Source organism: Microcaecilia unicolor, chromosome 2 (assembly GCF_901765095.1).
Source record: "Microcaecilia unicolor chromosome 2, aMicUni1.1, whole genome shotgun sequence".
Taxonomy (NCBI): domain Eukaryota; kingdom Metazoa; phylum Chordata; class Amphibia; order Gymnophiona; family Siphonopidae; genus Microcaecilia; species Microcaecilia unicolor.
In genome coordinates this window covers 449,276,232-449,348,320 of record NC_044032.1, presented here as the reverse complement: position 1 = coordinate 449,348,320, position 72,089 = coordinate 449,276,232, and positions in this window count along the sequence as shown.

Sequence of the window (72,089 nt, the reverse complement as noted above, 5' to 3'; positions counted from 1 at the left end):
GAACTATGTATGCAACTACATATGCAAAGCAGCAACCAATTTGGTTAGCAGAGTTGAATGAAACCAAATTAAGGGATAAAAGTAAATGTAATGATCACATTATGCATCTTATGTCTTCATTTCAAAAGCTAGAACTTTCTGGAATTCCCATGTGTGATGCATTGAAAAGAGCATTTCTTTTTTACCTCACTATCAAAGAAGTTTGATGTTTTTAGGTCTGTAAATGAGGCCATTGAAGGGCAATCTTTTGAACAGGCAACATCAAAACTAAGGCAGGAATGCATAATAAATGATTCTGAGGAGATGTGTTTCTCAAAGTCAGTCAGAGAGAAATGAAACAAATTTCTTGGCAAAGAACAGAGGAAGGCGGAGCTATGGGAAAACTCCACCCAAGGGCAAGCTGATTTGCTACTCATGTGGAAAGGAGGGACATGTATCTAAATGGTGTAAGGAAACACAAAACACTCCCTCTAGCTCACCTAAGCCAATGGAACTAAAGAATTTTCAAACCAGGAAATGTATGAAGGACAAAGATAAACACAAGGGCTTTCTAATGGCAGAAAAATCTTTGACTATGGTAAATAATAATTCAAATGAAAGTACTTGGATTTTGGATTCGGGGAGCACATGCCATTTAACCAATTGTAAGGATTTCTTTCAGGAAATGTGTCCAGAGGAAGGTATTCTTAAAACTGCAAACGCAGGGACTGCTAAGATCCAAGCAAAGGGTATTGGATTCTTAAAATGCAAAGTGTCTAATGAAGTTAAAGAAATTCCTGTAAGTGATGTCTTGTATATTCCCCAAGCAGTTTGCAATATGCTTAGTGTATCTACATTAGATAAGAAGGGATTTGTGATTCATTTTGAAAACAGTAAGTGCACAATCTCTAAAAATGATGAAGTGTATGCTGAAGCTTTTATGCATAATGATGTTTATAAGCTGAACATTTCAGGTGAAGCCTCACATATGGCGCAAGTAAGGAAGAATGATGGTAAATGTAGTCTGGAAATCTGGCACCGCCGCCTGGGACATCGTGATTCTAAGGTGATCCAGGATCTTTACAGTAAGCAACTGGCCACCGGCATTCAGATAAGTGCAGATGCTGGTAAAATGGAGAAATGCATAGACTGTGTTACTCAAAAAGGTGTGAGACCCTCATTTCCTGCATACACAGGAAATAGGAGTAATAAAGTGCTGGACTTAATACACAGTGACTTATGTGGACCGTTTAATATCCCATCATTGGGAAATAACAGATTTGTGCTAATATTCTTGGATGATTTCTCTAGATATTGTGTGGCCTATTTGCTGAAAGAGAAAAGTCAAGTCACAGACATGCTGAAGAAATACGTAGCCATGGTGAGCAATAAATTTGAAAGAAAACCAAAGGTTCTTCAGACCGACAATGGTGGTGAGTTCACTTCACAAAGCATGCGCACATTTCTAGAACAAGAAGGCATTCAGCATATCACAACAGTAGCTTATACACCAGAGCAAAATTCTGTTGCAGAGAGAAAATTTAGGTCACTTGTGGAAATGACCAGATGTATGCTGTCAGATAGCAATCTCCCTAAAAGACTATGGGGGGAAGCCATTCTCACAGCAGTGTACCTACAAAACAGAATGCCAACTAAAGGCGCTGAGCGCACACCACATGAGACATGGCATGGTAGGAAGCCAAACCTGTCACACATAAGAACATTTGGAAGTACAGCATATGCTCATATACCAAAGCAAAGAAGGCATAAGCTGGATTCCACAACAGAAAGGGGCATTTTAGTTGGCTATGCTCCAGGACACAAAGGATATAGAATTTTGAATATGAAAACTGGCATTGTTGGCATAAGACATGTTACATATTTTGATGAAAACAAAAGGGTTGATAAAGGCTGGATTATCCCAGATGAGCCTTATCATCCAGAATATGAAACTAGAACCATAATAGACATGCCAGTGTATATAAATGCCATACCAAGGCAGATGTCTGAAAGCAACTCACCTGTATCTAACGAGGAACAGGCAGAGGAAGCAGACACAGAAAGGATCATTGAAGAAGACAGTACAGTTGGAGAAGGGGAATCAATTGGAGAAGGACTCTCAGATTTAGAGGATGCAGAAAGGTCAGACCAACCTGTTGTCAGACGCTCATTCAGGGAAAACAAAGGTGTTCCACCCCCAAGACTGTCTTACCTAACAAAGTCAGCAGAAGCTCAAGAGCCCTTAACATGGGATGAGATTGAGAAAATGCCAGCAGAAGAAGCTGCTGAATGGCATAAAGCTGCACAAGAAGAAATTGATGCATTGGATAAAAATAATACTTGGATTCTTACAAATTACCTCCTGGCAAGAAAGCTATAGGATGCAAATGGGTATTCAAGTTAAAAAGGAATGCACAAGGAAAAGTGGAAAGGTATAAAGCCAGATTAGTCGCAAAGGGATATCTTCAAAAATATGGAGAAGATTTTGATGAAGTGTTTGCACCTGTAGTGAAACACACGACAATAAGAACACTTCTGAGCATTGCAGTCTCAAAAGGCATGCAAGTCAAACACATTGATGTGAAAACAGCATTTCTTCACGGAGATATAACTGAAGACTTGTACATGGAACAACCAACAGGTTTCATAAATACAAAACAAAGACAGCTAGTGTGTAAATTAAACAAAGGTCTTTGTGGATTAAAGCAAAGTGCAGAATGTTGGAATGAAAAATTGCATGAAATATTGACAAATTTAGGATTTAAGCAAGGTGAAGCAGACAAATGCTTGTACACTAGGTGCACAAATGGACAATATGCATACATTTTAGCTTTTGTTGATGATCTGCTCATTGCAAGCAAAAGTGAGCAAGAGTACAAGGACATTGTAAAGTGTTTAAATCTCAATGTTGAGATAAAAGAACTTGGTAATGTGTCATACTATCTTGGTATAGAAATTGAGAAACAAAATGATGGTTCTTATCTTCTAAGCCAGAAGCAGAAAATAAATGAGCTTATTGAAAGTTTAGGTATGCAAGATGCCCAAGTTGTAAGCACTCCCATGATCACTGATTTTCTGAAGGATGAAACAGTAAGAGAACCTTTACCAGATAACATCCAATATAGATCAGCCATAGGTAAGCTTTTATATCTAGCTACCACATACAGGGCTGATATAGCAAATGCAGTAGGAATTTTGAGCAGAAGGGTCAGCTCACCTACCAAATCAGATTGGACTGCAGTTAAAAGGATGGTAAGGTATTAAAGGGTACCATTGATTGTAAATTAAAGATTTCAGCCAATAGTAATCCAAAACTAATATGTTACTGTGATTCAGATTGGGCAGGGGATCATTCTGATTATAAATCCACAAGTGGATATGTGTTTATGTATGGAAATGTACAAATTTCATGGGCCAGTCATAAACAAAGTATTGTGAGTTTGTCTTCTACAGAAGCTGAATACGTGGCCGTATCGGAAGCGTGCAGAGAACTGATGTGGATTGAAAAACTTTTGCTGGATTTCGGAATAGCTGAACAGAGACCAATCCAGATAATGGAAGATAATCAGAGCTGTATCAGACTGTCACAGAATGACAAGGTTCAGTCACGCACCAAGCACATCGCAACGAAATACCACAACGTGCGAGAGTTGGCGAAAGAAGGGGTCATCAGTCTACACTATTGTCACACCAGTGAGATGACAGCTGACATCATGACCAAACCGTTACCCAGAGAACATTTTGTGAATCTGCGTATAAAGCTTGGACTTTGTATGAATAAATAATTGCATGACAGTTATGCATGAGAAGGGGTTTGTTGGAATGTAATTGTATTTTACATGCATTGCCTGTCACCTATTATTTCTCTGTGATTACTCTGTGACCTCTGATGTGAATTACTTAGAGAGGTCACACAGCTATGCAACTTCCTGTGGGGGCAGATGCAGCACATGCAGCACATGGAGCACATGGAGCTCATGATCTCTCCTAACCTGAGAGGATCTATGGTGGTGTGAGCATCCATTACCATCTAAGCACATGGAAGGAGCTGATAATACAAATGTATAGTAATATGTATATATAAGCCTGTCTGATTATAATCTAACTACAAACTGTGAGTAAACAGATGTTTTGTTACTTCAACTTTAAAGTGACTCAGCAGTGAATTATTCTGGGGTGAATGAGAGAGAGATGAAGAAAGAAATTAACATTTCTAAAGCTGAAGCTGTGTGTACTAAAATCTGCTAATTATTTACTACAAATAATCCAACAGGTTGGACATCCATGTAGCAATGTCGGTTAAGCAGGCCGATACCTTTGCCTGGGTCTCCGCAGTGATGTCTGGCGTGGAGAGATACAGCTGGGTGTCGTCTGCATAGAGATGGTACTGGAAGCCATGAGATGAGATGAGGGAACCCAGGGAAGAGGTGTAGATTGAGAAGAGAAGGGGTCCAAGGACAGATCCCTGGGGAACACCAACAGATAGCGGGATGGGGGTGGAGGAGGATCCATGGGAGTGAACTCTGAAGGTGTGGTGGGAGAGATAGGAGGAGAACCAGAAGAGGACAGAGCCCTGGAACCCGAATGAGGACAGTGTGGCAAGGAGTAGATCATGATTGACAGTGTCAAAAGCGGCGGATAGATCGAGGAGGATGAGGATGGAGTAGTGGCCTCTGGATTTGGCAAGGAACAGGTCATTACAGACTTTAGAGAGTGCTGTTTTTGTCGAGTGTAGAGGGCGAAAACTGTATTGAAGTGGATCAAGGATGGCATGCGAGGAGAGAAAATCAAGGCAGCGGCTGTGAACGGCACGCTCAAGTATTTTGGAGAGGAAGGGTAGGAGGGAAATGGGGCGGTAGTTGGAGGGACAGGTAGGGTCAAGTGATGGTTTTTTGAGGAGAGGTGTGACTACGGCGTGCTTGAAGGTGTCAGGGACAGTTGCGGTGGAGAGAGAGAGGTTGAGGATATGACAGATGGACGGGGTGACAGTATGAGAGATGGTGTTAAGTAAGTTGGTGGGGATGGGCTCAGAGGAACAGGTGGTACTTTTCGAGCAGGAAAGAAGGCGAGCGGTTTCCTCCTCGGTGATGTCTGGAAAGGAGGAGAAAGAGGCCTGGCTTGGTTGGTCGAGGGTTAAAGGGTGAAAAGGAGGAGATGGTTTGGTAGTGAACTCAAGGTTGATCTTTTGCACCTTGTCGCGGAAGTAATCGGCCAGTGATTGAGGGGAGAGTGAGGGGGGGTAGGAGCGGAGGGCACTTTGAGGAGGGAGTTTAGGGTGGCGAAGAGACGACGGGGGTTGGAGCTGAGAGAATTGGTCAGTTGGGTGTAATAGTCCTGTTTGGCAAGGAATAGGGAAGAGTGGAGGGAGGATAGCATGAATTTGTAGTGAAGGAAATCTGAATGGGTGCGAGATTTCCTCCAGAGGCATTCGGCAGATCGGGTGCAGGAACGAAGGTAGCGGATGCAAGGGGTCAGCCAAGGCTGGGGATTAGTACACTTTGTGGGACGGGAGGTGGATGGAGCGAGGGTGTCCAGAGCAGAGGAGAGAGTGGTATTGTATGCGGAGACAGCCTTGTCGACAGACTCGGAGGACAAGATGGAGGGGAGGAGATTGGGATACAAGAGGATAAGGTGGGAGGGTCAATAGCCTGGAGATTCCTGGAGGTAGTGGTTAGAGTTGGACGGGGCTGAGGTGGGGTGTGAAGAAGTGTGAAGGTGATCAGATGATGATCCGAAATAGGAAAAGCTGAAGTGTGGAAATTGGAGGGGGAGCCGGAGGAGGAGAGGACGAGGTGAAGACAGTGGCCGTCTCGGTGAGTCGAGGCGGTGGAGCATAGCTGGAGGTTGAAGGAGGATGTTAGAGTGAGGAATTGAGACGCGTGAGGGTCGGATTGGTCATCAACGTGTATGTTAAAGTCTCCAAGATTGAGTGACGGAGATGAGGGTTCAAGAAACACGGAAAGCCAGGCATCGAAATCGGTGAGGAAGGAAGAGAGGGATTTATTAGGGGGGCGGTAAATGACTGCCACTCTGAGTGGCAATGGGTAGAATAGCCGGATGGAGTGTGCTTCAAAGGATGAGAAGCAGTGAGACTGCGGTAGGAGGAGGGGTTGGAAACTACAGGAGGGCGAAAGTAGTAGCCCGACGCCTCCACCGCGGCCAACTGGGCGGGGAGTGTGGGAGAAGAGATAGCCTCCATGGCGAAGGGCCGCGACTGAGGCCGAGTCGTCCGGGGAGAGCCAGGTTTCAGTTAGGGCGAGCAGTTGAAGGGAACGAGAGATGAAGAGATCGTGGATGAAGGGCAGTTTGTTGCAGACCGAGTGGGCATTCCAGAGGGCACAAGAGAAGGGGAGGGAAGAGGGGGGGAGGAGGGGGATAGAGACGAGATTGGGGACATTACGGAATCGTTTGCATGGATAGGAGGAGGACAGGTGAGGGGGGCCTGGATTAGGATTAATGTCACCAGCGGATAGCAAGAGGAGGAGCAGGAGAGTACGGAGGAGGGTGGGGGAGGATGGGCAACGAAGGCGACGAAGACGGGGTGCACTTAGGAGGAATGGTGATGGGTTAATGGCAGGAAGGAGGTGATGAAGGTTAAGAGCTAGGAGGGAGGAGGGGGACAAGAGAGATGGTGAGGTGGTGGGGGAAGGGGGTGAGTAGGGTATTGCCGTGGCGGGCAGGATGGGAGGGGACCTGGGTGGGCAATGAGTTCCAGTGGTAGGCAGCGGTGGGGGGTGGGGGAAAAGATTAGGAAGGGACAGGGCAAGGAAGAGAATGTGGATAGGGGCCATGAGTAGAGATTGAGGTGTAACAGGTGTATGTGTAGTGACTGAGATGTGGAGCAGGTAGAAGGAGCTGAAAAGCTGGAGGCTTGGAGTTGATGTACTGGAGAGCGGGTAAGTCAGTGGTTGACAAGCTGGCAGGCTAGTACGTCAATGGCTGAGAAGCTGGCAAGCAGGCAGGCAGGTTAGTGGGTTAGCAGGGGAGCAGGCAGGCAGGAGCAGGACTTGAGTCAGCAGGACAAGTTGGCAGGAAGTAAGCCAATGGCTGACAAGCTAGCAGGCAGGCGGGCAGGTTGGTGGGTTAACAGGGAGGCAGGCAGGCAGGAGCAGGACTGGAGTCAGCTGGAGCAGACGGAATGAAGTAAACTGGAACGGATGGGCTGGAACATGAGCAGGCGACAGGACTGGAGCAGGCTGTTGCAATTTGGAGGTTGGTTTAATTGGCTAGCAGGCAAGCAGGCAGGCAGGAACAAGCTGGAGCAGGCGACAGGACTGGAGCAGGCTGTAGCACTTTGGAGGCTGGTTTGATTGGCTAGCAGGCAAGCAGGCAGGCAGGAGCAAGCTGGAGCAGACGCACTGATTAGGCGGATGAGACAGGCAGGGTCAACGGGCTGGAGAAGCTGGTGAGGCTGGATCAGATGGCCAGTAGAAGCTGGATCAGGCGGGCTGGAGAAGCCGGATCGGAGCAGATGGACTGGAACAGACAGGGAGAAGCTGGATCGGTGGACTGGAATGTGCAGGGAGAAGCCGGATCAGCGGACTGGACTGGAGGAACAGACTGGAATCGGCAGACAGGAACAGGCTGGAGAGGCTGGATCAGGAACAGGCTGGAATCGGCAGACAGGAACAAGCTGGAGAAGCTGGATCAGGAACCGGCTGGAGTCAGATGACAGGAACAAGCTGGAAAAGCTGGATCAAGCGGGCTGGTACATGCTGGAGCAGATGGACTGGTGCAATCTGGAGCAGAAGGGTCGGATCGGCGGACTGGAACATGCAGGGAGAGCCGGATCAGCGGACTGGACTGGAGGAACAGGCTAGAATCGGCAGGCGGGAACAAGCTGGAGAAACTGGATTAGCTGGATTAGTAGGTTGGAACAAGCTGGGGCCATTGGACTGCAGAAGCTGGAACACACCAGGGCACGCCAGGCCAAGCAGACTGGGACACGCTGGGCAAGGTGGACCGGAGCAGCCAGGGCAGGGAAGAGCAGCCGGGTAGCAGGACTGGGACAATCTGGGGCAAGCTGGAGAAGCTGGATTAGCTGGATTAGGCAGGTTGGAACAAGCTGGGGCCATTGGACTGCAGAAGCTGGAACACACCAGGGCACGCCGGGCCAAGCAGACTGGGACACGCTGGGCCAGGTGGACCGGAGCAGCCAGGGCAGGGAAGAGCAGCCAGGCAGCAGGACTGGGACAATCTGGGGCACACAGGAACTGCGGCGCAGACAAGGGCTGCGGGGCCAGGAGGGCCCAGCGACAGACCCGAGGCCAGGAGGGCTCAACGACAGATCCTCAGGCCCTGGACGCCGCCGCAACGTGGCCGGGTCCGGTCAGACGAGGTGATACGCCACGCCGCAGGAGTCAGCCTGTGGGCGCGGAAGGTGCCACCGCGGCTCACCTCGATCTGGTCCGGTCCCACAGGCGATCCTCCCGTGATGGTGCGCCCCCGGTCCGTGTGCAGTGAGTCCGCGCCCGGGCCGTTCCAGCCGAGGAGTGCGGCGGTAGCACACTGAGACGCGCCGGATCTCCGTCCGCCCGGGACCGGGAGTCGCCCGAAGGATCAGACCACGGCGGAGAGGCAGCTGGGGATGCAGCGCGACCATGAGGTAGGCCCGCTGCCGCGAACAACCCCGATTGGTCCCGCGATCAGACCCGGCCCACCGCCGTGTAGCCCTAGTCAGCCAGGCCGCCACGACCTGCGGTTCCCCACCCAGCAGCAGCCGGCCCGACCGGAGACAGCGTGGCGCAGTCCAGGCAAACTCCTCTTTATCAGGTCGGGGATGCCTCGCGGTGCCACAGGCAGATCGCCTCGGCCGGTCTAGGGCTCGGCTAGGCTGCCCCGTAGCTCTCCAGTCAGTTCCGGATCAGCTCCGGTCCGATTCTATTCTGCTGTGGGTGTCGATCCCCTCTCCCCTCGTTCACCTTTCTCCGTGCTGCACTCAGCTCACTCCTCGATTCGTCCCTTGCTCTACTCTCTCCGGGCCGATTGGGTTCCTCCCTCAATGAATGGCACCGGAAAGCCTGATCGGCGCAACAAGAGCGAGCTCCACGGACCAACAGCTGACTGGGAGGAGGGCGCTGTCGGGATGGCGGACGTCGGCGGCGCAGGCAGCACTCGTCGCTAGCTAGTGTTCGGCGGAGAAAGGCAGTTCTGTTTGGGCGATCCTCCAAAGGCGTTGGATGCAGCTGCGGCCGGGCCGATGCCGAGGTCGGGGCCCAGCAACACGTGGTCCCGGGACTGCCGCGTGCAGGACGTTTCACCGGGTTCTCCCCGGTGCCTCTGGCTGGATCAGGCACCGAGAGCAATCCTCGGTTTCCCGGCTTCTCTCGCTGCAATCTCCAGCGATACCGGGCCGGTCTGCAACCGATCACGGGCTGGATCGCTGGGGGCCAGCGGAGCCGGGCGCTCCCGCAACCATCCACACAGCGGCCATCTTTTTGAGGAGGGGCTAGGAGAATGCATTTGAGATCCGGGGGACTTTCACAAATAACTATGATCCCTGGCATCAGTGCTATCTGCATTGGATGGGGAGCATTTGAGTCAATGGGCAGATAGGGAATTGTAACAGATTGATATATTGTTTGTAGAGGACATAATGAGGTCCTTCTTGAAACTACAGGAGGTCTGCCAGATCCCAGCAAAATACTTTTCCTGTATTTTCAGCTTAGGCTTATTTTATTTGTGGACCATATTGTGAGGATATTGTGAGACCAATAACTCCCCTGGAAAGTATTGTTCAGGGAGGGGTGGAACAAGGGAAGCTTTTGTTTAAATTGCAGATGGGACCTTCTAAACCAGAATATATGTTTGGATGGGAAAGGGACCAAAACAAGGAATTGTTTCCCTCCTTTCCTCCCCCTGAATGGGCACAGATGTATGAAGGAGTCCATATAAAGGCACTGTCTGCCAATCTGCTGGAGAAAGGGATTAAGATGCTGTATTGATGGTATCTGACTCCTGTGAAGGTGGACAAAATGTGTCCAGGGAGGTCAGAGCAGTGTTGGGGGGGGGGGGGGGGGGGGAGTGTGGTATGTCTGATACCTTTAAATATATCTAGTGGGACTGTCCATTAGCTAGAAAGTATTGGGGAGTGTGGTAAGGTGATCGAGAGTGTGGGTTGGAGTTGTCACAAACACAATCATACACACACAGGATTTGCAAGCAGATCGAAATACTTTATTGCTATGATTCAGCATGTGTACGTCTGTTACTTCACAGGTTTTAATCCAGCACCAGTAAAAAGTCTCTTTATTTCTTTCACACATCACTGTCAATACACTCTTCCTGGAACTGGTCTCTGTTAGTAGCCAACAGAGTGGCTACTAACGCCATCTTGGGTCCCATCCAGACACACACAAAAGTCAAGGTATCTCCTACCTTGGCCATCTTCCTTTCACGTACATCTAATCCTTGAAGGCTGAGAATTAAACACAATTTCCCACCCCAAGGAAACTACTAAGTTCTGGCCACTTCTGTTCCCTGGCACTTCTCTGAGCTACTGTAGCCTCTCAGTTGCCACTCCCTTGGAGATCTCTTGCCTCAGGATCTCCCCCTTAGAGACTTCTTGACTTGATGCATCCCTGATCTATTCTATCTCAGAGCATTTAACCACCTCACTGCCTAAGCCCCGCCCCTCAAATTGAGCAGGTGTAACTCCACCTACCCTAAGGTGACTCACTCTGTTTCAGTGAAGCAGTGGCCCCATGGGAACCCAGCCATGTACCACCCAGTCCCTCACAGGGAGACTGTGCAAAATGCTATGTGATATCGTGAGTATATTGATTCCTGTTAATATGAAATTTTTTCTGTTGCAAGCCTTCCCTGAGTCAATGGGTTTTGATCAGCAGAGATTTTTAAATGCAACCGTGGCATCGATGCACCTGGAACTCCGCTGTTGGAATACTGAAGATGTGTTGGACTTCAATATGTTAAGAGACTGTGGACTGATTATTTCTCAGCAAGTTAATAGCCCTAAGGCATGACAGATTGGGATCATACTGCCGCTGCTGGCTGCCATTTGAGCGCTGGGCTCATGCATAATGTTGTTACTTGCAAGTCTGCTGTGTTTGTATGTTGCTTTTTTTTTTGTTTTTGAGTGAGTGTGGTTTTTGTGGGGAGGAAACGGGTGCTGCATTTTCTTAGCAGGGTGGAGAAGGGAGGGAAGGAGAGAAATGGGGGGGGAATGTTTTTATACTCCTGTAGGTTTGTTGTTTCTATATTAAAATGAAAACAAATAATAACATAAGTGGGGAAAAGTTATAATATAAAATTATATGAACAGGAGCTGAAACAAAAGGAAGGGATAACAAAATAATCTGTTTCTGCCAAGCACCAACCACACAGCACTGTGGGAAGGCAGCCCCTGGTAGAAGTAAAACACAGCATTAAAATTATCCACTTAAAGCTTTTTCAAAGAAAAAAGTCTTTAACAGATTTGTAAATGTATATATGGATAACTAACCTAATATGGGGGGGGTGGTAGAGGAGGGTAGAGTATTCCAGAGAGTTGATGTAATGACTGAAAAAGAGGAGCGGTATGTAGTGTCATAACAAATTCATAGATGAGATGGAACGCTATCAGGCTTATTTTCAAAAGAGAAGGGTGCCCATCTTTCGACACAAATCGGGAGATGGGCGTCCTTCTCCCAAGGTCGCCCAAATCGGCATAATCGAAAGCCAATTTTGGGCGTCCCCAACTGCTTTCCATCGCGGGGATGACCAAAGTTCCCGGGGGCATGTCGGAAGCATAGCGAAGGTGGGACTGGGGCATGCTTAACACAGGGGCATCCTCGGCTGATAATGAAAAAAGAATGGCATCCCTGACGAGCACTTGGCCGACTTTACTTGGTCCATTTTTTCTTGCAACCAAGCCTCAAAAAGGTGCCCAAACTGACCAATCGGAGATGACCTCCCCTTACTCCCTCAGTGGTCACTAACCCCCTCCCACCCTCAAAAAAAAATTTTAAAATATTTTTTGCCAGCCTCTATGCCAACCTCAAATGTCATACCCAGCTCCCTGACAGCAGTATGCCGATCCCTTGAGCAGTTTTAGTGGGTACAGTGCACTTCAGGCAGGCGGACTCAGGCCCATCCCTCCACCTGTTACACTTGTGGTGGTAAATATAAGCCCTTCAAAACCCACCACAAACCCACTGTACCCACATCTAGGTGCCCCTTCACCCCTTAGGGCTATGGTAGTGTTGTACAGTTGTGGAGAGTGGGTTTTTTTTGAGGGGGGGGGGACTCAGCACACAAGGTAAGGGAGATATGCACCTGGGAGCAATTTCTGAAGTCCACTGCAGTGCCCCCTAGGGTGCCCAGTTGGCGTCCTGGCAAGTGAGGGGGACCAGTGCACTACGAATGCTGGCTCCTCCCATGACCAAAGGGCTTGCATTTGGTCGTTTCTGAGATGGACGTCCTCGGTTTCCATTATCGCCGAAAATTATTTCTAAGGACGACCATCTCTAAGGTCGACCTAAATGTTGAGATTTGGGCGTCCCCGAACGTATTATCAAAACGAAAGATGGATGCCCATCTTGTTTCGATAATACGGGTTTCCCGGCCCTTCGCCGGGATGTCCTGTGAAGACGTCCTCAGGAAAACCTGGGCGCCCCGTTCGATTATGCCCCTCCACGAAAATGTTCTGAAAGTGTCCTACTTGGTGAGTAAGGGATTATTGAATTTGAGAGAAAAAGAGGGACACCAAAGTAGTAAATCTGAAATGTTTTAACCAAAATCTTGAAAGGAATGCAAAAGGAGATTGGGGGCATTGCTCAGCAAAAATAAGAGGAGTGATATGGTCTTATTTACCCTTATGATAAAGAGGTTTAATGAAAATAATTTGAACCAGTGGCAGTCTATGTATTTGGGAAATGAGGAGACTCTGATAGTAAGAAGCAGAATTATGATCAAAATAAGAACGAACAGAGAGATTTTTTCAGAGTTACAAAAAAAATGTATTAATAACTTACAAGATTGTTTCTTAAAAGTAAGGGATTCATCAGGGGCAGTATCATCCCATCAATGGAAGGACAGAGGGAAGAAGGGGCAGTGGTGAAATCTTTCCAGGAAAAGCAATAACCTCAGACAGAGAAGAATTTAACTTCAATCCATTAGTAGAAAGCCAATGTGAGAGAGAATCAAGTTTAGAAGAAATCTCAGCAATTCATTGTGGAGACAGAGATTCAAGAGTGTAAAGTAATTGAATACCATTGCATAGATAAAGAAATGAAGGTTCAAGGTTTAGATAAGGAATACAAGAGGAACCAAATAGACATTGAAAAGTATAGGACCAAGTATTGAACCCTGAGGAACACCAGAATTAAGAGGTTGGGATTCAGATGTAAATGAGTTCAAGAAACCTGAAAAGTACAATCTTATCTTTAAGATTGTACTTTTCAGGTTTGTTGAACTCATTCACTTCTTATCTTCAAGAGTGGAATCAAGAGTATACTGCACCAGGAATACCAAAATCTGAAAGACACTGAAGAAGGTTATAATGGTGAAGTATGTCAAAAGCAGTTGTGAAATCCAATGGAATAAGAAAAGCATGCTTACCAGAGTCATGGAGCACATGTATATATATTGTCTCTATATTAGAAAACTCACTAGAATGTAAAAGTACATTCAGAAATCCTATCATCCTGCTCTCCCCTCCCCCTCCCTACTTCTTACTTTATCCTCCACCATATTCCACTCCCACCCCCAGACAAAATCCCAGGTTGCTCTACACTTACAGCAAACCATATTATAATGGGTTAAAGGATTTTTTTCCAAGAATGTTGGATGTTTGAGCAATGATCACACTATTGCTGACTATTGAGATTATTACAAAGCCTTGTGATTAGGCCTGGGAAAGGTGGATGCTGGAGGGCAATTAGGGGGAGATTCTATATATAGCGTCTAAAAAATTAGAACTGAAATCAGTGCCAACTAACTGCATTCTATAATCGGTGCCTAGATTTAGGCGCCATTTACAGAATATGCTTAGTTGATATTTCAGCGCCTAAATCTACACACATCCATTAACATCAACAAAAACGTGGCATAAATCCCAGCGCTTAGTTTAGGTGCCAAATTCTATAACTAGGCATGTAAATTTTGGAATGCTCACAAAATGCCCACTTCCCCACCCATAACCATGCCCCTTTTTGCCTGCACATGTCAGAATTTTAGCACATATTGTTACAGAATACGCTTAGCGAGTTGTGCATCTAAATTCTAATCAGTGCAAATTAGTGCTCATTATTGCTTGTTAAGTGCTGACATCAGCGCTCATTAGCTTGCTAAGGGGTCCTTTTACAAAGGCATGCTGAAAAATGGCTTGCAGTGATGTAGGCACAAATTTTGGGTGTGCGCCGATCCATTTTTTAGCGCACCTGTAAAAAAGGCCTTTTTAAAATTTTTGCAGAAAATGAATGTATGGCAAAATGAAAAATGCTGCACGTCCATTTTGGGTCTGAGACCTTACCACCAGTCATTGACCTAGCGGAAAAGACTCACACAGTAACCGGTGATAATGACCTACGTGCACCAAATGCCACTTGGCGCATGTCCATTACTCACTCCCGAAAAAAAATATTTTTCAGACGCGCGCCAAAATTGAAATTACCGCAAGAGCCACATGGTAGTCGGGCAGTAACTCCATTTTGGCGCACATTGGGTGCGCGCAGACACTTACGCAGCTTAGTAAAAGGACCCCAAGTTTGTTAAATTATGCCAATCTCTAGGTGCGCTATATAGAATCCGGGAGTTAGTGGGGATCTTCCATGACTTTCTATCCAAAATGATAAAGCACAAAGAAAGACTATACTAGAAAATAAGAAATCATGTATAGAAACAGAGAAAAATGATTGCAGATAAAGTCCAGTCTGCCCCATCCGTACCATCTACTCTCCCTTTAATTCCCTTAGAAGTCCTTATATACTAATTCCAAGCTTTCTGGAATTCAGATACTATTTTTGTCTCCACCACTTCCACCGAGAGGCCGTTCCATGAATCATCACCCTTTCCATGAAGAAGTATTTCTTCAGGTTACTTTGGAGTCTATCCCCTTTCACCTTCATCTTATGTCCCCTCGTTCCAGAGCTTCCTTTCATTTGAAAGAGACTCACCTCCTGTGCATTTATGCCGCATAGGTATTTAAAACGTCTCTATCATATCTCCCCTCTCCCGCCTTTCCTCTAAAATATAAATATTGAGATTTTTATGTCTGTCCCCATATTTTTATGATGAAGACCACTGACAATTTTAGTAGCCACCATCTGGACTGACTCCATCCTGTTTATATCTTTCTGAAGGTGCAGTCTCCAGAATTGTGCACAATATTCTAAATAAGGTCTCACCAGAGTCTTATAAAGGGGCATCATCATCTCCTTTTTCCTACTGGCCATTCCTCTCCCTATGCACCCAAACATCCTTCTAGTTTTCGTCATTGCCTTTTGTACTTGTTTGGCTACCTTAAGATTATCACATACGATCACACCCATGTCCTGCTCCTCTTTCATACACAAAAGCTCTTCAACCCCTAAACTAATCCATTACCTGGGGTTTTTGCAGCCCAATACATGACCCTTCATTTTTTAGCATTAATTCTTAGCTTCCAAATTCCAGACTATTCTTCAAGCTTTGCTAGATCCCTCTCGTGTTATCCACACCATCAGAAGTTTCTATCCTATTGCAGATTTTGGTATCATCCACAAAGAGACAAACTTTACCAGACAGCCCTTCAGAAAAATTGCTTACAAAAATGTTAGAAAGAACAGGACCAAGAACCGAACCTTGCAACACACCACTGGTAACATCCTCTTCCTCAGAGTGAGCTCCATTTAACACAACTCTTTGTTGCCTTCCACTCAACCAGGGTACTCAGTTTATTAGTCATCTATGTGGAAGTGTGTCAAAGGCTTTGCTAAAATCTAAATACACCGCATCTAGCGTTCTCCCTTGATCCAACTCTCTGGTCACCCAATCAAAGAAATTAATCAGATTTGTCTGATACGACCTGCCTCTAGTGAAACCATGTTGCCTTGGGTCCTGCAATACATTGGATTCCAAAATCTTTACTATTCTTTGTTTTAAAAGCATTTCCATTTACTTACTTACAACAAAGGTCAGACTTACAGGCTCGTAGTTCCCAACCTCTTCCTTACTTCCACTTTGTGGAGAGGGACCACATCTGTCCTTCTCCAGTCCTCCAGGACCACTGCTGATTCTAGAGGATATCCAAAAACATCTGCAGGCTGGTCTGTACCAAAACCATAATGGAGCCAATATGCAATCCACCAGAAGTTACCTGTACAAGGAGATTGACCAGCTGGAACAGATATTGCAAGCACATAGACCTGCTCATAAAAGTGTATTCATGCACACAAAGGTAAAGTTTGCCTTTTTGCGGACGGTACTAAGATTTGTAACAGAGTGGACACCCGGGAGGGAGTGGAAAACATGAAAAAGGATCTGCGGAAGCTAGAAGAATGGTCTAAGGTTTGGCAATTAAAATTCAATGCGAAAAAATGTAAAGTGATGCACTTAGGGAGTAGAAATCCACGGGAGATGTATGTGTTAGGCGGGGAGAGTCTGATATGTACGGACGGGGAGAGGGATCTTGGGGTGATAGTATCTGAGGATCTGAAGGCGACAAAACAGTGTGACAAGGCGGTGGCCGTAGCTAGAAGGTTGCTAGGCTGTATGGAGAGAGGTGTGACCAGCAGAAGAAAGGAGGTTTTAATGCCCCTGTATAAGTCGTTGGTGAGGCCCCACCTGGAGTATTGTGTTCAGTTTTGGAGGCCATAGCTTGCTAAGGATGTAAAAAGAATAGAAGCGGTGCAGCTACAAAAATGGTATGGGATTTGCTTTACAAGACATATGAGGAGAGACTTGCTGACCTGAACATATATATCCTGGAGGAAAGGAGAAACAGGGGTGATATGATACAGACGTTCAAATATTTGAAAGGTATTAATCCGCAAACGAACCTTTTCCGTATATGGGAAGGCAGTAGAACTAGAGGACATGAAATGAGATTGAAGGGGGGCAGACTCAAGAAAAATGTCAGGAAGTATTTTTTCACGGAGAGAGTGGTGGATACTTGGAATGCCCTCCCACGGGAGGTGGTGGAGATGAAAACGGTAAAGGAATTCAAACATGCTTGGGATAAACATAAAGGAATCCTGTTCAGAAGGAATGGATCCTCAGAAGCTTAGCCGAGATTGGGTGGCAGAGCCAGTGGTGGGAGGCAGGGCTAGTGGTTGGGAGGCGGGGCTAGTGCTGGGCAGACTTCTATGGTCTGTGCCCTGAAAATGGCAGATACAAATCAAGGTCAGGTATACACAAAAAGTAGCACATAAGAGATATTTTGTTGGATGGACCGTGCAGGTCTTTTTCTGCCGTCATCTACTATGTTAGTAGATTATGTTACTATGTTACAAAGTGCCTCACTAGATACAGGCACTACCTACATGGTTGCATGGCAGAAAAGACAACTCTCCATTTGTGCTGTAAATGCCCTTCCACACAGAACTTACTCAAGGCCATGGACACAAATCAGAAAATGCATCCCAGAAAAATATGTAATTCAGTGCTATGTGGAATATTTTTAAAGACCCACATAGGGGGAGCCATCAAAGATACATTCAGACCCTGCACCCTGAATCAAAGAGATACTTTTCTTCACCAGGAGCTGCTACATACATCAGAAAGAGGCACTGTCCTTTCATGCCTGTCACAGGCTGACCCACACATTACTCCATGATTCAAGCAACACTGATGTTTATTCCTCATCCTCCTCATCCTGAGGCCCATTTCCTCAATAACAAATTTCATTTTCAGTTTATGTAAACTTTTCTGTAATCTGTCATGCATAATAGTTATATAACTTGATTTTTTTGTAGTTGCAAATTGAATCAATGTTTTGATACCAATTGCAATTGTACCACTATTTATATATTTATTAAGTATAGTTTTAACAAAAGTAAGGTTCCTTGGAGACTTATTGCTAGTTATCCAGCTGCCTGTCATTTAGTTGTGTATAATCTGGTCAGATACATCATAATAATGGCTTATGGACTTTTAGGAAGCTAGCCAAAACCTTTTTTAAACTCCGCTAAGCTAACTGCTTTTACTACATTCTCTGGCAAAGAATTCCAGAGTTTAATTACACATTGAGTGAAAAAATATTTTCTCCAATGTATTTTAAATTTACTACTTTGTAACTTCATTGCATGCCCCCTAGTCCTAGTATTTTTGGAAAGAGTAAACAAGCGATTCACGTCTACCCGTTCCACGCCACTCATTATTTTATAGATCTCTATCATATTTCCCCTCAGCCGTCTTTACTCCAAGCTGAAGAGCCCTAGCTGCTTTAGCCTTTCCTCATAGAGAAGTATCCCATCCCTTTTATCATTTTTGTCACCCTTCTCTGTACCTTTTCTAATTCCACTATATCTTTTTTGAGATGCGGTGACCAGAATTGCATGCAGTATTCGAGGTGCCTGTTCCTCCTTCTTTTTACCACCTTCACTCCTGTGTGTACATGTAATGGAATCTTGGTGTAATAATGCTGTGATAGAATTGGCGCCCAGCACATAGAATCGAGACGTCTGACTCAAAACGCCAAGTTATAGAATTGCCCCTATGTATTCTCTTACTTCTAATTCAGAATAATTTGAGCATCTACTGTTATATTCTTCTGTGCATCACACTATCACCTTTATACACAAAGAAGGACAAAAAGCACAAGAGAGAGTAAACTGTCACAGTGCACACTGATAACAGACAGTCTCTGTCAGACAGTGCACTAATTACTGGCATTACTAACAGAAGTGTTTGTCCCAGATTATTATGCTGTACTATGTACAGAGAAAAAGAAGATCCTGGAGTACCCATGAATACAGAGTCCAAGAAAACACGTAGAAAGATACAGACATTATCCCAATTGTATTGGGTTCCAGCAGCTCAATGAAAAAGAATTGCCACACATACCTTGACATTTTGTTTGTACGTATTTGACTAGATTCTATATATGGTGCCTAAAAACTCAGTGCCAAAAAATATGCTTAGGTGTACTTTATAGCATATGCCTAAATTTCTGCGCGGTTTAAAGAATATGCCGAGCATCCATCCACATGACTAAATTGAGTGGTGAGCAGCTGCACCAAATAAAGCTTGGTGTAAGTGCTGACGCCTAAATTAGGCACAGTCTGGGTATATTCTATAACAACATGCATAGATTTTAGAAATGCCCATGATCTGCCATTCCACAACCATGGCCACACCCCCTTTCACCTATGCGACTTAGAATTTATGTGCATTACATTACAGAATACGCTTATACTGTTGTGCATGTAAATTCTAATTAGTGTCAATAATTGCTTGTTAATAGGCAATTATCAGCACTGATTGGCTTTTTAACTAATTAAGTTACGTACGCAAATCCAGAATACCACCAGATTTGTGTGCACAACTTAAGTCACAATATACAGAATCCAGGAGATTACACCTTATGAACTGCAAAATGAGGCTCCCTGGCACAATGTTAGTGGTGAGAAAAACATGAGTAATAAATATGACAGACTGAAAGTATCTCCAACAAACCCTGATGGTATCCGGCGAGTTCCCATTTGGACAATTCCCCCTGGAAAATTCCCGCACACCAATTACCCCCTGAATAATTGCCATCTAGGTCAATTTCCCCCTAACCAATTCCCCGAGGTGTCAATTCCCATCTGCAGAATCCCCCCCCCCCCCCGGTAGATACCCACTCACCCATCCACCAATTATCCCCGATATCTCAATTATACTCTTTCTAACTTGTATGGCTTATTTCCAATGTTTGCCACATTGCCAGGCAAGAGTACATTCATTAGCATGTTGACATCACTGATATTTGCTTGTGCACTTTAAAAATTCATTTTTTTTATGCCTGGGATGTTCCATTTAGTGCTTCTTGATGTAAGTAAATCCTCTCTTTTTTTGCTATATCATCTGTAGTTTTATCAAATGTTGTAAAATACTAGCAATAGTTCGATGTTTTGTAGACATTTTTGCTCAGTGAGTTTTCCTTTTGTGACCATTTTTGAAAAAAAAAAAAAATCCAAGGGAAAAACGCACAAAACAAGCCATTAGGATGTATGGGCAACACAGACATCCCAGCAGAGCAGTTGGGTACCCTAGACAGCACTTCAATGAATGTCACATAAAAGGTCCCAGGTACACATCTCACCATTGCCCCCTTATATTGCATGCCAAACCCTCCAAAATCCTACTGTACCCAACTGTACACCACTACAATAGTCCTTATGCCTGCAGGTGTCACCTATATATAGTACAGTAGGATTTTGGAGGGTTCACACTTTCCACCACATTTAGAATGGGATAAGGGTCTGGGTCCCCTTCTCTACAGTCCACTATACCAACCACTAGGCTACTCCAGGGACCTGCTTGCTGTTCTAATAGGGCTGGTCATAACATCTGAAGCTGTCATAGAGGCTGGTATGTACTGTTTCTTTCACATTTTGGGGCATGGGAGGGGGGTCAGTGACCACTGGGGGGGGGCAAGGGAGGTCATGACAAGCCCTCCAGTGGTCATCTGGTCGTTTAGGACACCTTTTTGTGACTTAGTTGAACCTAAAACAGGTCTAAACCAAAATGTCTAACTTTTAACCCCAGACATTTTTGCTTTGTTCCATTATGGCAGAAAACTTCCACGTTTTTGGAGCAAACAAATCCTGCCCCCAACATGTCCCTTTGTGATCTGGACACACTGCAGATGAACTGCATAGAAAAATGTCTTAAAAGTGGGTTTCAAACATAGCAGCTTTTTGGACATTTTTCTGTTTTGAAAATGAGCCCCATAGCCACCTATAAGTCTTTAAAAATAAAAATAGCCTTCAAATAGGCACCTATTGGCCTCTAAACATAGGTCTCTCACAGTGCCTAGTGTACATGAAGTAGCAGCACAACACTGAATGTGCAGTGCTAGAGTGACAGGTAACACCTTTCTCTGAACCTTTTGGTTTTTAACCTTTTCTCTGCCTCTGAGCAGGGAGCTTCAGAATTTGCTTGTATCCTATCTGAAATCTTTCACACAAGTAACTGCAAAATGGTGACTATGGTAGCTTCTTATAGCATTTTCAAGAAATGCTGTGTTTGGAGGTTTAAAAACCTTCTTGCAAGCAACTGGTCTTACTCTTTTCTCCATCTACCACTGGCTCCATGCTGCCTGAGTTAAAATATAAATATGCACTGCTTCTCTTTCCTCATATTCAATGGCAAATAAAACAAAATAAAATGAATATTTCATTGATGCCTTTATTTTGTTTCATTTGAAAATGACCTGAAGCAAATTACATTATTTCTTTGTGTAGCCCTGGGACCCCTCCTTTTTATTGCCCTGTAACAGCTTGTGCCCTGCACCAGGCAGGCCCTGGTACACCTTCAGGTATGTGGCGTTCAGGTTTATAGGAATTTATTTATTTATTGCATTTGTATCCCACATTATCCCACCTATTTGCAGGCTCAATGTGGCTTACATAGGAATGAGCTCTCCTATACCTGGAATCAGAATTCTGGGACCTGTGCCGATTAATATGTGTGTGACTAGTATTAGGGTTCCAGCGAGCTTGTTTTCAGCTGGTCTGGCTGGTTTTGCAATGGTCAGACTGGTTGCTGGCAGAGCCTTAAAACTGGCAATAGAAAAGTCTTTTTTTTTTCTGCCTCAGACTCCCTACTTCCTGCCCCTGCAGTCCAGTAGCACTCCTTACCTCCCTTCCTTCCCTCCCTTGCTGCAGGTCCGGCAGCTATCCCTCTTATTCTACATCTTATTCTCGCTCCCTCCCCAAAATCAGTGAGTTGCAGGCAGCGCTTAAGACATGCTGCTTTCAACTTCCCCAGTCCTTCTCTCTGCTTGATCCCGCCTTTTCTGATGCAACTTCCTGTGAGCTGGACCAAGCAGAGCGAAGGACTGGTACAGCCAGAACGAGTGCGTCTTTAACACTACCTGCAACTCATTGGTTTTTGAGAACCATGGGGGGAGAGATGCCAAACCCACAGCAAAGGAACGGGGAGAGGAAGAGATGCTAGACCCATTGGGGGGGGGGGGGGGGGGGGAAGGATACCAGACCTGAAGGACAGGAGGAGAGGGAGAGATACCAGACACATAGGGTAGTGGAGAGTATCATATACTTGGTGGCAGAAGAGGAAGAGATGCCAGACTTGCAGGATGGGGGGATGGGTTAAGGAAGGGAAGATAGACCCATGGGGGATATGCCAGACTCGCAATATGGGGGGAGACTGAGAGATGCCATAAACACAGGGTAGCAGGGGATACTATATACTTGGGGGTAGGAGAGGGAGAGATGTTAGACCCACAGGATGGGGGGGGGGAGAGATGATAAACCCATGGGGGTAATGCCAGACCCATGGTAGGGGGTAGAGACAGAGATGCCACACTTGCAAGGAGGGAAGAGATACTGGCCTGTGAGGGGTGTGTGAAGCAAGGGGAAGAGATGCTAAACCCCAGTGGGAAGTTGAGGGGAGAGAGTGAGAGACAGGAGACTTTGGCAAGAGAATTAGGAAACAGACAAAAACAGAAATAGACACTGGGACTAAAGAAAATGGAAAAATAAATTACTTAGACAACAAAGGTAGAAAATATATTATTCTGATTTTCTTAATTGGAATATGTAAGCTTTGGCAAATGTGCATCTCTGATATCTTGCATTTCAGTTTCAATTTCTCTAGTATTGTGATACATGGAAAGTCTGACTTTTTGAAGTTCCCAGTTCAGCTTTTTGCCTTCATATCTCTGCTAGTGGTCTGAGGTTACTTCCTTCATAAATTTGTTGAGGGTCTACCTGTGCTTTGCATGTGTGATCATGGTGCAGTATTCTGCTAGTACGTAGTTTCTGTGAGGTATTTTGCTAAATAAATAATGTTTAGTTTCTGTGTAGGGATCTGCAGCAGTCTGGCTTGGTGTATGTTTTCCTGCAGGAAGTATATTGACATTCTAAGGTGCTGCCTTTTTCTTGGCAGGGTTGTTGCTGTTTGAGTCCTGGACACTAGTGCTGCTTTCTTATGAGAGGTTTTCTATATAGGTCTGGAATGTGTTTGTTTGTTTTGCAGGGTTTGGTTATGGGAGCTCTATTTCTGTTAGGTCAAGTTAGTGAAATAATCATAGAGCATACGTACATGTGGCAGTTTTTTCTTCTGAAAGGGCAACTCTAGTGCAGGCAGTGGGGTGTTGAGGGGTACAGAGGTGAAAGGTTACACCAGATAACTGTGGCCATACAGTATGCTGTAAGTTACATGTTAATTGAAACCCTGCCTATATTCTGAACATAAGAATAGCCATACTAAGTCAGACCAATGGTACATCTAACCCAATATCCTGCTTCCAACAGTGACCAATCCTCCTACTACTACTACTACTTATCATTTGTAAAGCGCTACAAGATGTACACAGCGCTGTACACTTGAACATGAAGAGACAGTCCCTGCTCGACAGAGCTTACAATCTAATTAGGACAGAAAAACAGGACAAACAAGAGATAAGGGAATATTAAAGTGAGGGTGATAAAATAAGGGTTCTGAACAAGTGAATAAGGGTTAGGAGTTAAAAGCAGCATCAAAAAGGTGGGCTTTTAGCTTAGATTTGAAGAAGGCCAGAGATGGAGCTTCACGTACAGGCTCAGGAAGTCTATTCCAGGCATATGGTGCAGCAAGATAAAAGGAACGGAGTCTGGAGTTAGCTGTGGAGGAGAAGGGTGCAGATCAGAGAGATTTACCCAGTGAATAGAGTTCCCTGGGAGGAATGTAGGGAGAGATGAGAGTGGAGAGGTACTGAGGAGCTGCAGAGTGAATGCACTTAGAGGTCAATAAGAAAAGTTTGAACTGTATGCAGAAATGGATAGGGAGCCAGTGAAGTGACTTGAGGAGAGGGCTAATATGAGCATAATGACACTGGCGGAATATTAGTCATGCAGCAAAATTTTGAACAGATTGAAGAGGAGAGAGATGGCTAAGTGGGAGACCTGTGAGAAGCAAGTTGCAATAGTCTAAGCGAGAGGTGATAAGAGTGTGGATGAGGGTTTTGGTAGTGTGCTCAGAAAGGAAAGGGTGAATTTTGCTGATATTATATAGAAAGAAACGACAACAGGTTTTAGTAGTCTGCTGAATATGTGCAGAGAAGGAGAGGGAGGAGTTGAAGATGACCCCAAGGTTACGAGCTGATGAGACAGGAAGGATGAGAGTGTTATCCACAGAAATAGAGAATGGGGGAGGAGGAGAGGTTGGTTTAGGGGGAAAGATGAGAAGCTCAGTCTTGGTCATGTTTAGTTTCAGATGGTAGTGAGACATCCAGGCAGCAATGTCAGACAGGCAGGCTGATACTTTGGCCTGGATTTTGGCTGAGATTTGTGGTGTGGAGAGGTAGATCTGGGAGTCATCAGCATAAAGATGATACTGAAAACCATGTGATGAGATCAGAGTACCAAGAGAAGAAGTATAGATGGAGAAAAGAAGAGGTCCCAGGACAGATCCCTGAGGTACACCAACTGACAGTGGGATAGAAGTAGAGGAGGATCCACTAGAGTACACACTAAAGGTACGCTGGGAGAGATAAGAAGAAAACCAGGAAAGAACAGAGCCCTGAAATCCAAGAGAGGACAGTGTATCAAGGAGCAGGCTGTGATCAACAGTGTCAAAAGCAGCAGATAGATCGAGAAGGATGAGGATGGAATAGAGACCTTTGGATCTGGGCAGGAACAGATCATTGGAGACTTTAGCAAGCGCTGTTTCAGTTGAATGAAGGGGGCGAAAGCCAGATTGAAGTGGATCAAGAATAGCTTGAGATGAAAGAAAGTCAAGGCAATGGCGGTGAACAGCACGTTCAAGTATCTTGGATAGGAAAGGGAAGAGGGAGATGGGGCGATAGTTGGAAGGACAGGTAGGGTTCAAAGAAGGTTTTTTAAGGAGTGGTGTGACTACGGCATGTTTAAAGGCATCAGGAACAGTCGCAGTGGACAGTGAAAGATTGAGGATATGACAGATAAAAGGGATGTCAGTAGGAGAGATAGTGTTAAGTAGATGGGTGGGAATAGGATCAGAGGAACAGGTAGTTAGTTTCGAGGAAGAAATAAGATGTGTAGTTTCCTCTTCAGTGATTTCAGAAAAGGAAGAAAAGGAGGCAGGGGTTGGAGGGTTGAGAGAATGGACTAAGGGAAGGAGAGGTGGAGGTGACCTGGTTGAGAATTCAAGTTTAATCTTGTGAACCTTATCATGAAAAAACTCAGCCAGAGTCTGGGGGGGGGGGGGAGTGAAGTGGGGGGGGGGGGAGGTTGGAGGTGAAGGCACTTTGAGGAGAGAGTTCAGTGTGGCAAAGAGACGTTGAGGGTTTGAGCCAAGAGAATTTGTCGACTGGATGTTATAGTCCTGTTTAGCAAGTAAAAGAGCAGACTGGAAGGAGGTCAGCAAGAATTTGAAATGTATGAAGTCAGTATGGGCACAGGATTTCAGCCAAAGGTGTTCGGCAAAGCGGGCACAGGAACGTAGGTAGCGGATTCTAGAGGTCAGCCAAGACTGGGAATGGGAGGAGTGAGAGTATCCAGAGCAGAGGAGAAAATAGTATTATAGGAAGAGACAGCCTCATTGACAGACTTGGATAACATAGTGGTAGAGAAGAGATTTGAAACACTGGAGGACAGAGTAGAAGGGTCAATAGCCTGAAGATTCCTAAATGTATTGGTTAAGATTGGATGGGACTGGGGAGGAGGGTGTTTGTGTGAAAGTTATCAGATGATGGTCAGAGAGGGGAAGAGTTGAGGCACAGAAACTAGAGAGTGAGCAGTTTGAAAAGAGGATAAGATCAAGACAGTGGCCATTCTGGTGAGTGGGGGCAGTGGAGCATAGTTGAAGATTGAAAGAGGATGTTAAAGCAAGAAACTGTGAAGCATAAGAGTCAGAGGGATCATTAGCATGAATGTTAAAATCCCCAAGAATGAGGGAAGGAGATGAAGGTTCAAGAAAGAAGGAAAGCCAAGCATCAAAGTCAGTGAGAAAGGAAGAAAGGGACTTATCAGGGGGTCAATAAATGACTGCTACTCGGAGAGGCAGAGGAGCAAATAGATGGATGGAGTGGACTTCGAAGGAAGAAAAACAGTGAGACTGAGGTAGAAGAAGAGGTTGAAATCTACAAGAGTGTGAAAGTAGTAGCCCGACACCACCTCCGCGGCCAACCGGACGAGGAGTATGGGAGAAAAGATAACCTCCATGGCATAGGGCCGCGACAAGTACCTGGCAGAAACCCAAATAATAGCAACATTCCATGCTGCCAATCTCAGGGCAATCAGTGGCTTCCCCATGTCTATCTCAATAGCAGATTATGGATTTTTCCTCCAGGAATTTGTCCAAACCTTTTTTAAACTTAGATACACTAACCACAGTTACCACATCCTCTGGCAATGAGTTCCAGAGCTTAACTATTCGTTGAATGAAAAAATACTTCAACCTATTTGTTTTAAAAGTATTTCCATGTAATTTCATTGAATGCCCCCTAATTGTACTTTTTAAAAAGTAAACGATTGATTCACTTTTACCGATTCTACACCACTCAGGATTTTGTAGACCTCAATCATATCTCCCTTTAGCTGTCTCTTTTCCAAGCTAAAGAACCCTAACCTCTTTAGGCTTTCCTCATATGAGAGGAGTTCCATCCTCTTTATCATTTTGGTTGCTCTTCTTTGAATCTTTTCTACTTCCGGGTGCTGGCAATATGGAGTGCTAGTGCCCACATAGCTAAAGGGGCAGATAGACAGTACTAACTATGCCCATTTAGCTATGTGAGTGCCGACACTGAATATCAGCAGGCACATGCATAGCGTTGGTATCCCACTCTGCCACTGACATGGCACCTCTCTCCCTCCCGGCCCCGATGCCCAGATCCCTCTCCTAGCCTCTCCCCCCAACAGCACAAGCCCCCCCCCCCCCCCAAGACATCCTGACTTCCCCTCCTGGACTCTCCCCCAGGCTTAACTTAACTTCATTGGTAGTCTAAATGGGGCAGAAGCGAACACCACTCACTCATGCCCCTGTCGGCTCCTGCTTAAAAATGGTGGCCATGACTTCTAGTGGTAGTCTCATATTACTATCACTAAGGGCTAACCCTAGTAGTAGTAATGCGAGACTACTGCTAAAGGCCATGGCCATCATTTTTAAGTAGAAGTCGCCAGGGGTAGGAGCCACTAGACCAACAAAGTCAAGATAGGCCCTGAGGAGGGGGGCTACTGGGACCTAGAGGGAGTCAGGATATCTGGGGGTCCCTTCTGTTGTTTGGTGGGGTGGGAGGTGGGACCAGACATCTTGTGGGGAGAGACATGGGATTGGAATTGGGAAGAGGAATTCAATATCCCCCTATGCAGGTCCTGGCCGATATTCAGCCAGAACCCGCATAAATATCTTACATGGGTCCCAGCTGAATACTGGCCAGGACCTTCATAACAGCCTACAGACATCTCATGCCCAGACAGCCACAGATATTCAGCGCTGATGCCTGAACATGAGCCATGTTGGGCTTGTAAAGACCCCACTCCAGCACAGCCTCTGCCTTTCCTACTTTGGGAATCATGTGTCCGCCGCTGCTGCTCCTCTTGCTCTGCCTGTCTACCAGTCCTTTCCTATCCTCTCAACCCTGTCTTTTTCAATTACTGGACTCTCAAAATTACTGGAGGACTGCATGAAGTGGTCCCCAGGTGGGTTCTAGAGATTAGGTGAATGCTTTGAGAGGGGGAATTCAGATTAGGTACTTGCTCGAGCTAAGGGAAATAGTCATTGGGTAGGACAGGATTAAGTGGGAGAATGGAAAAGCATAGGATTAGATAAGAGAGTGAGTGCATAAATGGAAATGGATTAGGAAGGCGAGTAGGGATTAAGCTGCAGCAGATACCCAGATAAAGGTGTGAGATGAGTAAAGAAGGATGGCAAAACTTCCAAGTTTCCTGCATCCAGCGGGAGACACCTGCTTTCGCTGGTCATCGCCTGCACTCCTTCTGGGGTGTGGAGCTCGCCAACTGAGCACAGCCTTCTCCTCTATCGGCAGCAGGAAAAAGGTAGAACAAAGCTAGAAAAACACATTTCATTTCCATTTTAGTGACTGGAATATATCAGCTTTGGGAATGTGCACAGTATAGACAAAAATGCATTTCTGTTTCTATTTTTTCACTGTTGGACTGCACATAGAGTCTGACTTCTCAGGGTTTCCATTTCAGTTTTTCTGCATGTGTTTCTAATTTGTGGTCTCATTCTATATTAGGTGAGGGTTGGTTTGTGCTCTGCATGTATGACCCATACAAAGTATTTTACTAATGTTTATTTTTGTATAGGGATCTGGTTCAATCTGTTTTTTCTTTTCCTAATAGGAAGTGTATTGGTGTTCTAGGGCTTGGTGTAATATTTGCAGTATTGCCTTTTCATAGGTATGGTTAAGGCTGGCTGAGCCCTTGGAATTAGCTATGTTGTGATATAGTAGGTTTGTGTCACAGGTTCTCAGTGACTTTTTTTTTTTGCAAGGTTTTTTACAAAGATGGTAATTTTAAAAGACATTTATACAGGTAAAGCAATGTTTTACATGCAGAAAAGCCTTTTATAAAACTGTCTGTACAATAACCCCTAATTCTATAATCTTAGTGATTAAATGCAAGTGCCAGCTGGGTACTAAGGAGTATTCTACAAGCTCTTAGCATGCAATCAACATAGCAAACAACTGCAATGGGGATGTACATGTGGGTAGTACATGAGCAGAGCGTAGACAGGTCCCACACTTATGCCTGTAACTTACAGTATTCTATAACATATGCTGAAGTGTAATATTTACATGCTACCTTTTACGCCTGCCTTTTACATGGCATAAATGATAGAACCTAAATGTTGGCATGCAAATGCTGACTTACGCTGTATTCTATAATGGAATCTGGATGCAGGCATTTTAGTGCCCAAATTCGGTCGACCTTTACAGAATGGCCCTCCATGTGTTTAAAATTCTGTGTATACAGCCAGGGGTACCTCAAGGCAATCTGTTGCCTGAGGCAAGGGATCATATGGCACATTTTGGTGTCCATACCCCACCACCACCACCACCACACACACACACACACTCTTCTTCAAAACTATAATTAAGGAGTAAATTGGTTGGGAGTGATAGAAAACAGCAAACTGACAGGAGTCAAGCAAGTACATTTATTACAAAATCATGAAGATACATAAACCATCTATATTTATATATTATCCCCCCAAATATTCAAACTATTTAAACGGCCAGATACAGCTGCTGACCAGTTAAATAGCATATCAGTGCCTAACTGCTAATATTCAGCAGCAGATAACTGGTTATCTCTGCTAAATATTACCAGTTAGCGCCCAGCGCATAACCTGCTATATTGCACAACTTATCCAGGTAGACATGGATATTCAGCGCCTAACCAGATAAGTTTAGTGGTCAAATAGGACTGCATAAGTAGCTGTCCTATCTTTAACCGCTAAAAGGTTAACTGGGAAGCGCTGAATATTGACATAGCCTGTTAACGTTTTAGTGGTTAAAACAAAAACCCGATATTCAATGCAGGTCACCAGAAACAGCTCGGCATTGAATATCCAGGTTTAATGCCGGCGGCAGACAGCAAAAGCACTGCCCACTGCCGGCTGAATATCGGGCCCTATATGCACATAAAACCAAAGTCAAAGAGCCTAATAGAACTGAACCACACACCAGGACTTAACTGCACACCTCCATGGCCTGGAGCGAGGAGCACAAGTATTCATAGAGAAGTCAATTGTATGTAAATTATATAGAGTATAATTATTCATCTACATGAGCATCAACCAATAAAACTCTCTCAACAAAGGGTACAGAGCAAAAGTAGGATGTTTCACTTTAGAACTCAACATTCAAACTCTAATGTCAAATTAGTGATAGCAACACAAACTCCGTCCACTACCATACACTGCTGGGCTCATTTTCGAAAGAGAAGGACATCCATCTTTCAACATAAACCGAAAGATGGACGTCCTTCTCCCAGGGACGTCCAAATCAGTATAATCGAAACCCAATTTAGGACGTCCCTAACTGCACTCCGTCGCAAGGACGGCCAAAGTTCAAAGGGGGCGTATTGTAGGCATTGCAAAGGCGGGACTTGGGCGTGCCTAACACTTGGACGTCCTTGACCCATAATCGAAAAAAACAAGGACGTCCCTGACGAACACTTGGACGTTTTCACCCGGACCTGTTTTTATTACGACTAAGGCACAAAAAGGTGCCCGAAATGAACAGTTGACCACCGAAGAGAATCAGGCATGACCTCCCGTTACTTCCCCAGTGGTCACTAACCCCGTCCCACCTTCAAAAAACATCTTTCAAAATATGTCGTGCCAGCCTCAGATGTCATACTCAGGTCCATGACAGCGCATGCAGGTCCCTGAAGCAGTTTTAGTGGGTACTGCAGTGCACTTCAGACAGGCGGACCCAGGCCCATACCCCCTTACCTGTTACATTTGTGGAGGAAACAGCGAACTCTCCAAAACCCACCACAAAAACCCACTGTACCCATATATAGGTGCCCCCTTCACCCGTAAGGGCTATGGTAGTGGTGTACAGTTGTGAGTAGTGGGTTTTGGGGGGGCTCAGCACACAAGGTAAGGGAGCTATGTACCTGGGAGCAATTTATGAAGTCCACTGCAGTGCCCCCTAGGGTGCCCGGTTGGTGTCCTGGCATGTCAGGGGGACTAGTGCACTGCGAATACTGACTCCTCCCACAACCAAATGGCTTGCATTTGGTCGTTTCTGACATGGACATCTTTGGTTTAAAAAATCACCAAAAATCAGAAACGACCATGTCTAGGGACGTCCAAATCTAGGAACGGCGAAATTTAAGGATTTGGACGTCCCTGACGGTATTTTTGAAACGAAAGATGGACGTCCATCTTGTTTCGAAAATATGGGTTTCCCCGCCCCTAGATTTCGCCGTTTTGCAAGGATGTCCAAATTGCAACTTGGACGTCCCTTTCGAAAATGCCCCTCTGTGTGATATAACAAAAACCTTGCAAATAGACACTCAGAAGCTTCCCATACCATACCAGCATCAAATTAAGAACTTAAACTGCACTAACTCTATCTACAAAGTCAGCACTGCAAACACTGTAGAAGACAAGCACACCTCCAGGGATCAGGGTGTGTGCCGTGTGTGTGTGTGGGGGGGGGGAAGGTCTTTTATCAAGGACAGGGGATGTAGGGGTTATTTTCAGCTTGAAAAGATGAACTGTTACAGATTCCTACACAGAATCTACATGTCAATCAAATCCCTCATGTGTTACAGAAAGAAAACACAGGCCATCATTTAGTGAAAAAAAAAAGAGACAGCAAACTAGAAACAAATATGTAGACAAAAAAAAATGAAATGGAAAACTACAGAAATCAGACTGAGCAGTGAAATCTCAAAGGAGAAAGAGACGCATTTCCTTCAATACAGAACAAAATACAAGAAATGCACATTTTCAAAGCTGATGTTATCTTTCTTTAAATATCAAAAATAAATTTGTCTGTGTCCTTGTTTTCTGACCATTTTATTTTTCCAATTGAGTTGTTCCTGGTCTCTCTTTATTACTTCTCTTTGTTGCTTTTCTTCAAGTCCCTTTCCAGTATTTCATTTCCATGTTTATTTCTTCTTTATCTTGTCTTCTTCCTTACACCTAACTCTGATGATGACCCTTCTGTTTCATTTTTGTCTCCATTTCTCTCATCTGCTTTTTTACGTACCTGTAACTAGATTTCATCCCTCCTTCTCCTTGCAATCCTGTCTCCTCTTTCACCTATTTATCAGCTTTCTACTTCCTACACTTTCATCCAGGGCTGTGGAGTCAGTGTCATGGAGTTGGAATCGGCAGCAATTTTGGGTGGAGTCAGAGTCAGTAAAAATGTACGGACTCTGACTCCAACTTCTAAATAAAAACTTATGTGACCCTCCCAAAAATGGGATCTAGCAGAGGGCTAGAGGTGGGAAGATTTTTTTTTTTTTTTTTTTTTTGGGGGGGGGGGGAGGTCACTAAAGAGACAGAGCTGGTATTGACAGCCTGGTGAGGAAATCAGAGTAAAGCCCAGCCCATGGGGACAGGGCCAAGAAGTAATAAAGGGCATTGCATGGAGAAAATTCTGGTCTTTGGTTGCCCACCCCCACGAGACCTGTAGCACCAAGGAGGAAGTCCTGGGTAACAAGACAGGAGAAGTTTGCAAGTACGGTGTTTGGAAGCCTCTGCACAAGGTGCCTACAGCAATGTCACTGAGTATCAGCTCTGACTGGTGATTACAAAAGTGGAATTAATCTAAATCTTTAACTAGAGCTCGTAGAATATCACTTTGTTCGTCAAACTAATCAAATTTCTCAGATATCTACTAGTGTCGATGTTGCTGTTATAGGAGGAAAAGCCTCAAACAAATGATGGGAAACTCCTTTGTTAATTCTTTAATCAACTTTAGGGAGGCCCATACATTCATCACTGGCACAAAAACCTCCTGTCCTTGATATTCTTGAATGTTTAAGCAAACTGTTTCAAGTAGCTCTTAAATCAGCTTATGTCGAAATATGAAAAGAAACTTATCTTTCCAGCTGTCCAGTCTTCTGCTCAGTCTCGTCCCACTACCCACGGCCCAACTTTGGCCAAAGGTTTTATCCAGCCCCAGCCCACACCCAGCTCAGCGAGTTAGAAGTGACTAAAGAGAAATCAACCTCCCTGTGACTTTGTCTCTGTAGTCTCAGGTGCTGACCCATAACAAGTTAGCTGGTATCCGGATTGTGGGAATGTGGTGAGACCAGGGTTACACATAGAAGACCTTTGGGATTTTTTTTCTTGTAATATCTTTTAGTACCAGTTCAAGGAGGGGTGAGGAGGGACACAGTGTGCAGAAATGTTAATTTGGGTTGTTCTCCTACGTACTTAGCTTGCCACCCAAAATACTTCTGTCTAGAGATGCTACTACGTAGCTCTAGCTCTTGCTCTTTTGATATCTGAGAAGGTTGTTATGGGAAATTAAGTGGCTTTAATTTTTTGAGGATCATTATAAGGATAGCAGTGGGCTATGGTGAGGGTTTATTTTTCTGCACAGGTTGGTATCCTATGTATATCAATTTCACCAAGATTTATCTTGCAATTTACTTATTTCATTAATTATGTATATTTTGTGTAGTTTTAATGTACAGTTTTTTTATTTTTGTTACATTTGTACCCCGCGCTTTCCCACTCATAGCAGGTTCAATGCGGCTTACATATTATATACAGGTACTTATTTGTACCTGGGGCAATGGAGGGTTAAGTGGCTTGCCCAGAGTCACAAGGAGCTGCCTGTGCCTGCAGTGGGAATTGAACCCAGTTCCCCAGGACCAAAGTCCACCACGCTAACCACTAGGCCACTCCTCCACTCATTGCTCATTAATTTATGTAAAACAAGCATAACATAAGGGTACAGAAGGTAAAATATAGTAATACTAAATAGTCAACCCAATCTGTGAAAATATTATGACTGCTGTTGACTGCTCAGTTTCACTAAAAGGAGCATGCAGGACGTGAGAGGAAGACAGAGCAGGGCAGGCAATGTGGCGGTGCCAGAGACTAGCGCTGGACAATGCTTCAGCTGATGGGGGTTGAGAACCCCCGTCAGCCAAGGTATTTGCTGTGGCAGTGGGTGGGAAGCGGCGGAGGATGGGGGGGGCTGCAGCGAGGCGGCAGACCAATATGTGCCCCCCCCCCCACCTCGGGCTCTTGCTCCCTCCCACCGTGAGGTCTGGCTACGTCCCTGATTTTAATTTAAATGTGGAGAATTCTATGGAAGTGTCTGGCAACTGAATAGCTGGAGAGGCATCTACCAGATGAGTTGCCCCTTAAATTGTAAGTCCTCTAGGGACAAGAAAATACCTACTGCACCTAGATGTAACTTGCCTTGAGCTACAACTGAAGGCAGGAGTTAAATCCCTTCACTATAGAAATGATAAGTACAGTAGTAGTAGTAATGATATGTCTTCATTAGCACAGATGCAATGCAAGTTTTAACTGCAAAGTCCACAGAAAGGCTACATCACATATTCCCACATCTGCTGTGTGCTAGTCAAATTTTTTCAACCATCTGACATGTGGATACAGAATTGGCCTCTAGCAGATCCTGCATGGCATGCAACCCAGCTGCATATGGATCTGTATTTCCTACTAGGTGAAGTAGGCAGTTTTCTGGGGTGTCACCTGAGATGCCTATCCTGGTGACACTTTCTCACAAGAGTGGCCTAGTATTAGACCAACAGGCCGAGAACCAGGAAAACTAGGGCTCAAATCTGATTCCTCCCATTGACACTTCTAGGTACTTTGCTTTCCATCGCCCCAGGTACCAACTCAGACTAGAAACCTTCTCTGGGGAGGGATCTACCTAGATGAATAATTAAATCCAAAAGCCAAATACCAATTGCCATAAAGGTGTGGTGGCTCCATGTCAGTATAGCAACCAGCTTGTCCCATGCTTTTAAGGGGTCATGTGTGAAGGAATACTGTGGCTCATGGTGAGTGGTGCTTGTGCGACAGTGCCACTACTGCTGGGAGAGAGAAGTTGGCACTACTTTCAGCTTAGGCCTTGAGGTTTTTACTTTCCCCTGCTACCTAGCCCCTAAGGTCTTGGCCATTTTTGCCGCTTGGTCCAATCTTTCTAGTTTTCGGTGGGGGGGGGAGGGGTTCTCTGTTTAATGTAGGAACTCTGGGCCTACTCTATCTCTGAATAAGATATAAACTGCATCAATATTGCACAAGGACTAACCTTGACAAACAATTAACTGAAAAATTTCCCAAGAAAATTATATAAACATTCTTAACTGCAGTCCTTTTTTAAGTGGACAGCGTACTTATTGACAGCGTGTTGTCAATATTCATTGTTTTGTTAAGTAGCATGCTTGGGGGAAACAGAAGATTTTTACAGCACTGTTCTCTACTTCAAATGTGATTTGCAATTTGAGAGTGCAAGGGTTCTTGTTTTCACCTTACTACCACTTTCTGTTCAATCAATTGACCTTTATGATTCTTAGTTCCACAGGAATGATACAGTATTGTATAGAGCCTTAAAATCCCGTTCAGACTGAAATTTTGCTCCAAGAAAGATGCTTTACACAATGTAAATGTCAAATGACTCAACTAAGATGCAATTGATCTGGAGTTTTGGTGAAGCATGTAAAAAGCATTTTCTATTCTCTGAAATTTTATATTAATGCAGATCTCACAGTACGGGGCCCAGTTAAATGAGAACCACCAACTACCTGCTGTATATATAGGAGCCTACAACTAAAAGAAATATATCAGTTCACCCGTCTGTCTCCAAGCATCAATTCTCTCATAAGAGAACATAAGAATAGCCATACTGGGTCAGACCAGTGGTCCATCTAGCCCAGTATTCTGCTTCCAAAAGTGACCAATATAGGTCACAAGTACCTGGCAGAAACCCAAATAGTATCAAAAACAAGAGGGAAAAAAAGAACTCTCCCAAAACTATATTTCACAAAAAAATAAAGGGAGAACAAATAATAATCAAGTATGAACAGTGGCTATAAGAAAACAATCAAATATCTCACAAATTAAAGAGAAACAAGTTCAAAATTAAATTGGAGCAAGGAGGAAAGACATCAGAACAACTGTAAATTTGATCTTAGGATATCGTACCGTGCACAGCTGTTTGAGGAATATTCAATTTAAAGTCATATCATATCAAAAAAACCTTCAAAAACAAAAATATAAATATATGTATATCCTATCATGTAAACATAGGCGCTGTTGCAGCATTGGACATCTTTTCCTGACAAGATAAGTACTACGTTTCTACTATTGATGCGCCAAATGAAGAGGGAGAGCCCTGACATGATTAGGGCACTGAGACGGCACTGAGATTGTAAGCTGTTTGAGCAGGGACTGTCTTTCTTCTATGTTTGTGCAGCACTGCGTACGCCTTGTAGCGCTATAGAAATGCTAAATAGTAGTAGTAGGGCTGTGTCCCAGATCAAGGCCTGAGGTTGCAGCTACCCTCCCATAAGTGTGGCTATAACTTCTAAGTAACCTCCTCTGAGATGAATGAGATGACATGCCTCACTTCTGTATCCCCCTTTCTGGGGTGGATATGGTTTCATGGTATTCTTGCCTGATGTCCTGCTCTTAGTGGATGTCATAGCATGATTTGAAAGTAAGGTAAAGAAATAGTGCGTCCACCCCCCCCCCCCCCAAATGGTCATCCTACCATAGTCACAACTCAAAATGTTAACATGCTGCTGAGGAATGAGTGTTCCCTATCAACACATCTTATAGTGTATTCCTTTTTCAGACCAGCTTCCAGGGGTCCCTGTCATGTCATCTCATGCATCTCACACCCCATGTGTCTAGCCCAGGGCTCACCACTAACCCACCTTTCCCCATTCCTGCCTTATGCCAGCCAGCCAGCTCCTGCACTATGCAAGCCATGTTGAATGTGCTGATCTCAAGGACAATCCTTTTACATACACGGGGCACCAGCAGTAGCAGGAGGAGGAGTAAGCTGAGGCACCACCAGTGGTGGAAGAGAAGGAGGCGGAGGCAGAGGCAGCAACAAGCCAAGCAGCAGACCCCTGGCATGACATGCCTCCCCTTGAGGGGGATGAGGGCCCAACACTGCCCGCCCTCTCCACCCCATCCCCAGCCCCATCCCTAGCCGCAGCCCCATCCCGAGCACCAGCACTGCGCCTCCTGCAGCACCTGGTGAATAGCCAAAACCAGTTGCTGCAGAAGGTGTCAGCAATAAGGCTGGAGATGGTGGCAACGCGGCAGGCTAACGAGCAGCACTTCAGGGCGCAGAGGCTGCTCCTGGTGCTGCTCGTTAGCCTGGTGCAGAGGGCCATGCAGGGAGGAGGACAACGCCTCCCTTGAGACACTGTTTCCCCAAAAATATATATTGTACTTAATTCTATTTTTGGTTTTGTTTAATATGTTTCATATTTTTGATATAACAGGGTGTGTGTCTCTACTTTGTGCACTACATATTATTAAATGCTGGGGTTGATTTGAGAGGAGGCAGCAATCTGGGTTGCATGACAGGTGAACTGTGACAGAGAAACTTTGGTATATATGTGTGATAAGTGTGGCTATACAGAAGGCCACCTGTTCCTTCCAAACTGCATGGCTGTATGGTAAGGGGGGAGGCTGGGTGGGCATTTCTGTTGAGGAACACAAATGCCCATCCAGCCTCTCCCCCCTTACCATAGAGCCCCACAGCACAGAGTTGTGTAAATAATAAGTATGTTGTCTAGCACTAGTGATCTGCCAAGTAGAAACTTGGAGATAACCATAGGTAGCGCATAGATGATGTTTGCTCTCTGATCACCAGACACCCTTACCCACAACCAAACCTCACTGGTGAGGTCAAGGAGCTACAAACAGCTGGATCATCGTTTTACATTGAAGGTATCAGCAATGGTATATAGTGCTGAGGAGAAAATGCCCATCAACCAATGGTAAACCTGTTGGAAATGGAGGTAAGATTTGAATGCATAGAGAAAATGGGGAGCCCTTGACCATGAGGGATGCACACATCCATTCTCAGGGCCTCTCCCCTCCCCCGCCCCACAGGCAGCCACAACTGAGTGTGTCCAATAGAGTACAAGACATCTGTACAATGAATTGGGTAGAAACAATCATAGCTCTCAGAGTGCAGTGTATTACTTGACCAGCTGTCCTGCAAGATGCAAGAAGTGTTTGTTTAGCACCTACACAGCAGAAAGGGAAGAGGTGGCTGAGAGGTATGAGCTTACCTTGAACTTGTGGTACAATGGCACCAAAGCAACCACCCACCGGCAAGGGTAATTTCAGCGACCCTGAAATTGAACTGCTGGTTCAGGAAATGCAGAGGAGACACATGCATCTCTTTCCTCCCACGGGCCAGAGGCTGGCTGCTACAATGAAGCAAAGAGAAAGGGAGGCAGTAAGGGACCGGCTCAACCGGTCTTCCACTGTGGCAGGGATGTGGAAGACTGCAAACGGAAGTGGCGGTTGGCGGAGATGTCAGGAGGAAGGCTGGCGCCAACCCCCCAGCAAATGACACCACAAAAAAAAAAACCAAAACAAACAGGTGTACAAAAGCATACAGTGGCAAAAACAAGGCTTACTATAACTGAAGCTAAAACGCTTGGAAATACCACCCCATAAAAAAAACAAAACTCTAAAGTGCAAGCACAGAGAAAGCCGTTTTAAAGAGGCACCAATAAAGGGAATGCAAACTTCCAAATGGGAAGAGCAGCTACAGACGTTTATCATTATCACCCTTAATTGAAATGAGAACACCCAAAACACAGAGCAGCTGGGGATGCCCATAGTTCCCTACCTATAATTGAAATTAGGACGCCCAAATCGCCGAAGCAGCTGGGGACGTTTAGGGATTTTGTTGATAATCAAAATTGGGACGCCCATCTCAAGGACGCCCATATCATTCTCACATGGGCGTCAGTAAGAGTGTATTTAAGCGCCCTTTTCTGTATTTTCGATTCTTTGCGTCTCATTGGTACAATGGCACCAAAGCAACCACCCACCTGCAAGGGTAATTTCACCGACGCAGAAGTTGAACTGCTGGTTCAAGAAATACAGAGGAGGCACATGCATCTCTGCTTCCATGGGCCAGAGGCTAGTTGCTACAACAAAGCAGCGAGAATGGGAGGCAGTAAGGGACCAGCTCAACACGGTCTTCCACTGTGGCAGGGATGTGGAAGACTGCAAACGAAAGTGGCGCTGGCTGAGGCGTGATGTCAGGAGGAAGGCTGGTGCCAACCTCCCAGCAGATGACATCACTAACTTGACCCCCATCGAGCGCATCATTCATGGGCTCTTGCCCCAGGAGGGGATCCATGGCATTGGGTCCCTTGACACATCAGCACAGCCTGAGGGCTCAGGTAGGTTGACCATTAGGAAGCTGGGGTATCTGTTGTGCTGTACTACACTCTGTTTTTCACAAGTGGGGGACAGTGTGGTGCTCCTCAGTAGGGAAAGGGGGGAGGACACCACATGCAATGCAAATCACTATTCATTACAGACCATGACACAGGGAGTAGCAGGGGGAGGGGGGAGAGTGGAGGGGAGAGGGTTTCCAGCAATGTGTGCGTAGGTTACCACTGTTTCACAGCTTTAGGGGCCTTCCCCATCACCAAACTCTGCATATCTCCTTCCCACACCTCTGTGCTGTAGCCACTGTATCCTCTGCACTCCTTCCACAGTTCTATGTCTACCCACCTGCCTGTGTGGCTCCCTTGCACATCAGTCTCTGTAGTACACTGCGCTCCTTGTCTCCAGCTCTGTACCATGTACAATGACATCTGTGGCTTGCCTGCCAATCCCATTCCTCACCATCTCTTTGCTGGGTCTTTGCCTGTGGGGCTATGTATATGAATGCTGAAAAACAAAAGTGGGTTATTTTGACCAACACACTTCCTCCCCTTTTGCTATGCAGGTGATGACAGCCAGTCGGAGGAAGAAGCTGGCCCTAGTGGCCACCAGCCCCAGCACACAGAGCAGCAAACCAGTGGGTTTGCATAAGAAAGCACACAGAACCATGGGGTGGAACCACAGGACCCAGCAGCAGCTCCGGCTCTCCCTCCACCACCTGCAGCAGAGGCTCTCCCTCCACCACCCTCAGCCTTTGCTGATGGTGGCACTGAAGAGGAAGCTAAAGATGCAGAAGGGGGGGGCACCTCCTCAGCAGAGGCCATCCAGCCAGAGAAGGCAGCTACTGCGCCTCGCCACACAATTGCTGGGCCAGAATGTGCAGATGGAAGACTACCAGCGCCAGAAATTGGAGCTGCAACAGGAAGCGCTCCAGGTGCAATGGGAAGCGGTACAGGCCCAACGTGAAGTGATACAGCAGCTCCAACTGCTGGAGCACAGCATCGAAGGCCTATGCCGTGACCTGCGAGCACCTAATACAGCCCTGATGCAGCAACAACTGGCGTCAACTTCCACCACTGCACAGCAACCACCTGCTAAGAAAAGAGCTTGAGATCCTCAGCCTCCCTAGCCACTGGTCCAGCAGCCATCACACCAGCTCCCCTTCTGGGTCCTGTGCCCTGGTTGCAGGGCAAGCCACAGAACACAAGGTGGCCGGACTTCCACAGGGTAGCCAAGGCAGCAGGCTGCCTTGTGGACACAGAGGAGGAGAGTGGGAGCTCATCAGAGGACTCTCAACAGAGTTCCCCTGCAGCACCAGCTGCAAAGGAACACGGTGGGAAGGGTAGGAGGGGATGGGGCCAGGAGAGGGGTGGGGAAAGTGATGGGACATGCTGGGGGGGGTGAGGATTGGAGGGAGGGGAATATGCACAGAGCGGGTAATGGTGGTGGGAGGGGGGTGGTGTTGGTGTTGGTGTGTAAATACACAGTGATAGAAATAAATGTCAACTTACTCTCACACAAAACTTGTCTCGACCAGTCTTTGCCTGCCTCTGACCCCCAGCTGGTATGCACTCTGCTCTACTCTGTGGGCGGGAAGTGGAGCAGTGGTGTAGCCAAGGCCCAGGCCCAGGCCCACCCAGTAGCAGCACACCTATGATGTGGCTGGCAGGGATCCGCAAACCCAACCAGCTGAAAACTCCCAATAACTGTCCCTCCTGCATACCTTGTAAATAGCAGATCTTCGCCTGCCTCAAGCAGCACTGATACATACTGCTCACACTGGCCCCACAGCCTTCCCTCTGATGAATTCCTTCCTATGCATAAACAAGAACTTGTATCAGAGGGAAGGCTATGGGGCCAACATGAGCAGTGTGTATTAGTTGCTGCTCGCTGCCGGTGAAAATCTGCCATTTAAGGGGTATGCGGGGGGGGGGGGGAATGTTTGAGAGACCATATGGCATGCAGGCGAGAAAGGGAGAGACCAAATCACTTGTGGGTCAAGGCAGAGATCTTCTGCCCACCCATCTTGGGTCTAGGCCCACCCAAAATTGGGTGTCTGGCTACGCCCCTGAGGTGGAGGAGGCTCCTCATCCTGTTCATCTGGGGCCTGCTACTGTGGTGGCTGTCGCTCTTCTGGGAGGGCCTGTCCTCTGCGCATTGCCAAATTATGTAGCATGCAGCAGGCCAGGAATAACTTTGCCACCTTTTGGGGGCTTACAGGAGCTCCCCTCCAGAACGGTCCAGACATCGGAACCTGTTCTTAAGTTGTCCAAAGGTGTGCTCGGCTCGATGATGCCACGGGTGGTCCGACGTCTACTGTTGTAATTTTCCTCTGACCCTGTTTGTGGGTGCACTATGGGGGTCATGAGCCAACTCTGCTGTGGGTAGCCTCTGTCACCTTTAGGGAGAAGCAGGATGAGAAAGATTTGTGTGTATTGTTTGGGGCGGGTACCTTGTGGAGGTGGTGGGGGGAATAGTGGGTTGTGGAGTGAGCTGGAGGGAGACAGTGCTGAGGGCTGCCTGTTGGAGGAGGTATAGTTTGGGCAGATCCATGCTGCACTTACCTAGGAGCCACCCGCCGGTGATCTCCCCTTGCTCAAACCTGCGGAAGATACCTGAGTGCTGCAATATATAGGCATCATGGGTGGAACCAGGGAATCGGGCACACATGTCTAGAATCTCCCCCTGGGCGTCACACACAACTTGCATATTTAGTGAGTGGAATGCTTTCTTGTTCCTATAAGTGGCCTCTCGTGCCCGGGGGGGGGGGGGGGGGTCTGAGTGCGACATGTGTGCAAGTCAATGGCGCCTATGACCGAGGGGAAGCGAGCTACGGCGTAGAAGTCAGCCATGTTTTTCTGCAGGGCCTGAGGGGTGGTGGGGAAGGTGATGTACTCAGAGGTGTGGGTAAGGAAGGCATCAAGGAACTGGGTGAGGCAGTTAGAAATGGAAGCCTGAGTGAGACCCGTGTTCACAGATAGGACAGACTTGAAACTCCCTGTGGCCAGAAAAGATAGAGAAGCAGTGATCTTTAGGTGCACAGGGATGGGGTTGTTCCTACGGGTCCTGGGCTGCAGGAGGGGTTTGAGATGGTCACAAAGGTACTGAATGGCAGCCCTATCAAAGCGGTACCTAGTGAGACACTGCAGGTCAGTGAGGTCTAGGAAACTGCTACAGGGCCTGAAAACTCTGGGGCGTGAGTACCTCCTGTGGTGCCTCCCCTCTTTCTCCAACATGTAAGCCACCTGTGCATTTAGTGCCTCCATTTCCCCACACTACAGGTGCAATGCAGTGCCACCAGTGCTCACCTACTACTACTACTACTACTACTTAACATTTCTAAAGCGCTACTAGGGTTACGCAGCGCTGTACAGTTTAACATAGGACAGTCCCTGCTCAAGGAGCTTACAATCTAGAGGACAAATGTAAAGTCAGTCAAATAGGGCAGCCAAATTGGGGCAGTCTAGATTTCCTGAATAGGTATAAAGGTTAGGTGCCGAAAGCAACATTGAAGAGGTGGGCTTTGAGCAAGGATTTGAAGATGGATAGGGAGGGGGCTTGGCATAAGGGCTCAGGAAGTTTATTCCAAGCATAGGGTGAGGCTAGGCAGAAAGGGCGGAGCCTGGAGTTGGTGGTGGTGGAGAAGGGTGCTGAGAGGAGGGATTTGTCCTGTGAGCGGAGGTTTCGGGTGGGAACGTAAGGGGAGATGAGGGTAGAGAGGTAATGAGGGGCTGCAGACTGAGTGCATTTGTAGGTAAGAAGGAGAAGCTTGAACTGTATGTGGTATCTGATCGGAAGCCAGTGAAGTGACCTGAGGAGAGGGGTGATATGAGCATATCGGTGCAGGCGGAATATAAAACGTGCAGCAGAGTTCTGAATGGATTGAAGGGGGGATAGATGGTTAAGAGGGAGGCCAGTGAGGAGTAGGTTGCAGTAGTCAAGGTGAGAGGTAATGAGAGAGTGGATGAGAGTTCGGGTGGTGTGCTCAGAGAGGAAAGGGCGAATTTTGCTGATGTTAAAGAGAAAAAAGCGACAGGTCTTGGCTATCTGCTGGATATGCGCAGAGAAGGAGAGGGAGGAGTCGAAGATGACTCCGAGGTTGCGGGCAGATGAGACGGGGAGGATGAGGGTGTTATCGACTGAGATAGAGAGTGGAGGAAGAGGAGAAGTGGGTTTTGGTGGAAAGATGATAAGCTCGGTCTTGGCCATGTTCAGTTTCAGGTGGCGGTTGGACATCCATGCAGCAATGTCGGATAAGCAGGCCGATACTTTGGCCTGGGTCTCCGCAGTAATGTCTGGTGTGGAGAGATACAGCTGGGTATCATCAGCATAAAGATGATACTGGAAACCATGAGATGAGATCGATGAGCCCAGGGAAGAGGTGTAGATTGAGAAAAGAAGGGGTCCAAGGACAGATCCCTGGGGAACTCCAACAGAGAGCGGGATGGGGGTGGAGGAAGATCCATGAGAATGTACTCTGAAGGTGCGGTGGGACAGATAGGAGGAGAACCAGGAGAGGACAGAGCCCTGGAACCTACCAACTCTCCAAGCAGCAAACAACAGTTTTCACAAACACGCTGCAGCAGTACACAGGACAAAGAGACAAACAGAGACTACAAATCAGGGGCATAGCCAGCCTTCCGTGGGAGAGGGGTCCAGAGCCCGGGGGGAGGGGCACATTTTAGCCCTCCCCCCGGCGCCGCCCCCCCCACCGCCGACATTGCCGCCCCCCCTCCCGCCGCGAACCCGCCGCCGCTGCAGCCTACCTTTACTTTTGCTGGCGGGGGATCCCACTCCCCGCCAGCCGACGTCTTCTTCTCAGTCCTTCCTGCTCTTCAATGTGTTTGCTGACGTCCTGCACGTTGTACGTGCAGGACGTCAGACTCAGAGAACAGAACTGTTCTCTGAGTCTGACGTCCTGCACGTACAATTACGTGCAGGACGTCAGCAAACACATTGAAGAGCAGGAAGGACTGAGAAGACGTCGGCTGGCGGGGAGTGGGATCCCCCGCCAGCAAAAGTAAAGGTAGGCGGCGGCGGGGGCGGGTTCGCCGGGAGGGGGGTCCTGGGGTGAATCTGCGGGGGCCCCGGCCCCCTCAGGCCCCACGTAGCTACGCCACTGCTACAAACAGGTAAGGGAATGAAATATGAACTTGGGGACAGTAAATGGAAAGGGATAGGGAAAGGGGATGGGGGAGATAGAGGAAGGAGTAGTGGTGTCTGGGTTTGGGAGCTAGAAGGGGTAGGGAAAGCTGAAATGGTAAAACACAAATGAGGCAGGTGAGGGTGAAAACGTTCCAACTATGGCACACAGACAAAGGTAACAGGTACTCAACAAACTCTCAGCTTTCTCTCCCAACAGCGGTCTCACCACTCTCCAACTGCACAAAATCGCTAATGGGTCTAAAGACGACTTCCCCCTTACTCTGGTAGTTTTTATTTCAGGTCTAACTAAGGATGCCCATGTTCCGACCCATGCAAAACCATTTCGCAAGCCATTATACGCTGGGGGCGCCCATCATGTAATGCCACCCATAACACGCCCCCTGTGGGGACGACCATAGATGGGCGTCCTCGTGCTGAGGACGCCCTTAGGGCCGGGTTTGATTATTGGATTTGGGAGACCTTCTTTCACGGGGACACCCATGTGCCTTTTGTGTCGCTTTTTGGGCGCCCTTTTCTTTCGAAAATGAGCCTGATACTCATGCAGACACACAGACATAAAGAGGGGCATTTTTGAAAGAACATCCAAGTCAGAATGGAGACGTCTAGCTCTTAACATAAAAAATGGACGTTCATCTCACATGTATTTTCCAACAGGAAATACATCAGGATTTCCTGTTCAAAAATACATGAGATGAACGTCTGTGTGCTGATGACATCCAGCATGAACAGCTATTTTACAAACTGGAACATCCAACATATGAGCAGCAAATAAGCAGGGATCCAAATGTCTGTCCTGCAGCATTCTTAGAAGAATGGTCACAGAGATGGCCCTGAAGAGCAGAGGGGCAGCCTAGTGGTTAGTGCAGTGGACTTTAAACCAAGGCATAGGAGCAAACTTTTCAAAATGATTGGGGGTGCTGAATTTTTTATTTTTATTTTTTACAGGTGGTGCATTCCCCCTTCCCCTCCTCTTCTCCCCCCTCCTCTCTCCCAAGTTCCAGGCCCCCTCCCTCTCCTCCAAGTTCCAGGCCCCTCCTCTCCTCCGAGTGCCAATCCCAACCCCAGCCCGACCTCTTCTCCCACAACAGTCCTCCGCACTCGCCTTCCTGCGTGCCGCCCAGAATTTAAAAGTCATCTTACCTCGGGGTCCCAGCAGCAGCAGTGAAAGGCGAGCAGGCTCGGCGCTTCAGCCTTCCCTTCTCTCTCAGGACCAAAGGTAAGATGACTTTTAAATTCTGGGCAGCATGCAGGAAGGTGAGGGCGGAGGACTGTTGAGGGTGGGCAGGTCGGGCTGCCTGGGAACTTCTGGTGGGTCAAATATTGGGGGTGCTTGAGCACCCACAGCACCCACGGAGTCAGCACCTATGAACCAAGGGACTTGGGTTCAAATCCCATTTTAACTCTTTTATTTTGTAATTGTGAGCTCTCCAGGAACAGAAGAGATACCTACTGTAGAAACCACTAGGCTACCCTCAGAGTTTGTTTCCTGCTTTGCTAAGAATGCTTATAATACCTGAAGCTGTCATAGAGACAGGCATACCCTTTCAGTTTCACTTTTAGGGACGAGGGAGGGGGACAGCAACCTCTGGGAAATTAAGGAGGTGTCATGGCTTAATCTCTCCAATAGTCAGCTGCTCAATCGGAGCATCTTTTTGTACCCTAGACATGATTGAAACAGGTCTAACTTAGGACGTCCTTATTTTTAGACTTGGACATTTCTTCCTGTTCGGTAATCCCTATTGGACATCCTGATTTTGGGCCCTCCCTAGTCCTGCCCACAACATATCCCCATGGTATATGGATGTACTGCAGTGTTAGGTGTCCCTTTTCTGCCTTTGTAAAATTGGGATTTCAACATTTCAAGCACATGGAAGTCCATTTGGACAGTTTGAGACATCCTTATGCTTCAAAAATATGCTCCACATACACACATGCAGAGGGACATCTTCCATCAGGATCACTCTGTGCCTGAATATTACACCCCATAGCAGCTGCTCTGTAGTATTCTTGGCACAGTGCTGTATACTTGTAACAAGCTTCCTTCTTAGTTAAAATACTCATTACTCTACAAACACCTGCCTCTGTTTATTATTTTGCTTCATCCACTGCCTCTGGGAAGTGAACCCAGAATCTGACATCATCCAACTCAGAATATTTATTACACCTATTTAATCCAACATTTTTTCATTATATGGCATAAAAAGCCACATTAGAAGTATATTTTTGCTAATTTTAACATAAATACAAAGAGCCTAGATTTTAACATCTTCTCTTTTGCAAAAAATATGAAATATATTGAGGAGTATTTTCAAAGCAATTAGACTTACAAATTTGTAAGTCTAAGTGCTTTGAAAATAGGCCTCCAGTATACATGGGCTGATTAGGGGTGGGCAATGGGCATATTGCCAAGTGACATATGCAAATTACAGAATTCTATCGGTTGCATGAAATGCATGCTGCACTTAGGCATGCCAGCTTACACCAGCCATTGACATCAAAATGGGCATGACTAGATTTCAGTGTGCCAATGCAGCTTTACGCTAGTATGCTATAATGACTTAGGCATGCCCTGAACCTGTCATAGAACCAAGTTGTAGAAATGCCTCATTAGCATGCTGACTTTAGTAAAATGGGGGAATACCTGAGGAAGGAGCTGATGGGCTTGGAGGACGAACGAGAAGTAGAAGGACAGTGGTCCAGGCTGAAAGAAGCTATAAATATGACCACAAACCTTTATGTAAGGAGAGTAAATAAAAGCAAGAGAAAAAGGAAACTGATATGGTTCTCTAAGCAAGTGGCTGAGAAAATAAAGGCTAAAGAGTTGGCGTCCCTGAAATACAGAAAAACTCAAGAAGAGGAACACAGAGAGGAATACCGGATGAAACTGAAGGAAGCCAAGAGAGAGATACGTCTAGTAAAAGCGCAAGCAGAAGAACAAATGGCTAGAAATGTAAGGAGGGGTGACAAAAATTTATTCAGGTATATTAGTGAACAGAGGAAAACTGAAAGATGCTGGGAACCGCTATGTAGATAATGATGAAAAAAAAGCAAATTTGCTAAATAGATACCTTTCTTCTGTTTTCACAGAAGAAAATCCTGGAGAAGGACTGCAATTGACTGGTAAAAGTACTAATGAGAATGGAATGGATGGAGTGGATATAGCACCGTTCACTGAAGAGAGTGTGTATGAACAACTTGAAAATCTAAAGGTGGACAAAGCCGTGGGACCGGACGGGACCGGATGGGATCCACCCCAGGATATTGAGGGAGCTCAGAGAGGTTCTGGCGGGTCTTCTTAAAGATTTGTTTAATAAATCTTTGGAGACGGGAGAGGTTCCATGGGATTGGAGAATGGCGGATGTGATCCCTCTTCACAAAAGTGGTGATAGGGAAGAAGCTGGAAACTACAGGCTGGTAAGCTTCACTTCGGTTATTGGAAAAGTAATGGAAGAGATGCTGAAGGAAAGGATAGTGAATTTCCTGGAAGCCAATAAGTTGCAAGATCAGAGACAACATGGTTTTACCAAAGGTAAATCGTGCCAAATGAATCTCATTGAATTCTTTGACTGGGTGACCGGAGAATTGAATCATGGATGTGCTATAGACGTAATCTACTTAGATTTCAGCAAAGCTTTTGACACGGTTCCCCACAGAAGACTCTTAAATAAACTTGATGGGCTGAAGAAAGGACCCTACATGGTGAACTGGATTAGGAACTGGTTGACGGACAGATGCCAGAGGGTGGTGGTAAATGGAATTCGCTCGGATGAGGGAAAGGTGAGTAGTGGAGTGCCTCAGGGATCGGTGCTGGGGCCGATTCTTTTCAATATATTTGTGAGTGACATTGCCGAAGGATTAGAAGGTAAAGTTTGCCTTTTTGCGGATGATACTAAGATTTGTAACAGAGTGGACACCCGTGAGGGAATGGAAAACATGAAAAAGGATCTGCAGAAGCTAGAAAAATGGTCTAAGGTTTGGCAATTAAAATTCAATGCAAAGAAATGCAAAGTGATGCACTTAGGGAGTAGAAATCCACGGGAGACGTATGTGTTAGGCAGTGACAGTCTGATATGTACAGACGGGGAGAGGGATCCTGGGGTGATAGTATCTGAAGATCTGAAGGCGACGAAACAGTGTGACAAGGCAGTGGCCATAGCTAGAAGGTTGCTAGGCTGTACAGAGAGAGGTGTGACCAGCAGAAGAAAGGGAGTGTTGATGCCCCTGTATAAGTCGTTGGTGAGGCCCCATCTGCAGTATTGTGTTCAGTTTTGGAGGCTGTATCTTGCTAAGGATGTAAAAAGAATTGAAGCGGTGCAAAGAAAAGCTACAAGAATGGTATGGGATTTGTGTTACAAGAAGTATGAGGAGAGACATAGAGGCATATTTTCAAAGCACTTTGGGAGGCTAAGTTCCATAGGTTTCTATGGAACTTTGGGAGGCTAAGTGCTTTGAAAATGAGCCTGTTGCTGACCTGAACATGTATACCCTGAAGGAAAGGAGAAACAGGGGTGATATGATACAGACGTTCAAATATTTGAAAGGTATTAATCCGCAAATGAACCTTTTCTGTAGATGGGAAGGCGGTAGAACTAGAACACATGAAATGAGATTGAAGGGGGACAGACTCAAGAAAAATGTCAGGAAGTATTTTTTCATGGAGAGAGTGGTGGATACTTGGAATGCCCTCCTGGTAACGGAATTCAAAAATGCGACATAAAGGAATCCTATTCAGAAGGAATGGATCCTCAGAAGCTTAGCGGAGATTGGGTGGCAGAGCCGGTTGTGGGAGGTGGGGCTAGTGGTAGTGAGGTGGGGCTAGTGCTGGGCAGACTTCTACCATCTGTGACCTGAAAATGGCAGATACAAATCAAGGTCAGGTATACACAAAAAGTAGCACATATGAATTTATCTTGTTGGGCAGATTGGCTGGACCGTGCAGGTCTTTCTCTGCCGTCATCTACTATGTTACTATCCTGCTTATTTTCGAAGGAGAAGGGTGCCCATCTTCCGACACAAATCAGGAGATGGGCATCCTTCTCCTAAGGTCGCCCAAATCGGCATAATCGAAAGCCGATTTTTTGCGTCCTCAACAGCTTTCCGTCACAGGGATGACCAAAGTTCAAGGGGGCATGTCGGCAGTGTACCGAAAGTGGGACAGGGGCGTGGTTAACAGATAGGCATCCTCAGCCGATAATGGAAAAAAGAAGGACGCCCCTCACGAGTATTTGGCCAACTTTACTTGGTTCATTTGTTTTCACGACCAAGCATCAAAATGTTGCCTGAACTGACCAGATGACCATCAGAGGGAATCGAGGATGACCTCCCCTGACTTCCCCATTGGTCACTAACCACCTCCCACCCCAAAAAACACAACTTCAAAAACTTTTGTCTTTTTTAGAGTATGTCCTTCACTATGCTTCCGTCCCTGCAATGGCAGTTGAGAATGTCCAAAATGTGGATGTTTTTGTGAGAAGGACATCCATGCCTTTGACACCCTCTTTATTTATTTATCTGGATTTGGTTCACAAGTAGCAGCAGTGGGATTTGAACCGGCCACCTCTGGATTGCAAGACCAGTGCTCTAACCACTAGGTCACTCCTCCATTCCCTTGAAATTTGGCCATCCCTGTGGGGGGTCAGTATGCAGGTCCCTGGGGGGGGAGGTATGTGTGTGTCAGCGGAGGCATAACAAAGGCGTGGACGTCCTTCTTTCAAATATTCTGGACGTCCTCAACTGCCCCCCATAGGGATGGCCAAATTTCAAGGGAGTGGAATAGAGTGGAAGAGTGGCCTAGTGGTTAGAACACTAGTCTTGCAATCTAGAGGTGGCTGCTTCAAATCCCACTACTGCTACTTGTGATTCAAAATCCAAATAAATAAATAAAGAGAGTGTCGGAGGCATAGTAAAGGCATAGACATCCTTCTCACAGAAACATTCACATTTTGGACAAAGGAAATCGTGTGCAAATGAGCGAGCAGCTCATTTGCATGCAATTCCCTTCATGCATGCCCGTTCCTTTCCAGATCGGTAAGGGAAGGGCTTTTTCCATTCAGTTAGTGGAACCAGTGCACTACGAATGCCAGCTCCTCCCACGACCAAATGGCTTGGATTTGGTCATTTCTGAGATGGACGTCCTCACTTTCCATTATCGCAAAAAACCGGGGATGACCATCTCTAAGGTCGGCCTAAATTTCATGATTTGGGCATCCCCGACCTTATTATCGAAATGAAAGATGGACGTCCATCTTGTTTTCATAATATGGGTTGTCCCGCCCCTTTACGGGGCCATCCTTAGAGATGGACATCCTTAGAGATGGACGTCCTTAGAGATGGGCGCCCCTGTTCGATTAGCCACATTACTATGTAGTGTATATAAAATTGATTTAACATGAACTAACTTACAAATTAACAAATAAAAGACTAGATTCAGTAAATGGTGATCAAAATTCAGTGCCAAAAAAAATTGACAGCGCTTTTTTATAAAGGGTGCTCCAGGATGGGTGCCCTTTATAGAATAGTGCATAGTGCTGGGATCTGCATCAAACTATGGGCATAAGGATTTACACCAACTGAAAGCTGGTGTAAATCCTGCTAAATAAATTAGGCGTGGATCGCAACTATTCTGCAATACTGCATGCATCTTTAGTCAACGCCCCCGACCCACCCATGCATCTCCCATGGCCACATCTCTTTTTAGTTGCATACTAAAAAATGTAGGCGTGGATCATTATAGAATAGCGCTTAGCAAAATGTGCACAAATCCTAACTGGAGCCAATTAAAAGTAATTACTACTACTACTACTTAACATTTCTAGAGCGCTACTAGGGTTACGCAGCGCTGTACAATTTAACAAAGAGAGACAGTTAATTATTGCTAGTTATCTCTTCATTACTCAACTAAAATGCACGCGCAACTTGGGCATTTTGGCACCATATATAGAGCCTGGGGGAAAACAGACTTGTGCATGTTAAAATTTTCTGTTGTATATTAATTTTTTAATATGAATCTGTGAAACAAATAGAAAAAATGTCAGAAAATCAGGTAAAAAGGCAATCTAAAAATAAACTGAACAATTTTTACATATGCAGTAAAAAAAAAAGGGTTCTCCCATCTTCTGCCTATGATAAAAAATACTTAGGGGTCCTTTTACAAAGCAGTGCTAAACAATGGCCTTAGCGCACCCTTATGTGGGTCTTTTCTGTGTGCTAAGGCCACTTTTTAGTACTGCTTTGTAAAAGGACCTCTGGAAGATATAGTGAGCCAACTCGAGAAATTAGAAAGTAGTAAATCAACTGGACCGGATGGCATGCAACCTAGGGTACTGAAAGAATTCTAACATGAGATTGCTGATCTACTATTAGGGGTCCTTTTACAAAAATTAAAGCACCATGGGATATGAAGCAATGTTCCGCTGTGGATTACGGATTGGTTATTGGACAGAAAACAGAGAGTGGGCTTAAATGGCCATTTTTCTCAGTGGAAGAGGGTGAATAGTAGAGTTCCACAGGGATCTGTACTGGGGCCAGTACTATTAAACATGTTTATATATTATCTGGAAACTGGAACAAGTGAGGTGATTACATTTGCAGATGACACAAAATTATTCAAAAGTTGTTAAAACACATGTAGACTGTGAAAACTTGCAAGAAGACCTTAGGAAATTGGAAGACTGGGCTTCCAAATGGCAGATGAAATTTAATGTGGACAAAGGTAAAGTGATGCGCATTGGGAAGAATAATCCGAATCATAGTTACCTCTTGCTTGGATCTACCTTGGGAGTCAGCACCCAAGAAGATTTAGGTGTCATTGTAGACCATTTGCTGAAATAATCTTCCCAATGTGTGGTGGCTACCAAAAAAGCAAACAGGTTGATAAGAATTATTAGGAAAGGGATAGTAAATAAGACCAAGAATACTATAATGCCCTTTATCGCTCTGTAATGCGACCTCACCTTGAGTGTTCAATTCTGGTCACCGTATCTCAAAAAAGATATAGTGGAATTAGACATGTTTAATGTTATGATGGCAAAACAAATCCGCAGACATGCTTCATGCGGACAATCCATTTGTCTACGAGCAAGTTTCCTCGTTAAAGGTCTTTTTAAAGACCCACTTCTTAGATCAACACATTACGTGTCTCCTAACGCACATATCAGCTGTTTGCAGGTGTTTGAGACCAACTCTACAGAGCGAGCGAGACTCCTGATGCAGGCCTAATGGCCGAAACACAACGGTTGTGTCGAGTCCTTTTTTTCATCAATAAACAAGTATTTTTAAGATCCATCTCTCCAGGTTTTGTTCTATACTAATGTTATGATGGCACCATTGGGCTCTAAACTAGAAATAGCTGGATTTCACACTTTTATATATGCAGACAATGCTACTTTATATATTCCCTTTGATAATGAGATTTATGAAATTCTTCACAGAATCAAGTCAGGTTTTAATCTCATGGAATCTCAGACATCTGACTTTAGACTAAAACTAAACTGAGAGAAGACCAAGTTCTTGGTAGTAATAAACCCTTCTGACCATATCTTATATGACAACTTTACAGTTGATCAAACTACTTATCCAGTCAAAAATACACCAAAAGTACTTGGAGTGATTATAGACTGCCACTTAATATTTAAACCACATGTCTCCTCTGTTCAAAACTCTTTGGAAGCTAAAACGTATAAGGTCTTACTTCCCAATCTCGACCCTCAGACTCCTGATACAAACCCTTGAACTAACAACTGGATTACTGCAATGCAATCTATGCCAGTTTATTTATTTATTTAATTTATTTATTTATTTATTTATTTATTAGGATTTATTTACTGCCTTTTTGAAGGAATTCACTCAAGGCGGTGTACAGTAAGAATAAATCAAACATGAGCAATAGACAATTACAGAAGTAAAAATATTCAAATAACAATACAAAGTATGGCATAGTATACTCCTTACAATGTCAACACAATACATAATGGAACATTGTAATTGATAGTGAAGGGTATAAGCACAGATGGACTATATAGATAGGTAAGAGAGCAAGAGGAGTTCAAAAATAAGGTGACTAATTTAAAGAACGGTGCACATGAGGTCAGAGAGATGGTTAAATATTATCCCAGCTAGGGTAAGAGTGGATAAACATGTCCTGCTACAGTATGTGCAGTCTGTGTCAGTCCTTGTGTGTGTGACTGAGACTAAGAAATTAGTTACTTCTTCCATTAAAGGTCTGGTTGAAGAGCCAAGCTTTCACCTGCTTCCTGAAGTAGAGATAGTCTTGTGTTTAGCAGTACCTTTCAGGCAGTGCATTCCAGAGTGTGGGGGCTACTCCAGATAAGGCTCACATTGTATAATGTCTTTTGGAGAAGGTGTGGTTAGTGATAGTCCTTGAGAGGACCTTAGTGCCCTTGACGGTGTGTAGAGGATCATCCTATTCTTCAGGTACTCAGGGCCATTTCCTTTAAGGGCCTTGAAGATCAGATGTAGAATATTAAATTTAGCCCTGTATTGTACTGGTAGCCAATGAAGTTTTTCCAAAAATGGTGTGATGTGGTCATGTCGCTTGCAACCTTCTATGAGTCTTGCTGCTGCATTCTGAATCAATTGGAGCTGTTGCAGGCCCATTGTAGTCAGACCATTGTATAGTGCATTGCAGTAATCCAGTCTTGATGTTATCATGGCATGCACAACTGGGATAATATTTACCTTCTCGATGTAAGGAGAGAGGCAGCGTAGCTGTCGAAAATAGTAGAATCTCTTGAAGGTTGCTTAGATTTGGGGAATCAGAGTAAATGTTGAATCTAACTGTATTCTAAGGTTCCTGACTTGTGATTTGAGGGGGAGTTTGTACTTCCCAAAAGAAATTTTGATGTCATGTACGTATCCACTTGTGTTAGGGACCCAGACAAGCTTGGTTTTACTTGGATTCAGGCAAAGTTTGTTGTATTTAGCCCATTCTCGAAGTGATGTTAGACAGGTAATCATTTTATTCAAGACTGTAGGTTGTCAGGTTCAACATCATCCGCATAGATGTAGACTGGGAGGGGCATAATCGAACGTCGCCGGCCAAATAGCTGGCCGGAACCGTATTATCGAAAAAGATGGCCGGCCATCTTTTTTTTCAATAATACGGTTTAGCCCGGCCAAATGCCGTGGAGTTCGCCGGGTTTGAGATGGCCAGGTTTGTTTTTCAACGATAATGGAAAGTTATGTCGGCCATCTCAAACCCCGGCCAAATTCAAGGCATTTGGCCGTGGGATGAGCCAGCATTTTTAGTGCACTGGCCCCCCTGACATGCCAGGACACCAACCAGCCACCCTAGGGGTCACTGCGGTGGACTTCAGAAAAGCTCCCACGTGCATAGCTCCCTTACTTTGGGAGCTTAGCCCCCCAAACCCACTACCCACAAATGTACTGCACCCACTAAAATTGCTCCAGGGACCTGCATACAGCCTCTAGGACTTATTGCTGCTGTATTACTTTGGCACATCAGTTCACACCTGAAGACTAATCTCTCTGAAAAAGTCCTTTCTTGAAATAACCATGTTTACTCACAGTTAACTGCAGATCAGAGGTTGTGCCCCACTGGCAAAGAGTCTCCTAGTACTAAGATTAGCAGTAGGTCAGAGCTGGCACAATGGTGTACAGTGCCCTCTTTCAGCACCATTCAAGGTAAGAACTACGTTCTCTAACGTGGGTAACACAGGAAAGAGAACTAAAACTGGCTTACAAAAATGGTCACTACCGCATGGACTACAACAGAAAACAAAACAGGGCACACTCTGACCCAGTTAGCAGGGTGGAAAAGCACCATGGGAGTACAGCCCAGTACCCTACACCCACCACAATGCATTGCTAATGTGACTCTGCAGGGCAACTAACAGAAAAGGTGTCACACTCACCCGAGAGCCACATCGCAACCAGGGAAAGGCTGTCGGAGGATACAACACATTCTGCTGTCATGGAGGTGGGTACGGCATTTGAGGCTGGCATACAGGCTGGTAAAAAAGGTTTTTAGTTTTATTTTTTTAGTATGGAAGTGGGTTGGTGACCACTGGGGGAGTATGGGGAGGTCATCCCCCATTCCCTCCAGTGGTCATCTGGTCAGTTGGGGCACCTTTTTGAGGCTTGGTCGTGAAAATAAAAGGACCAAGTAAAGCCGGCGAAATACTGCTTAACGCCGCTTTTTTTTTTCATTATCGGCGAAAGCCGGCCATCTGGTAGTCACGCCCATGCCCGCCCATGTCCCGCCTTCGCTAATCTACCGACACGCCCCCTTGAACTTTCGCCAGCAAAGCAACGGGAAAGCAGTGATGCTGTTAAAATGCCACTTTCGATTATACCGATTTCGCCGCTTTTAAGAAATCGCCGGCCATCTCCCGATTTGTGTCGGAAGATGGCCGGCGATCAGTTTTGATTATAAGCTGGTGAGTGTCCGAATTAGCTCAGCTAGTGGCTTGTGGATATTGAACAAAATAGGTGACAGTTTGATCCTTGTAGTACCCCGCAGGTCAGTGCCCATGGTGGCAATCAGTTGCTGCCAAACATTATGGATTGTTGCCTGTCTGAGATAGGATCTGAACCAGGCAAGTACTGTTCCACTGATACCTATTTCTGCCTGTCATGCTAGCGTGATATCATGATCCACAGTGTCAAAAGCTGCTGAGAAACCTAGCAGTACTAACACACCGAGGCGAATCCCCTGTCTTGGTTTCTATGAAGATCATCTAGTATGGCTACGAGGACCGTTTCTGTTCCATAACCGGGTCTGAATCCAGATTGGCATGGATCTAGCCAGTTTCTCTCTTCTAACCAATCATTAAGTTGAACACAGACTGTTCTATTCCCTAGAAACGGGATGTTGGATGTTGGATACTGGCCGGTAATGTTCAAGTTTGTCCTGGTCAAGATTGTTTTTCTTAGGAAAGTGTGAACCACTGCCCTTTTTAATGCCGTTGGTAGTTGCCCATTAGAAATAGAGGCATTCACAATTTTTGTGGAACCTTCTATAAGGCCCATATTTGCCTGCTGCACTATCTTTGATGGGCAGGGGTCGAAGGAGCAGGTGGTTGGTCGAAGGTCTCAGGATTTTATCAAGGCTGTCATTGGGTTAAAAGTGTCCCATCTGTCTCTATCAGGAGGGGGCGAGTTTGTGCACTCCTGGTTAACTGATTGGAGACTGGGTAGAATTGCCTTAAATTCTGGTGAAGACTTTTAATTTTGTTGGCAAAGTATGCAGCAAAATCATTGTAGCTCAGTTATAAGGTACAGTTAATTTAAAAACTTCAAAAACAGCAGCCCGCCTCATTTATAATAAGTCAAACTTTGACAGTGCAATCCCTCTGCTAAATTTCATTGGTTGCCTATAAAAGCTAGAGTCTTCTTCAAGATTTATTAATTTATTTATTTTAGATCATTTATACCCCGCCTTTTGCCACAGATGCGCAGCCCCAAAGCGGCTTACAATGAACTAATAAAATAAAGTACAAAGAGAAGGAAAGGAAGGGAGGAAGGGAATATAAATACAATCTGAAAGCAAATTAATAAGTAGGCAGGGAAAAGAAAGCAAGATAGAGGAGGAAGGAAGGTAGAAGTTTCAAATCAGGTCTTGACTCGCTGAGTCTCGGGAAGGCAGGCAAACAGGATAGCAAGCCGGGAGGGTAGTAACAGATGTTCCACGTCACCAATGGATCCATCACACGCCTGGCCTTCTGATCCGCTCTCCCCAGTCCCCAGCAGAGGGAGGTTGCCGGCATCGAACAACTGACCTGCGGCAAAACGGGACTCCTGCTCCGAAGCACGAAGACAGCCATGATAGAAGAGATGCAGCGCTGGACAACACTCACAGACGGCGAGACTCTGATAGCAATCAGCTGTGATGAAGAGACAAAGGCGGGCATCACCGGGGCGGCCCGCCGCGCAGACGCAGGGAGCAGCAGCGAGGAGCAGAGCTGGCGAATTCAGCAGAGAGCTGCGGCAAAGAAGCGGAAACCGGGAGGCTGCCGACAGTAGACACGGGTCGATAAGGTGAGTTAAAACTCCGTGCAGCCAGACGCTATGTCATCTAACAGGACGGGTCGGATAGTGGCTGGATGACGGTTGGGCCGTGGGAAACAGTCTGCAGAGACGTTAGAAATTGTAACGCTGGCAAACCTGCAATAGTGACAGGAAAACTACCCACTAGGTGTCCCGAGATGACAGAGCAGGACTGCTCAATGAAAATCAGGTCAGGTCGCAAAGTAGCACTGGTTAAGTATTGATGTGTCCGGAGCAGACCGTTAAACGTCCTACTTAGTGGCGGCCATTTTGGATCTGTGCTTTTAATCATTTAATAATTTATAGATTGGCCCTAAATTTCATGCAGCTACTTAGTTATTTATTTATTTATTGGTACGTTTATACCCCACATTATCCCACAAGAGTGGGCTCAATGTGGCTTACAACATTACAAAAGGTTACAATTCAGGGTGGGTACAGCTTCAAGAAATCAAAGGGAGGGGTAAGAACATGAGGGTATGACAAGGGTGCATGACGAGGTTGGTGCAATCGGTGGACAGGTGGGCCGGCGGGTTCAGTCGATACAAAAGAAGGTTAGGACTAAGTATTGGCAGTGGGGTAAGCTTTCTGGAATAAAAAGGTCTTTAAGGATTTCTTGAAGAGCTGGTGGCCATCAGTTTCTTTCAGCTGCCGTGGTAGAACATTCCAGGATTTCGGGCTGACGTAGGAGAAGGTCGATGCAAAGACCAATTTATATTTAACATTCTTGCAACTTGGATAATGTAAATTGAGGAAGGATTGAGCAGACACTGAAGCATTTCTTATAGAATGTGTTCTGTATAACGCATTCTCTGGAGCAAGAGATTATCTTATTTTACATTTCTCCAATTTGCAGAAAGATTGTTTATAAATCTGTTCTATCAATGGACTTTACCTACCTAGGCACGAAATGGTGGAATTCATTACCAAAGTCAATTAAACATCAATATAATTATCTATATTTCCGCAAATCTTTGAAAACATATCTCTAACAAATTCTTGTCAACAGAAAACTAACTTTTCTGTCCAATTTCTATACAATGTCATTGTATATGAAGTGTAATATAACTTCCGTATTCAATTCGATCGATTCTTGATTACTTCAGTTGTATCATACTTATAATTATAATCCTTGACTAACTTAAATTATATAGTACTCATAATAATAATAATGTTTAACGCACTGTTGTTACTTTCTCACCTTGAATTGTTAAGATTGTTCTTTGCAGTACATTGTAGTCAACTTTTTCATCCACATCCTTGTTATAATCCTCTCAATTTTCCAGTTTATAATTTAACTTACTGTACTGGTACTACTCTGTTCTTTTCAACAGCTATATTGATTATTTGACGTAAGCCACATTGAACTCAAGGTTACTTAGGATAATGTGGGATATAAATGTCACAAATAAAATAAAAGGTTCAAAGAAGAGCAACCAAAATGAGAAAGGGGATGGCTCTCCTCTCACATGAGGAAAGGCTAAAGAGGTTAGAGCTCTTCAGCTTGGAAAAGAGACGGCTGAGGGGCACTGTTCCTCCTTAGCTAAGCGGGAGTCCTCCATCTACAGTACTGCCAGTGGGGGATGCTGTTTCACTATCACATTTTCAATAGTCAAGGACAGACAAGTTCTGTAGGATTCCTGAGAACCTGTTTGTCCATGGTAATTGAAAACACAATGTTGAAGCACCACACCCCACTGATAGCGATACAATTGGAGGACACCCACTCAGCTTAGAGGGAACAGTAAGGTCTATGGAATCTTGAGTGGTGAAGAATGAGTAGAAGTGAATTAACTTTTTACTCTTTCAAAAAGTGCCAAGACTAGGGGACACTCAATAAAGTTACATAAAAATACTTTTAAAACAAATAGGAGGGAATATTTTTTCACGCAATGATTAGTTAAGCTCTGAAACTCATTGCCAGACGATGTGGTAACAGCGGTTAGCATATCTGGGTTTAAAACGATTAGGACAAGTTCCTGGAGGAAAAATCCATAGTCTGCTATTGAGGTAGACATGGGGAAACCACTGCTTGCCCTAGGATCAGTAGCATGGAATCTTGCTACTATTTGGGTTTCTGCCAGGTACTTGTGACCTGGATTGGCCATTGTTGGAAACAGGATATTGGGCTAACCCAGTATGGCTATTCTTATGTTCTTTTGCCATTTTTAGCAAAGCTGTAAAATGGCCAATTTTCAAATTTTTGTATTAATGGCCATGCACTAAAGTTGCATTAGAGTGTGGCCATTAGAAAAGATTAGCGCCTGAGCCCTTACCGCCACCTATTTTGTAGGCATTAAGGGCACATGTTCTAATCACACACTAATCAGCAAGTGACAATGTAGCTGCACTTACTGATTATAGCAGACACACCCATTCTCTGACTCCAGAAACGTCCCCTCTGCAGTAAAAATACAAATCATTTTTAGCATGTGCTGTGTGTGCTAATCTAGAACATACTGCAGGATGCCTGAGCAGCCCTCTCGGTAAACCCTTTTAAACTGTAGTAAGCATGCACTAGTGCTTACTGCAGCTTGGTAAAAGGACCCCTTAGTAAATAGAGCCCCAAGTGACAGCAGTTAGGAATAATATGCCATTTGGTACAACAATCCTGTAGGGCTTGCTGCAATGGTAATTTCCAGTTTCTGCATTACCCAGTGACACCCTAGTATCAGTGTGGCCATTTTTGTCCGGCTTTCAAGGCTGAGGAGGCCTTCCTGTTTCTCTGAAGCCACTTTCAGTTAACTTCTTAGGAAGTCAAATCTCTACTTCCTTTCTGAATAGCTATTTAGTCATAATTCAGAGAGAGCAGGAGCTGTAGTGAGGTGCTTTGCTGAGTCTGACCATTGGTAGATGTAACGCCCCTGACCTGGGTGCTTCTGGGTTCTGGATCTGACCTGGTTATAGCCTCCCAAAAGCAGTCAGGCCCTTCACTCATGGTGTTCATTGCCTCTACCTGGGGAAAGAAGCGTTAGCAGGTGGGATTATCCTCTTCTCCCTCAGGAAATCCAAACTTCAAGACCAAATGATACTCTGGGAAATAAGACAGGCTGTTAATTTGGCAGGTGTGAAAGATAACTCTACTTCCTCAAGTCCAATAATCACACTGGAGTCAGTAGTTCATGCAAACTCAAAATGTTTATTCTTCAACTTTGCAACAGCAGGAACATCCAACCCTCCAACCTATCAACCCTCCAACATTTAAAGCAAGTCTTTTAAAACCACGCTCCTTCTGGTATTCCCCGGAGGAAAACCTTTATTCTCCTTCCTTGTATCTATGTAGAGGCTTTTCAGCAAGACTATATATACATTTTACAGACTCCTGGCCATGGAACAGTGTTCCAAAGTCTGTGCTCCTCTCTTATTCTCAGGTCCAGACCCCTATGGTCCAGACCCCCCCCCCCCCAAGTGACCTTTGAATTGGCTCAACCTGGCCTTGGGGGATGGGCACTCCCTGGCTCCGATCCCACTCTCCTAGGCTAGGTCTCTTCTCTGCCCACCAGTAGTTCTCTTTTTCAGTTGTCACTTTGCAGAGCCACAACTGCTCTTTACAGCCAGTGGTTTTATTTCTCCAATGTGGGATTCCCCTTTATTCCTCCAGGTCAGTGGCAGGGGCATAGGCGGTCGGTGGCCCAACTGTTTGAGGAGGCTAAAGGAGGCGGGGTTATGGGTGGGGCCAGGGGTGGAGCTTGCATCCAGAGTTGTCTGATAGACCATATGTAGATCCATCAAGAGGTAGTGTGTCATGATTTAGGCTCTACACCCAGTGGTGTGCTGGGAAATTTTTAACAACAGGCTCTCTTTCTGGGTATAGCAAGCCTTGCAATTTGGAGGGGGGGGAGGGCATGGGGACTAGGGGGTAGTGGGGCAATGCATTCCTCCCTCTCCCCTCCCACCGTTCAGACACGCAAGGTATACCTTTGCTATAGGGATGCCGAGCCCCATCAGCCAAATAAATGGATTACTGCCACTCTCCGCTGCTTGTTTCTGGCTCTGAGCAGCATGCCAGGAATTCGTGCACTGAGAAGTCCTGGCATTCTGCTCAGAGCCAGAAACAAGCAGCAGAGTCAGTGAGCAAATTTTGAAAGAGATATGTTCCCTCACGGGCAACCAGTGGAGAAGGAAACGCAGAGGTTGAGCATGCTCAAAACGTGATTAGTCTCGCTGCAGTGTTTAAAGTTAGGCGCCGTTTACAGAATATCACTTGGCACCGGAAACCGTGACTACATTTAGGCACAACAATTTACACCAACAAAGCCATGGTGTAAATCCCCGCTCTTAAATTAGGCATGGATCCCCTTTATTCTATAACAATGTGGATAAATAAAAAGAACACCCCCTGATCCTCCCATGGCTGTGCCCCCTTTTTAGGCCCACGCATAAAATTTATACATTTACATTTTAATTAAATCCAACTGGCACCAATAATTGCTTGTTAAAATCTAGCACTAATTGGCTCATTATTCAACTAAATTGCACACACCCACATTTGTGCATGCAATTTCTAGCAACTTTTGTAGAATTCGAAGGGTTAGTGTGCAGGAAAATCCTGTGTTAAGACGTGCTAAGCCCAGATTTTAATGTCCTCTGATAAATGGACCCCTTAACTTTTATTTGTCCATTCTCACTACCTCCAGTCATTTTTCCTCACCTCTGAATATGAAACAAATACTGTTTTGTACTGGTACAGACAGCATCAATATTTAGCCTTACCCTAGGTGTGAAAGCCTTTTCCAATTATTCTCCTAAAATTCGGTTCTGTTTTTCACTGTTTGTAAATATTTCTCATTGCATAGTAGTCAGCAATGTCAAAAAATGACTGAGACGTTTCCCATCATTGTTTTTCATCTCTAATTTTAGAATTGCAATCCCACTGCATGTTTGAAATTTTAGTTGTATTATTTCAGCAGAGTATTCAGATTTAGATATACTAGCCCATTTCAAGAGAGGAGTTTAAAAAAAACAGGATATTGTTCAAAATTCACCCATTGTTTGTGAAGCCATTTGGCTGTTTCATGGGAACGATAGGCCACTGCAAGTCAGATCCCTACCCAGTAAGGAAGATGAACATTACTGCATGCGAAGAAAACTGAGAAGAGCAGATAGAAGAGGAGGCATACAGCAGCAGTTACATCAGAGCACTGTATCTGCATTTTGATTTGATAGTTAATTATGCAGGATGATTATCTTATTATTCCATTTTAATTCACTATTGATTTTTTCCTCCCCCTTGGCAGCATGATAGTATGGCCTTGGTAAGGCTGGATTAATCAACTGCACACCTCTCATTGAGAAATAATCATGTCAGCACAGCATGAGACCACCCAGCTCTGACTCCTGTGCTGCATTCCACCAAGCATGCTGGGGAAAAGCAGGATGAACCCAAGTAATGACAGCACATGAAATCTATGCCCATCTGTGTGGCTATTTATGCTTCTATTGATACTCTATAGTACCTAATCTATCAAAACATCCTATCACCACAGCAAGCACCTTACTCTGCCTCTTGTGCCACAGTTCTCTCTATAAAACTGAAAGAAAGGTACAAACAGCATTTAACCTAACCCCTGTATCTGTTTGTCTGGCTAGAGTATATTTTCCATAAGCATAGTTTCATCCTGACTTGGATTTAGTGGTGATCATGGAAATGTGGTTCACAGAGAGCCATGACTGGGATATAGTTATACTGGGCAATATTCTATTCAGGAAGCACAGGCTAGGAAAAAAGGGAGGAGGAGGAGCATTATATGTTAAAGGCAGGGCTTTTTTTGAGGGGGTACTTGGGGGTACTGAGTACTGGCACCTTTTCCACTGTCTGCTAAACTTGACCCATGGTTCTCAAATTTTAATGAAAGAGCTCAGGTTCTACATACAAATTCTGCCTTGTCATAGATTCTATGACTGGTTGCAGGGGTCCTGGCTATTGTGGGGTGAGTCCCTCAATGATCACTCCACCCCTGAAGGGTGGCCTGGCATTTGAGTACCGGCACCTTTTTGCTAGACAAAATGCACTGGTTAAAGGTTATATTAAAGTGACAGAAATGTAAGACCTACAGGTCAAGAAAATGAACGGTGGGTTACAGTGGCGTTCCTAGCCTGGATGACACCTGGGGTAGATCGCCGATACGCCCCCCCCCCCGAAATGACACCTCCCCCCGGCAAAATGACATCCCCCCACGTGTGCACACCGCTGGGGGGGTGCCGCGGCGCGCGCCTGCTGGCTCTGAGTTCGCCAACTTCGCTCGTTCGCTGCAGCTCCCTCTGCCCCGGAACAGGAAGTAACCTGTTCCGGGGCAGAGGGAGCTGCAGCGAACGAGTGAAGTTAGCGAACTCGGAGCCAACAGGCGCGCGCCGCGGCACCCCCCAGCGGCGTGCACCCGGGGTGGACCGCCCCTACCACTCCCCCCTTGGTACGCCACTGGTGGGTTAATCTGGAAAGAGGGAATGGAAATGTATTTACATTGGTGTGATACACAGGTCTCCTTCATAGACTGAAGAAGTGGACAGAGATTTAATTCAAGACATTCACAATTTAGCTTTGAAAGGGGAAGTATAGGTGATTTCTATATGCCTGATGTTGACTGGTGCATGACTGGTGCAGGGTCAGCTACAAGTGGAGAGATCCTGGATTCTCCACAGGAATAATTGTTCCACCAATTGACAATGGAACCCACACAGGATGGGAGAGTGTTTCTGACATTATAGTGGATGATCATGTGGTAACCAGTCCTCACCGGATGGTGTGGTTCAATATTATGAGACATTTGGAGAGGGATTATTCAAAAATGAGGATTCTAGACTTCAAAAAAACTGACTTTGTCAAGATGGGGGAATACTAAAGAGAATTATTAGCTGAATGGAAACCTTTGGGCAGAGTAGCAAAGCAGTGCTTTGGTTCTTAAATGTAGTAGCTGAAATGATATGAGATTAGCACTCATAAACTACAAGTGATTGCAGAAAGAGGAGGGCAGGCAACAATATCTGGAAAAGCTAAGAGAAGCTGGTAATGTAGTCAGAAAAACAAAAATGCTTGTGGAATTAAAAATAGTCAGTACAGTAAAATGGGGGAGACAAGACTTTTTTTTTTTTTTTTTTTTTTTTAAGCTATGTTGGGCCTGATATTCAGTTGGTAGCCATCAGCATTTTGCTGACCACTGTCGGGTTATTTTATCAGCATTTACTTTGGAGAATAAACTTTGGTCATCCTGCACATTTTGGTTGGCTTCCTCCACTTTTTTGGTTTGGTTTGTGTGATTGTGTGGATTTCATCAGTGCCTTCGGGCTTTGTTTTGAAACTTGCCCATAATAGAGTCTATTACTGTCTGCAATTTCTCAAAACTAACAATGGCACCATTCCTCCTAAAAAATTGCCCCAGCCTATAAAGCTTCTGGTAGTCCCAACATTGATATCTGATGATGTGCGTTTCCCAGGACAAACTCTTTACTGAGCCCAATGATACCCGAATATTCCTTGCCTTGAAATAAATTAAGTCTAACATCCCAAATCCCCAAAGTGAGTTTTGTGCATGAATTGGCATACTCTGGCCGATATTCAGCCCATGGGAGGAAGGCCGGCTAAGTGCTGTGATCGGGGCTGAGCCCGGATATTCAATGCTGCGCTGTTTCCGGTGACCGGCATTGAATATCTAAGCTCTTCTGAGCAGGGACTGTCCTTATTTGTTAATTTGTACAGTGATGCGTAACCCAAGTAGCGCTCTAGAAATGTTAAGTAGTAGTAGTAGTAGTTTTGAAGTTTTTTGGCTGGCTTAACCGGCCAAGTTAATATTCAGCACTGGCCGGTTAAGTTTAGAGCAGCCAAAGATAGGACTGCTATTTAGATGGTCTGATTTGGCTGCTAAACTTAGCCGGTAAAGTGCTAAATATTCGCAGCTATGGTTTTCACAGTGGCATTTTCCTGCGGAGCTCTCGGTCATGCTGCACCTCATATAAACATGCTGTTATGATAATCTGACTATCACAATACATTGTTTGCTGATTTGAAAGATACCCCTGACGAAGACTGTGTTTGTCGAAACATGGCCCATGTCGGGTCATTTTATCAGAATTTACTTTGGAGAATAAACTTTGGTCATCCTGAACATTTTGGTTAGTTTCCTCCACTTTTTTGGTTCAGTTTATGGGCAAGTTTGACATTATCATTTTGGGGGGAGGGGAGGATGGCAGCTATGCAGAGACCTCTCTTGTCATTTGAAGAGTTCTGGAGAATAGTAGCAGGGAACAAAGGGAGACGGGCCTATATCATTTGCTTTTGGGCTCTAAACAAGTGACAGGTTAGTATTGGGAAAATTAGCATAAGGATTTGGAGAAAGACCTTGGGGAGGAGGAGTGGACTGGGATCTTTCAAAACTATAAGCTTCCCCACTACTCAGCCCAGCTACAAGAAATGGAATATAAAATTCTACATAGGATGTATATCACTCTTCAGCACATTACCCGGTGGTATATGCAGGGAACAGCTGAATGTTGGAGAGGCTGTGGAAATTCTGGAGTTTCTGTCACCTCTGGTAGAAATGTTCAGAGTAAAAACTTCTGGAAAATGATTGGTGTGATGATACAGGAAATTACTGGGTGTAACTTTGTTTTGGAACTCGCTATGTGTTTATTAAATGCAAGGGGGAGGGGGGTTAAAGTCCTCAACTGAGTGTCTGACCTGACTCTACCTAGTGACAGCCAAAAGTAGTATTGCTAAATATTGGAAATATCCAATCATGCCTACTAGAACTGAAGTGGTGCGAAAACTGTGGACATATACCACATAGAATATATGGCTGCATATAGACTCCACAAAGTGAAAGACCACAAAAAAGTTTGGGATCCCCTTTTAAGGAGGTGGTACACAAAGGACATTTGCCAGGGCTATAGAGGGTTGGATTTTGAGTAGGTCTGCATGTTAATCATGTTAACGCTGCAATTAATGCATGATTTACTAGCCACACTTAAAAAATTAATCAAAGCTAATAAAATTAATCGCTCTCATCCTGCATTTCCCTAACTCGCTGGCTCCCCCAACTTGCTTAGAGAGCAGCAGACTGCTACCTGCTCCAGAGGCTCCCTCTAACCCGTTCCACCCTGGAGGAAATAGGAAATTGCATCAAAGGAAGGTGAGACAGGCCAGAGGGAGCCTCTGGAGCAGATAGTGTATAGATTTTGCTGCACTGCCATTGCTCTCTAATCAATTTGTACGGTACCGGGAGGAGAGATGCAGGTGGAGAGAGAGCAATGTTGGACCCGGGGGGGGGGGGGGGGGGCGGGGGAGCAGAGAGAGAGCAATGGTAAACTAGGGGGATGAGGAGAAAGGAAGAGATGGACCCAGGGGGGGCAGAAAGAGAGCAATGTTAAACTAGGGGGCAGAGAAGGAGAAAGGAAGAGATGTTGGACCCGGGGGGGGGGGGGGGGGGGAGGAAGGAGAGAGGGAGAGAGGGAGAGATGTTGGATCCAGGGGGTGGGTGAGGAGAGAGGGAGAAATGCTGGACCTTGGGAAGCACAGGGAAAGGAGGGAGAGATAGTCACAGGGAAGAAATAAGACACTGGCAGGCATCTTTTAATCTCACGCTTACTCGCAATTAAAAAGTTTTATTCATGTGATTAATCGTGATTCAAAATTTTAACCAAAATGCATCCCTAATTTTGAAAAATGGGCTATATATGTAGAAGAGAAGTATCCCATCTGGACTGTGGGATGGGGGGAGAGAAGGGAGAAATAGGGTTAATATATAAAATTGGGAAGAAACCTGAAGTAGTGTTGGGCTTGATACCTTGTAATTGTTAATTTGGCTATTTTGTTTTTTTTTATCACTATTCTTTGTGGGTTGTGAATTGTTTTCTTCTCCACCAAATATAAATTAACCCCCCCCCCAAAAAAAAAAAAAAAAAAACAGAGGATAGTGAGGTTTCTGGAATCTAAGGGATTGCAGGACACAAGGCAACATGGTTTTACTAGATGTAGATCTTGTCAGACAAATCTGATTGATTTCTTTGACAGAGTGACCAGGCAGCTGGATCGAGTAAGAACACTAGATGTGGTGTACTTAGATTTTAGCGAAGCCTTTGAGACAGTTGCATAAATAAACTGAGTGCTCTCAGTATGGACCCTAAAGTGAGTGACTGAGTTAGAGACTGGTTGAGTGGAAGGCAGCAAAGGGTAATAGTAAATATCTGAGGAAAGGGACATTATCAATGGTGTGTGGCAGTGATTGGTTCTTGTCTGGCTCTTTTTAACGATTTTGTGGAAGGGCAGTTTGGTAAGGTTTGCCTCTTTATCAGATGATACCAAAATCTGCAATAGGGTAAGACACCTCTGATAGTGTGGATAATATGAAGAGGACGCTATGAAACTTGAAGAATGTTCTAGAATTTGGCAGCTAAAACTGAATCTATAAAATCCAGGGTCATACATTTGGGTGGCAAAACCCCAAAGAACAATTCAGCATAGGGGGTGAAGTACTTCTGTGCATGAAAGAAGAAAGGAACTTGGGAATGATCATGTTTAATGATGCTAAGATAGCCATATAGGTAGAAAAGGCAACAACAAAAATCAGAAGGATGCTTGGGTGTACAGGAAATGGAATGGCGAGCAGGAAAAAGATGATAACATCTCTGTATAAGACTCTGAGAAGACCTCATTTAGAGTACAATGTACAATTCTGAAGGCAGCACCTTCATAAAGATGGAGTTGTTTCTTTCGCGGTTTCACTGTGACTTCTAATCTAATCTAATCTAATCCAATCTAATCCATTCCTTATATACTGCACAGATCCCTGCGAGAGGTTCAAGGCAGTTTACAGAGCAGGTGTACATTGGTGGAGAGGGAAGGAATGGAGGGGAGAAGGGGAAAAGGGGACAGTGAGAAATAGGGGAGGGATATGTGCAGGGCCACTGTGGAACAGCAGCTTGCCCCCCATCAGCTGAGCACTGGAGCCTTTAATTTATCGGGCTAGCAGCAGGAACCTCCAGGGGCACGTCCATGATGATGTCAAGGGTATGGGTGTATTTCACAGAAGCCCAGACCTTCTTCTGGTGCCTTTGCAACTTAGTTCCAGCCATGGTGAGGGAGAAGGGTTCTGGTTACAGCTCCTATTCTAAATTACCTGCAAGTGGCTACAGCCTGGTGCCTATATACAGTGGTGGAAATAAGTATTTGATCCCTTGCTGATTTTGTAAGTTTGCCCACTGACAAAGACATGAGCAGCCCATAATTGAAGGGTAGGTTATTGGTAACAGTGAGAGATAGCACATCACAAATTAAATCCGGAAAATCACATTGTGGAAAGTATATGAATTTATTTGCATTCTGCAGAGGGAAATAAGTATTTGATCCCCCACCAACCAGTAAGAGATCTGGCCCCTACAGACCAGGTAGATGCTCCAAATCAACTCGTTACCTGCATGACAGACAGCTGTCGGCAATGGTCACCTGTATGAAAGACACCTGTCCACAGACTCAGTGAATCAGTCAGACTCTAACCTCTACAAAATGGCCAAGAGCAAGGAGCTGTCTAAGGATGTCAGGGACAAGATCATACACCTGCACAAGGCTGGAATGGGCTACAAAACCATCAGTAAGACGCTGGGCGAGAAGGAGACAACTGTTGGTGCCATAGTAAGAAAATGGAAGAAGTACAAAATGACTGTCAATCGACAAAGATCTGGGGCTCCACGCAAAATCTCACCTCGTGGGGTATCCTTGATCATGAGGAAGGTTAGAAATCAGCCTACAACTACAAGGGGGGAACTTGTCAATGATCTCAAGGCAGCTGGGACCACTGTCACCACGAAAACCATTGGTAACACATTACGACATAACGGATTGCAATCCTGCAGTGCCCGCAAGGTCCCCCTGCTCCGGAAGGCACATGTGACGGCCCGTCTGAAGTTTGCCAGTGAACACCTGGATGATGCCGAGAGTGATTGGGAGAAGGTGCTGTGGTCAGATGAGACAAAAATTGAGCTCTTTGGCATGAACTCAACTCGCTGTGTTTGGAGGAAGAGAAATGCTGCCTATGACCCAAAGAACACCGTCCCCACTGTCAAGCATGGAGGTGGAAATGTTATGTTTTGGGGGTGTTTCTCTGCTAAGGGCACAGGACTACTTCACCGCATCAATGGGAGAATGGATGGGGCCATGTACCGTACAATTCTGAGTGACAACCTCCTTCCCTCCGCCAGGGCCTTAAAAATGGGTCGTGGCTGGGTCTTCCAGCACGACAATGACCCAAAACATACAGCCAAGGCAACAAAGGAGTGGCTCAGGAAGAAGCACATTAGGGTCATGGAGTGGCCTAGCCAGTCACCAGACCTTAATCCCATTGAAAACTTATGGAGGGAGCTGAAGCTGCGAGTTGCCAAGCGACAGCCCAGAACTCTTAATGATTTAGAGATGATCTGCAAAGAGGAGTGGACCAAAATTCCTCCTGACATGTGTGCAAACCTCATCATCAACTACAGAAGACGTCTGACCGCTGTGCTTGCCAACAAGGGTTTTGCCACCAAGTATTAGGTCTTGTTTGCCAGAGGGATTAAGTACTTATTTCCCTCTGCAGAATGCAAATAAATTCATATACTTTCCACAATGTGATTTTCCGGATTTAATTTGTGATGTGCTATCTCTCACTGTTACCAATAACCTACCCTTCAATTATGGGCTGCTCATGTCTTTGTCAGTGGGCAAACTTACAAAATCAGCAAGGGATCAAATACTTATTTCCACCACTGTAATTCCCCTATCCTGTGCCCTTCTGTATCTGATGTATTATATTGCAATTGTGATAAAGTAAACATCCATCTAATGCTTTTACCATTGTTTTATTTATTTATTTATTTATTTATGTATTTATTTATTTGTTGCATTTGTATCCCACATTTTCCCACCTATTTGCAGGCTCAATGTGGCTTACAATGCTCCGTTATGGCATTCGCCATTCCAGAGTGAGAAGAATGCAAATTGGTATTACATTAAGAACATTAAAGACAGAAAGCATAATAGAATTAAACAGTTATGCAAGCAAATCTTGGAAGAAATCAGTCTAGAATATAAGGTACAGAATCGATATGTTGCGATTATAATTGTTGCTCATTGTGGTATGCCTTGTTGAAGAGGTGGGTCTTCAGGGATTTACGAAAGTTAGTTGATTCGTAAATTGTTTTTAGGTTAGATGGCAATGCGTTCCACATCTGCGTGCCTAGGTAGGAAACGCTGGACGCATGTGTTAGTTTGTATTTTAGTCATTTACAGTTGGGGAAGTGAAGATTGAGGAATGTGTGGGATGATGTTTTAGCATTCTTGGGTGGTAAGTCGATCAGGTCTGACATGTATGCCGGGGCTTCTCCGTGAATGATCTTATGAACTAGAGTACAGACCTTGAACGCGAAGCGTTCTTTAAGTGGAAGCCAGTGTAGTTTTTCTCTTAGGGTTTTTGCGCTTTCATACTTTGCTTTCCCAAATATGAATCTAGCAGCGGTGTTCTGGGCTGTTTGAAGTTTTTTAATGATTTGCTCTTTACAACCAGCGTAGAGTGTATTGCAGTAGTCTAGGTGACTCAGCACAATGGAGAAGGGTAGTTAGTGGGGTTCCTCAGGGGTCTGTGCTAGGACCACTGCTTTTTAATATATTTATAAATGATTTAGAGATGGGAGTAACTAGTGAGGTAATTAAATTTGCTGATGACACAAAGTTATTCAAAGTCGTTAACTCGCGACAGGATTGTGAAAAATTACAAGAGGACCTTACGAGACTGGGAGACTGGGTGGCTAAATGGCAGATGACGTTTAATGTGAGCAAGTGCAAGGTGATGCTTGTGGGAAAAAAAGAACCCGAATTATAGCTACGTCATGCAAGGTTCCACGTTAGGAGTTACGGACCAAGAAAGGGATCTGGGTGTCGTCGTCGATAACACACTGAAACCTTCTGCTCAGTGTGCTGCTGCAGCTAGGAAAGCGAATATAATGTTGGGTATTATTAGGAAAGGTATGGAAAACAGGTGTGAGAATGTTATAATGCCGTTGTATCGCTCCATGGTGCGACCGCACCTTGAGTATTGTGTTCAATTCTGGTCGCCGCATCTCAAGAAAGATATAGTAGAATTGGAAAAGGTGCAGCGAAGGGCGACTAAAATGATAGCGGGGATGGGACGACTTCCCTATGAAGAAAGACTAAGGAGGCTAGGGCTATTCAGCTTGGAGAGGAGACGGCTGAGGGGAGACATGATAGAGGTATATAAAATAATGAGTGGAGTGGAACAGGTGGATGTGAAGCGTCGGTTCACGCTTTCCAAAAATACTAGGACTAGGGGGCATGCAATTAAACTACAGTGTAGTAAATTTAAAACAAATCGGAGAAAAGTTTTCTTCACCCAACGTGTAATTAAACTCTGGAATTCATTGCCGGAAAATGTGGTGAAGGCGGTTAGCTTAGTAGAGTTTAAAAAGGGGTTGGACGGTTTCCTAAAGGACAAGTCCATAAACCGCTACTAAACGGACTTGGAAAAATCCAAAATTCCAGGAATAACATGTATAGAATGTTTGTACATTTGGGAAGCTTGCCAGGTGCCCTTGGCCTGGATTGGCCGCTGTCGTGGACAAGATGCTGGGCTCGATGGACCCTTGGTCTTTTCCCAGTATGGCATTACTTATGTACTTATGTACTTATATTGACTGTACCAGGTTGCGGAAGATGGTCCTTGGGAAGAAAGGTCTTTTCCCGTTTCTCCTCAACACTATATACCATTGCTGATACATTCAATGTGAAAAGATGACCCAGCTGTTTGTAGCTCCTTCCTCGCCCTCACCAATGTGGTTTGGTTGTGGGTAAGGGTGTCTGGTGATCAGAGAGCAAACATTGCCTATGCGCTACCTATGGTTATCCGCAAGTTTGTACTCGACATATCACTAGTGCTAGACAACACACCTATTATTTACACAACTCTGTGCTGTGGGGGAACTATGGT